The 72,089-nt window shown below is 37.7% G+C and overlaps 1 protein-coding gene across 4 annotated transcripts; it reads left to right on the plus strand.

Moving 5' to 3' along the window:
• The first annotated feature begins 2,342 nt into the window (after nt 1-2,342).
• Nucleotides 2,343-58,988, plus strand: Mps1 (dual specificity protein kinase monopolar spindle 1). 4 transcript variants are annotated; one of them, XM_083144580.1, is made up of 8 exons: nt 2,343-2,510; nt 5,132-5,229; nt 13,791-14,868; nt 16,656-16,804; nt 32,932-33,098; nt 38,203-38,417; nt 40,059-40,468; nt 57,990-58,988. In XM_083144580.1, the coding sequence occupies exons 2-8, from the start codon at nt 5,144-5,146 to the stop codon at nt 57,991-57,993; spliced, it is 2,109 nt and encodes a 702-aa protein (XP_083000706.1). In that variant the 5' UTR covers nt 2,343-2,510; nt 5,132-5,143; the 3' UTR covers nt 57,994-58,988. The 4 variants fall into 4 exon arrangements, with proteins under 4 accessions (XP_083000706.1, XP_083000705.1, XP_083000703.1 ...); XM_083144579.1 differs by having other exon boundaries at nt 2,344-2,603; XM_083144577.1 differs by having other exon boundaries at nt 2,345-2,603; nt 13,779-14,868.
• Nucleotides 58,989-72,089: the final 13,101 nt, after the last annotated feature.

Here is a 72,089-nt window from a genome sequence, read left to right on the forward strand (position 1 = left end):
TCTTCTCACATGCACTCAACCCTCCTGCTAATGACCTGCCCTGCAAAGGAGGAAAAGGCCACTTTCTGAAAATTCGGAGAAACATCGAAGCGATCGGTTCATCTGTTGATTTGGTGGACAATTGATATCTGTCAGATAGTCTGAAGTAGGGTTTGTGGTCTGATCGGTGGTTAACTTCTGTAAACGCGAGAAGATAGAATCACTAAGGGTTTGTGATCTCGTTTTCCTATATCGCGAGTGAAGTGTCGAATGATAAGCTGCTAGATTGTCTTCCTCTGGAAACAATGGATCAGGATCGACTGATTGACCAAATGTCCAACATATTGACGTTCTAAAAGAATCTGACTACCACACAAGATCCTGGGTTCGACTTCCAGGGTGGTTGATCTTATGTATAATGAAGAATAAACTACGTTTCAATTAAGGAAGAAAACTAGATATGTAGCAATTTTATTTACAGCCGTCTGCATGCTCTATATGTAATATGTTACAAAATTTGTATATCTTTCTGACTTTCTGTGATTTTTCTTCATTTAGCCTCCACCTGCAAATGCGGAAGCTGCTGCTGCTTAGGAGGCAAGGTTGATTAGACATACAAATATAATTAATCCCTAGTCATACAGCGAATAATAGTTATATAATATAATCATGAGTTATGGAGAAGCAAATTACTTATCAAGCATTTTCTGTTTCTATTTGTTGTACTGTGGTTAACAATGTGCACTACGATGCCAGGGGGTCCTGGGTTCGAATCCCGGACTGGGCATGTGTGTTCTTTATGATGGTCCTCTCATCAATTTCATATCACTCATTTTCATCTTCATGTTCACGATTAGCCAATAAGTGTCAGAAAATCGAAGTAAAATAAACCAAATCAATCATTTATATATTTCTATATTACGCCGCTTTTCTACCTCTTGGGTTAAATGCGACGATGAGGATGAATGATGAGCCGAAGGAATGGCGATGGGACAGACATGATACTACCACACCTGTCCAATGTCCGAACCTTGGACCTCTGGTTTCGTAGCGTGTTATACTCAGTGGAATTCTTAGGAATGAAAACTGTAAAAGTAGGGTGAAAAGAAGCATAGTTGTACGATGCATAAAAAGCCATGTTTAGTTCTTCTAAAAGTCTTTCCAATTATCGAGTTCGTGTTTTAAGTCCACTGTATGCACAGTAAGGCTAATCGGGGATCCAAACCACTATGTGCCTCCACCGGGTATCGAACCTGGCACCCCTTGATTACAAGGCTGCGACGATACCACTGCGTCATCGAGGAGGCCGAGAAAAACTTACAATTAGTCAATAAAATTAATATTGAGGGACAAGGCCTGCGAAGAGTTGTTTCATTCGTTTGCGCATGATCATCACATCCAGTCCCATAGTTTCGGGAGCAGAATTTGAGTCCATTTCGCTTTCAAGTATTTCCCAAATTGTCCTCACGATGTTGGAACAGCACATAAATTTTGGAACTAATACAAGCAGGCACGTACCCAGGGAAGGGGGCTCGGGAGCTGGGGCCCCTCCCGTAATCATACAAATATCTAATTTTAATAATGTGTAGTAGTAATTAAATTTACTTCATTAACAGGATTAAACATCTTGTATATGGTTAATTGCAATATACCAAGAAATTCATCTTCAGCGCATTTACCCCTCCCCCCAACCTTTTCGCCTTTAGATGGTGGCTGCCGATAAGGGATAAGCCCCTACCGAAATCAAATTCTGGCTACCAGCCTGACCACCAGGGATCGAACCTTGAACCTTTCATTTTATTGATTAATTGAGTTGGTATTTTAAGTCCACTTTATACACAGTAAGGCTAATCCGGACTGGTTCTACAGTATAAAGTGGGATCCGAACCACTATGAGCATTCACCGGGTATCGAACCCGGAACCCCTTGCTTACAAGGCGATGATGCTACCATGCGCCACCGAGGAGGCCCTTGCTCCTTTCCTTTCCAAGACTATGATATATATAATGTATGTATGCAGTATAGGCCTATATGGTGTATAAATAGTTTGTTAATTTATAATAATTTGATAGAAAATATCTTACGTTTGCCCCCCCCCCCCCCCTCCAAACTGATCAACCTAGCTACGTCCCTGAGAACCGACTAAACCTCCCTGCCACAGTTTCGGGAGGAGATGTAAAACTGACATAGGGCAAAAAAGCCCTGACAACGAAAAAAAAAAAAAGAAAGATGTTTCTTGGTGGTAGTATTCCACACACGAGGCTTGAAATGTGTGTTATTCACATTCACACTGTCGTGGAACATTTTCCGCCCGAGCAAACACTTTTCTCTCACTTTGGGGTATGGTGTATAACACCAGCCGCCACAATATCGGCATTCTCTGGCAATAGTGGTTGCGTCCCGATTCCTCCGTGTTTGAAACAGAAAAACGAAGCATCCTGAATTTAGGTTGAATTCGTCGTTCTTCTTATTATTAATATATGTTTTTATACAGTTTACCTTATGATACAATCGCTTAAGGACGATTGTCCGTAAGTTCTTTATGCATTTCTTGCAACCAGAGCTTGAACTTTTTTTTTATCGAAGTTGATGTGAAAACTGTCATCTTTTGTTATGGTTATGACGTGAGTTTTTTGTATACATATGTCTTGTTTATTTGTAAGAGCAGAAATATTTATTCTATATAAATGTTTATCAATATCCAATGTATAATGATCCCAAGTTATTACAAGGCATTCCTATTGTAAGCATTTGTGCATGAAGCCGATTACTGCGAGCCTCAGTAGAACGCACGTTTCGCCCGAGTGTAAGACTCAAGTTGTCTTTCCAATGTGTACATATGTTTTGAATTTTTTAATAAGATATTTAAGATGCTATATTGTTAAAGAAAACCAAAAATAGTAGGGCTGTTAAAATTAATATTTCCGAGCCGACAGCCAATAACTTATATAAGACACAAAGAACATGCAATGGAAGCTTATCTGTATGTATACCATTTTTTTATTGTTGCATAATAGCATATGCATCGGATCAGATCATCATAAACTTTGTGAGCAGGTGAGGTATTATTCATTTGCTCATCGTGATTCTTGTTTGTATGTTTTTAAGTCCACATAAATATTACATGGAAAGTGTTGAAGCAAGCCAATCAAAGGGATTTTAGTATACCTGAATGTTTTTTAAGAATTTTTTTTGTGAAAACAATATACATAAGTCGATGACTTCACAGAAATGAGAAAGAGAGAACTTTTAAATTACAGAATGCAATAACAAATTTTTAATCAATTCCTGATTTTCATTCAGCTTTTATTTGGACGATATTTTACATTTTTTTCCACCATGAAGCAGGGTAGTTGCATACACCCATTTTCTTCTGAAAAAAGCTTCTGTCTAATTACGAACAACAAATTGTGAATATCTGATAGGCCTAATGTGAAGCCATGATCATGATGATAGCATTAAAAAGATATTTTGAAAGGAAAAATTATTATATTAGTTATATCAAAGCATAACTTCACTGCACAAATAAGCATAAAGAATTGCTGTTTCATTAGAAACGTAATTATAAAATCCAATTTGGCCTGTCTGCCTTCTTGAAGGTTTCATGTGGATAATTTTGGTTTCAGTATTAAGCTGTGATATGAAATATGCAAGGTTTGTAGGTGAATGAGAGAAACATTGAGTGTGGATGAAATGTTCAAAGTCTATAGACTGTGTATTCATAGGCTTGAATTCGCAAGAAGCTGTAATTGTATATGAAAAAGCAGATTGGCCAAGTCATCATTCTGGTAAATTTTCACTTGGAATTATTTTCAAGTTAAAATTGTTAGATGTATTTGTGAATAAGAATTAAGTGGATAATTAGAGAATCAAAGGTAACACTTTCGTATAGCGGAAACAGGTTTCTTGCTTTTTACATAAGAAAGTACTTACACAAATCATTTTCTTTAGCATTGTTGAAATTCGGGAATGTAATTTGGATCCATTTTAATGTGAAATCATGTGTTTATCTGTGAAAATATCTCTCCAACACGTTATTGCTGCTGCTGCCATTTGCTTTCTGCACGTGAGCACATTGTTCCGTGTGTTACATAATGTAACCCCCAGTAAGTTTTTCAAACTTCGCCGTGTTTTCACTATGACATGACATGTCGAGTATTTTTAATTTTTTAAAGTTTTTTTTAAACTATGCTTGCCTAACCTAACCTTACGGGAAATGGTTTGTGGAGCTAACATTAATGGTTTGCGAGGTATTAGCATAATTTCAAATCCGGGTACGAAAGTAGGTATTTTTCGGTGAACAAGGTTGCAACACTGAATGCACACTCAAAATCGACAAAACACTGGCAGAACATGCAATGAACCAGTACGCTATCGCCATATTGTGTGTTACAGAATCGAAATAACGAAGAACAGTAAGTACTCGGAAATGTAAGAAATAGACATTATTTTCGTTAGAAATTCATTATTACACCTAAAGAAATGTTCCGCAATGCAGAATAGTACGTTAGCAATGTATAAAAGTGTGAAATATATGATTTCTAGGTGTTTCACCTATACGGAAGTAGTACCGAATCAAACTCAACCTGCCTAACCTACTAATGTAATGTCTTTGGATTAAGGAGAGAAATGACAGAATATGTAAAGTAAATTGATTTTAATTGTAGATACCTGCGAACAAAAAAATTATTTTTCCTCAGAATTGCACTCAATGATAAATGTTTAAAAATATGTCAGCACTAGTTCTGTCAATAGGCAATATGTCTACGTAGAATGAAGATGGTATTGGCATCTGGTAATCAAGAGTGCAATGTATTACTTTGTCTCCCAAAACACATTATTTCCCATCTGCATCCCTTACAGAGCGACCACAAGGAAAATAACGTTCAGCGAAATGTCTCCGCGCAACTTCCCTTTCTTCCGTTCAACTTGGGCCATAAGTAAGCATGCTCCACTCTGCCCCTCCCTTCATGTGGGAGTGTGGTGCACAGGGGTCGTGGGTCTGTGCAGGGTTTTTTGCTTGTGGTTCCACTATAGTTCAATAATTGCATGTTTCTGTACTCCAGAAATATTCAGATAATGACAGATAAATATATATTTTTAAAAAATATTGAAATCCAAAAATCATTTAATCCGATTGATTCTTTTCCAGGAATCTTAAATAATGTTTGGCCCATATTTCACTCATAGTGACCAGGGAGAAGATTCAAGCATTTCAGGAAGCATTTCATCAGCATCTCGGCCAGGAAGGTAAAATTTTTTTGTTCATATTTATTCTTACCAAGTCTGAAATGATCACACATTTGTGTGTAAGAGGCTTAAACATAATGTTCACCAACACAATTAATTGGATTCCATAACTCGTACTGAATTCTTTACTCCAGGCATGTCAAACTTGAGAGTTCTGATTCATCTTAATTTTTTCAGATTGTAGTATTTGATTCAGAGTAAGAGATTTTGCTACACATTCTTGTATTGAAAATTATTAGTATTTATAAGAAGCAAAAAATGTTTCAGTGTGTGCCATAGAGAGTTATTCGGTAACGGTTCTGATTGTTTTATGATTTCTCCTAGCGCAAAGACTAATTATCGTAGAATTTTGGAAATCATTGTCACACGAAATTTGAACCTTCCTTAAAGTAATGAGCACTGTTTGGACTCGAAAAAAGGTATTTATGTTGAAAAAAAAAAATCGAAAATTTCCTTACGCAAGCAGGTGCACTTCTCATGGATAAATGATTCTCCGTCGACAAGCGATAGTAAATATCGTAGAAGCATGGGAATGAATGTAGAAGTAAATCGGAACCCTAGTAGAATGCATTTAGGGACTTTATTTTAATGCTAAGGGTACCAAACCTAACCTGCCTAACCTAACCATGAAAGCATATATTGAACAAAATCTTAAGTAATCGCTAAAACTCCGCAGTATGTGTCAACAGACGTACTTGTAAATCGAACCATGTAAAAATTGCATTCGTAGCATGATGAAATCACAATAAAACAAAAGGAACTTGGGCCAGTTATTCTGCCTCCAAAACAAAGTTTGTATACTCCAGTAACTTTTGCATCAGTGCATGTGCAATCTGTTGTCTGCATTAAGAGTTACATAAGTTACATCAACGCAAGGAACACTTTCCCTTGCTGCTTGAAAAATAATGCAGTATGTTGTATTCGTGTCACAACGTTCACTGTGTAGATTATCATAGGTAATCATTACATTCGAGATGGCATGCCATTTTTTTTCTGAAGCATGTTGTCTGACCCATCGTCATTGTGTTATTAACATGATGAGCCGACTACTTCAGTTGCCGCATTTTTAACGTGTGCTCATGGTCTAATTCTCCAGAAATAAGAAGAGAAAAAGTAATGCATGTTCAGCACAAAGATGAATATTTCTGAGCCAATATCACTTTAAATTGAGCAGCTTGAGAGTAAAACTTGATAACCCACACTCCATTCAAAATTGACATAACGTTGGGTCCAGTGGTTACGCAGTCTCCTGTTGCTTACACATAGAGGAAAGTGCATTCAGTGGCTGGTAATTATAGGAGCATCTTGGTAATACATGAGCCACAATGAAATTGGCATACTTTCACTTGTTTTTTTTCTTCTCCCGTTCCATACTTTTGTACATTAACAAATTTTACTCCCGAACTGCTCAAATGATACTGATAGATGATAACCACTTCTGCCAATACTAGAATGTTGTAGGAATTCCAAGTTAGTGATGTGATGGAGCAGAAAATTTACTGGTGTTGATGTCAATATTTATCTGAATCTGATTTATATACATTCATGTTGATGCAGGTGCGACTTACTCACATAGTATAAATTATCAGTACAATATAAAAAGATTTTATAAAATACTTAAAAGTACTTACGTTGGTGAGTATGTGATTTACGTGAAACTACATTTTGGGATATAACTAATCCCTTCATCAGGAAGACAATCTTTGCCAATTTAATTATGGCATTGGCTGCGTCAGACAAGGCGTGGATCATGAGGTATGGTAAAAAGGCTAAAAAATGACTTAAGGCTGCTGAACGCGTAATAGTGCCTTATTCCTACCATTATGTTAAAATCCTGATGGGTGTATCCATGAAAACACTAAAACAATTATACTCTGATATAAGCTGCCTCGTATACATTTCTACTTAATGGTTTATGATCAACCCTCCTAATTTCCCGCTTCTGAATTTCATGCTCTTCAATTATGTGTTCTGAAAGTCCGGTTCTTGGTGTTCCTTCTTTTATATCTTTGTCATGTTCCCCCCATCTAATTTTCATGCTCCAGCCAGTTTGACCTATATATTCTTTATTACAGTAACATGTAATACTGTAAACCCCTTTTCACCTTCAGTTTTGTTTTCCATGCTTTTTATATTGTGTGAAATATTTCTCAACGGTTCGTGGTGCCCTCATCCTGCATTTTACGCCGTATTCTTTGGCTACTCTTTCTATCTTTCCTGGAATTCCTTTAAAATACGGAATACCGATGTATTTGTGTTTCTTATTCTCCGAGTTGGTTTCGTTGGTTTGTTATCATTCATTCTTTCCCCATCTTTTTAGCATATTTTATATGCTTTCCTACGTATCTTATTCAAGTTTTCCTCTTTATATCCATTCTTTTTATCTATTCTATAGATCCATTCTTCTTCTTTTTCTCTCCTTCTTTTGACTGCATAGTCGTATTCTCCCCGATGAAAAAGTTAAGGATAACGTTATGTTTTGTTCTTTTGGCGTGTTCTGGTTTGCTATGCATGCATAGATCTCCGGCGAGGGTTTTATGAAAACCCCCGGTTCTAATTTTTGTTCCGGTTTTGATGATTTTTAGATCTAAAAAGCTCATTTCATCCTTTACCATTTCTTCCTTTGTGAATTTAATTCGGGCATCTTGTTTCCCCAGTTCGTCAATTAGTTTCAGAAGATCAGCCTTTCCCCCTATTACTAAAACATCATTGACGTATCTCCCGAAATATTTAATACTTCCTACAATTTGATCTAGGACAGTTTTTTCTATGAAGTGCATGAATACCCCGATGCGATCCCCGAAATAGGGTTGCCCATGGCTAATCCCTCTTTTTGAATGTATACTTCTTCGTTGAAACTGAAATAATTAATTCTTGTACTTAAGTCAAACCACCGTACATATTCCCAGGCTACAACTAAATCCACTCCTTTTTCTCTAAGCCATCTGTATAAACAGTCTGCCGCTTTGTGTCTAGGGACGCTGGGATAGAGATTTACCACGTCAAAACTCATAGTTTGATCGTTTTTGTCTAACTATTTTTTCAATCTTCTCCTTTACTTCCCTTGAGTTATTAATGCTGAATTCTGTGTTATTTCCTACTTCTTTAATTTTAGTTACAAGAGCTTTCGCTAAGTTATATCCGGGGTGGGAATACATAGTGATGATCGGTCTTAATGGTACCCCCTCTTTATGGGTTTTTGGAATTCCAAAAGCAACCGGGATTTCTCCCTTTTTACAACATTCAATTAGTTTCGTTTTCTCCGTTCTTGCAAGCGTTATACTAGTTTCAATTCCTTTTTTAATTTCCCTCCTAATTTTGTTGATGGGGTTGCCTCTTACAGTTTCAAAATCGCTGCTACGGAAACATTCTTTCATTTTCGATCTGTATTCGTCCCAATTAATGACTACCATTTTATTTTCTTTGTCTGATCTTATCAGGAAGACATTATTGTCTGACATTACTTAGTTTCTTTTTTTAATTCTTTTCGGGTGTCTTTCCTAATTCTATCTGTTCTTTCTCGTCCCCTTATCTCATTCTGTTCGTTTCTGATTTGATTTTCAATAAGATCGTGGATCTTCTTTATTGTCAATCATCATCCCTATTCCTTCTGCTGCTACTATAAAATCTTCCTTTGAAATTTTTTGTTGCCCCCATTGCAAATTTCTGCTCTTTTCCCATTATTTCATAAAGGTCTTTTGATAGAACTAAATTGGTTAAATTTAACACGTTACTCTCTGGGTCCCCATGTTGTTCCCTATTCCTATTACATTTGTTTTTTTGCTCCCTCGTTCTTCCCTAGCTTATTCAACTTATTCTGTATAATGACTCTGTGTTTGTTCTTTGCTGCTTCTACATGCTTGTTGTGTCTTTCCTCTACCCTCCACCAGGTCACGTCGTCCAAAGTGGCTCAGAGTTCTAAATATAACTTTAGACATTCTTTATTTAATCGATCTACATTAGCATATGCCTCTCTTTAACATTTTGACATCATCACCATTTGGACGTTCTTTTTCTGCTCAACCCCTTTTTCACTTAATGGACCGTATCCCCATTTCAAAAAACTCTGAATCACCCCCAACCTCCTACATTCCTTGAGAAACCATATCCTGTTAATTGTCAGATTTAACCTAATCCTTGCCTTCTGATAATTGCGCACTTTTTTCCCTGTATTGGTATATACATTCATGTTGATGCAGGTGTGACTTACTCATGTAGTATAAATTATCAGTACAATATAAAAAGATTTTATAACCAGCCGGAGCATGAAAATTAGATGGGGGGAACATGAGAAAGATATAAAAGAAGGAACACCAAGAACCGGACTTTCAGAACACATAATTGAAGAAGAGCATAAAATTCAGAAGTGGGAAATTACGAGGGTTGATCAAATAAAGTGAACACGTTTTTAAGTGTGTAGCTTCATTGTGGTTAACGCACTTGTAGAAAATTGAAAAATATGTACATAAGTTGACATATTGTTATTTCTATATTCACATGAAAGCAGCAAAAAAATAGTTAAAATGAAGACCTGACCCTCAATGCTTGAAAAATCAAAACAAGCAAATATTGTTGACTATGTTGATCAAATAATGGCCCCTTCCTGCAATTGCATTACACAGATATAATAATAACCAGGGAAATTCCATGCTGAAAAAAAAATCAACTGATATGATCATGTATTCAAACTGCTAGCTGCTTTAAGGTTGAGTTATTTGTTAAGAAAGAATTATAGTAACTTATTTATTAAGATATATCTGACTTCAGTAGTATTCATTAGAAACACAGTAGAATTTCAGTTCATGTACTGTTTTTTCATTTCATTTCACAATCACTGAAAATATAGTGTCAAGAATGAATTTGTTTATTCTTGGAGTCAATAAATGATTTTATAATATATGGTAGCAAGTATTATGCATTATTATTTACATTGTTTTTTCAGTACAGTAGTCCTACTGTAGAGTGCAGTAGCTGCACAGTGGATCTACAATAGGATTTCAATACATTTCACATTACACGGTACAAGACATTTGAAAACAATAGAATTTGTCTACTGAAAAGAGTAGAAATTTCCAGCAGGGATGCTCCTAAGTCATTGGTGGAATTTCTGGGACATCCTGATCATCGCCTGTTTTTGACTGATCCTGTCTTCTGCAAGATTTTCAGTAATTGTGCAACTGTCACATGCGACACTGCATCTCGTTGGAGGCGTTGTTGATTAAAATCATTTGCAATGGCATGTGAACTTCTCTCCACAGACAGCAGTATGCTTTCGATGCGCTCCTCATGCATTCTGGCACTGTTTTCTTACACTAATAAAATGAGACATTTCGTACAATCATGCAGTTACTTGTTAAATATACATCCAAAAACCTTCACCATTGCATTTCTCTTGAAATCCTAGCCTGATCACATCCCCCTTCCCATTTAAAAATTTTGAGTTGAATTCAATATGGCAGATGTCCACTTGGAACACACCTTATATGGTTTCCTCTAGGCCTAACCTGTTTCTATCATGACTAGACCTCGGATTTTAGGTTTTAAACCTATTTTTTTTCCTTTACAGGTATGTATGAAGTAATAAGTTATCAGTGTTTCGTTAAAAAACGCAACAACTGATGGAAGTTTTATAGTGCCTAAAAGAACCTATTTTGCTTGTTAGAACCTATTTTAGGTTTATGCGCCTAAATCAAGCCTTTTTTAGGTTTTTATATATTTTTAAAGGTTTTACAGGATTTTATGTCACACACGCATTTACTTTGGTCACGAAAACATTCATGACGAATGTGTTTGAAACATACACTCTGTCAATTTTTCTTCCACCAAGTCCATGGTGATTTTTCATAGCTCTTAACAAAGCAAAATATCTGGTGCCACAGTTACCTGTACAATCCAAAGTGGTCTGATCTGTGTGGTCTTGCTCACTTTCACGTCATTTCTGTGCTTTGTGGCATTCACGCCTTGCAAACTGAAGTTTGCACCACTGACTATGTTTTTGTTGAAAGATTATTTTCAGCATATAAGATGATCCTCAAGGACAAAATTGCGGAGTTTGACTGTGGATAACATGAAAAAAGATTTTTGCCTAACTATATGGCGAAGGGTGGATTTTAATAGCAAATTTCCAATGGTAAGTTCTGCCATCACTGTAGCATTAGGCAACACACATACATTATGCAATATAGTGCATATTTCAGGACATAGGTGTTTCATTTTCATTGCCGGTGACTATACCTAATCAGCATTTTTCAGGAATTTTGAACAATTTTAAGTTTTTTTGAACCTACTTCAGGATTTTTTTAGCCTAACTTAAGATTTGTAGGACCTATTTTATGAACCTCTAGCACACTTTTTAGAACCTAAAAATCCAAGGTCTAATCATGACCAATTGTACCCAACCTAACTCCTTTACATTTTTTAGAGCATGTTAATGGACTTTTGAATCACCGTGTAGAAAACATTCAGGGTGGGAAGAGTAAACCTGGAGCCCTCTACTTTGCAGGGAGACAGCTGCTATGCCACTGGCCTCAAGCAATTTCCAGTTTCCATAGTGGCATTGTTTGAGTATATTTTGCCTGAAGAAATGATAGCATGCATTCAGGCTTAGATTTTTATCTATGTAAACTTAGGACTATCAATATCATAAGCCCGTATGTACAATTTTGGTTGTGACTATTATGGCAAGTTATGTCACATAGATATTCATATATGGCATGTTTCCTAAGTCGAATTTTTCCATATAAAGTGACACTATCTTTTGAATATCTGGGATTATTCAAAATTTCAAGAGCACATAGAGAGCGTTGCACGGGATGCCACTACACCATTGAGAAGATGTTTTAATAGAAATTGGGGTTGGACTACCATCATAAAATTGCCTGTACTGATATTGAATATTCTATCAATCAGATAAATTGGTTTGGGTTCAAATCTCAGTCTGTGCCTGAGTGTTCTTGGTGAGTGTCCCTTCATCAATTTCATCATATCATCACTCGTTCTCATCATAATAATAATCTTAAGTGGCTAGAAGAGAGGCCAGGTAAAACTCGTTTGTCAAGATTTGTCCTTTTCAAATGTTTGTTCACCCTTCCTTGAGACAGATTGGGATTCCATGTAGATTTCCGAAAATGCTGCTCCCTCCTGGGAAGCAGATGACAAGATCAAAGGCAGGACCAAAGTGAAACTGCTTCACCCAAACATGACATGGAAAGCTTGCTGCCTGGTGGTCAATGCTATGCAGAAATAAAAGAAACCATTTCTTGCCAATTCTTTCTCGCAAACTCTTGGGGTAAGAACGTGGATATTTTCAAAGCCCAGCAGTTCTTTGGAAAGGAATTAATGTCACTGTGGGGAGGAAGGGTTGTGGATTACTGTGCAGTGGTGAAGCACTGCTTCAGAATGCAATTCGAATTTTGCATAATTCCCAGGATAGACTCCACGAAAGTGTCGAGAGGCATTTTTGCTGAGCCCGTGAAAGACTAAAATGCCGCAAAGCAGTGGCGTGCAGTGTTTTTATCAAGGCAAGCCTGCCCCTTAATATACTATTGTTATTTAAAAATTATATATTCAGTGCTTCGGCTATCTAAATGGTCACTGCACATTACTGCTTCTGTGTAAGTCTTTTGTGTGATTGCTGGCCAATACCAATACTGCCGTGACTGTTTATATTGCAAATGACAGAGAATAATGGATAGCAGGGCATAAACAGCCAAATGAGCATTATTATACAGTATGTCTGATTTGCATATACTTTTACGTCATTTTCCTCCCCTCTCCAGGTTAACCCAATAGACAAGCATGTTTTTTACATGAAATTGAATCAGGGACACTTATAATAATCCACCAATTTTTCAGTGTAACTGTAACATTTCAGGTACTTCTTTTTTTTCGCATCCTCTGCATCTAGAAAGAAGTTCACATAAAATGCCACAAGCCATCTTAAAGTGCTGTAAAGCTACATGAGAATAATTTAGCAGTTATTTAATGTTATTAATAGAATGTGATGTGATGAGTTGTTATGACTCGGTAACTACCCTTTGTTATTTTAAACTGGAATTATACAAGTATCGGTTGGAATCGGTCAGGGCATCAGTATCGGTATCGACAAATAATGGTATCGCCTCAGCCCTACTTAATACAAAAATTCTTTTTCAAAGGCAAAGTCCATTGCAATTAGTGTTGGGCAATATATCGTTCAGACTAAATATTGCGATATTGAAAAAATATCATCCAGGCAATATCAACTAGACAATACATCATCACGATATTTTTGCAATATATATCGTCACAATATTTTGGAGATACATATTGCGGAGACAATATATCGCCGATATCACAATATGGAGAAAATATCATATTGTATCGTCTGTGACAATATTTTCTTGATAGCGATATCAAATTTCCAATATTGTCCATCCCTAATTGCAATTACCTAGTTACATACATTAATTAAGAAGAACCATTTGTGTTCTTCAAGAAACATTCGTCATTTTATGTTGAATCGGTAGTTATTGGTTATTGATACACACATGTATTTGACTTTTTTTTAGCTCTCTTTCCAGAACTCGCCGACTAGGGCTGTCTAAAAGACCTGAACCCATTAGATATGGTGCACTCTCCAGATCTCAAGAAGAAAATGACTCAAGCGATGCTGAAGCAAATGAGGATAGCATACCGGTTTCCAGGAACAATTTATCGGCAGCAAATTCCTCAGGAAAAATCAGTTCATCAGACAATTCATGGCTTACCGAATCAGTCGAGTATTCCACCGAAATGTCAGCTTCGTCATGTAAAGATGGAACATCCGTAGAGAGAATGTCCACAAGGAGCGAGTTGAGTACATTCCAATGCAAGAATGACGGTGGCAGCATCGGGAAACCAGGAAAATACCCATACTACTTAACTCCAAGCAACGATCGTCATGGAATCATTGCGGGAAATTCAACACAGAAGCGAAACGCACAAAATCTTTTAACTTCAGCCCCTCGAGGAAACTCTACTGCAAGAAGCACAAATAACTTGATCACCACCTCAGCATCAAAACATCATGGCATAGTCACATGTAAACAAGAGACACCAAACACTTTTCAAGGAAAACAAAATACTGAAACAAACCCTGTCGATTCGAGGCATGAAATATATAAATTGCTGGATGCGGAAATTGTAATGGCAAGGAATATAAAAACACCTGCTTTGAAACATGATACTCCAAGATGCAATTTCCACAGTCATGATACACCAAGGAACAATAATCTTGCAGAAAAGAAGAATTCAGAACAAGATAAGGAGAATGTTCTTTGCGATGATGTCAATGTTCACAAGAACGGAGAGAAGAAGCCTGTGCAACCGGGAGTGAAGAATGAGGACTTTGTCGAACCAAGGCAACCTCTGTCTACCTTAAACCCTGTAAATAAACTCAACGCTTGGACTCCAAATAAAATTGCATTACAAACTACTCCAAGGCAGATAGAACCCCTTTCTGCAAAGAAAACTGTGTCGCATATTTCATTGCCGATTACCAACAATACATATACACCGCTAGTCGCTCAAATAGAAGCCAACCAGAGTCTAATAATTAATAACAAGCAGTATCTTGTGCTGAGTACGCTTGGTAGAGGAGGATCAAGTGTAGTATACCAGGTAGGTTGTTTGAATAACTTTATTAAGTTTGTTATGATCTTTTACAACAGGGTGTCTACCGGTCAAGAAATTTACAGGAAGGTCAAGAATTTTTGCTATTTTTACAGTATAGTGAATTTACATTGTACATCTGTGCTGGGATTTGATAAATTAGATATATTTGGAAATCTAAAATTGTATTGAGTTGTGGTTAAGATTTGTCCTTTTTTTCTTAAGAATTACGTTCTTTTTTGGTGTGAAATTTTGAAAAAATATAAATAAAATAATGTGGTTGTTCACAGGATGAAGTCTGAGGCATATTTAAAGCAAGTATAAATCTCTTCTTGAAGTACAGCTTCAGTTTTCATCTTAACCAGCCTTGCGATAGGGATTTTTCACTGAATAAAAATATCTATTTTCTTAATTTCCAACTATACCTAAGTAGGGGGTGATTATATTTGTTAAGAAAAAGTCATCAAAAAGTCAAGAAGTTTGGATTTGTTATTTCGACAGACACCCTGTACAATATTTCCGGAAATAAAGTATACTGAAATGTAGAACATGTAATGTTTTATTTAATTTTGTAAGTATAATGAAAAAAGTTGCCTGTATCATCAGCAACTGGTACTGTACACACAGCATTTGAACATAAAAGAGAGTGGTCAACATACATGTTCCAAGTGTCGTCTGTCCAACACCAAAGATTTTTCATAGCAACATTGTAGTTTTGCGAACATTACCACAATTTTATTAATGCATTTGCAGGTGTAAAGATCTTTAAAAACACATTCCAGAAATCTCCTCGGTACTTTCAACGATGTACAGTGTTGCCAACTTTCAGTATACTTTATTCCCAGACATGCTGTGTAGATGTAACCAAAACTACTAAATGGGAATGAGTAAATCCATGCCTACAATATACATGGCAAGTTGCACAGGTGTGAATGCAACTTATATAAAAGGGGGTCCTATCAGTTGTAGTCATCATGTCATCTTCACAATGTCCCAAGTTCGAGAATGTGTGGGGTTCTTCTACCTCAGCCTTTTTATACCACATATGCTTCCATAGCATGCTCTTTTTCATGTGTAAGAAGTGCAATTCAATTACAATTTTGTCAAAGGATATTATTAGTAACCAAAAAATAGAAAATGCACATTGAAAATTAGGCTGTAATTAGGAAGCATATTTAACTAAATAATTCATAAATTAATAAAAATCTGGACTCTATTTAGTATTGTAGAGGTGGAAAACGGCCAGTAAAGGTCGGCTTTCCATTGTAGTCCCTACTGTGTCAGTGGGGGGGGGGGGGGATGTTCAGTGAATTTAGTCTCGTAACTGCATTTTTTCCCTTTGTTATTACATTTTGGAGGGCTTCCCAGAGAGTGACAGATATTTTCTGTTCAATTAGGCATTGTTTTTATAATTTTTCGCAACCTAGTAATGACTTCTATTGAACTAAGTAGCCAAGAGTTTTTTTTTAAAAAAAAGTGTTATGTGAAGGTCGACTTTTTGTAATTCCAGAAAAATAATTAACATTTGTGGGTAATGCTCACCAAGTTATGTTACCATGCCACCTTGATTTGCACTGCATTAATGAAAATTTATTTTTTGTCATAAATATATTTGTTTTGTGTTTATTAAGATATTGAATAACAGGTAACATATTTTTAAAAATGAAATCTCAAGGCTCACTTTTATAAAGACAATTTATCAATAGGTTATAATTCAATTGGTTTGTAGTCAGTATTGGTCAGTTAAGTCAGTAAGTTTCCACCCCCTGGTATCACTTCTACTTTCTTTGTTGCAGGGCCTTGATCAATCTAACCATAAGCTTCTAGCTATTAAATGCGTTGATCTCAAATCAGTGGAAGAATCAATTGCAGAAGGATATATGAATGAGATTCAACTCCTGTCTCAACTTCAGTTTAGTAGGAGTATTATTAAATTGTTCGACTAGTAAGTAGTTATTGTTCCTTAATAGAAAAAAGAAATATCTTAGTGTGTTAGCAAGGTAAAAATAATGTAGATGTATTTCTAAAATTTTAGTAAAAATATTGTAGATGTGTTTCTAAAGTTTTAGTAAAAATAATGTAGATGTATTTCTAAAATTTTAGTAAAAATAATGTATATGTATTTCTCAAATTTTAGTAAAAATAATGTAGATGTATTTCTAAAATTTTAGTGGGAGTATTGGTTATTTGGCCTGAAAGAAAAATGTTTACATTTTCATCATAAGCCAATGTAACTAGGAAGATATAATTTTTGAGAAGGGTCCCGCAGATGGGTGGACAAAATTATCCAGGGTACAAACATAGTTAAAATGCAGATAACATAATACTTTCTCCGATTAATACATAATTATTACTATTTTATACAAGGAATTCTAAGTTGACCTGGTTTCATCTACCTTTCACATTCAAATCTGGTCACCTAGTTGGTACAGCATAAAACAATTCCAATTGTGGCAAGACATCATGACAAAGATCAAGTTCAAATATAATGTCTATATGTTTTAATTTTTTGTATTTATCGTAACTAGAAGTTGTTCAAAATGGATTTGTAGATTTATGTTGTTTCAGTAATATAATTTGAAACAAGGCTTTCATATTTTAGATACTGCTTAATGCTTAACACAGGGTTCCCACACACCTGGAAAACCTGGAAATCTCAGGGAATTTGAAAAAAATACAAATCTCAGGGAAAATCTTGTAATTGATTAATGGTTCCCAATGAAGCAAAACTAAGGGATTATAATATGCTCCTGTCTGTGGATAATCCAAGCTGTTGTAACATTTCTCTTTCAGCAGGGAACTCAGATCTATTTGTTTGTCTGTTTCTTGTTTTTAAATGTGATTCCAGGGCTAGTGACCGACCAATATACCCTCATAAATTTTGCACTTTTTAAAATTTAATTAACCGATTTCGATCTTTTACATGACGTAAAATATATATATCAAGATGTGGAAAACGCATAATAAAGATAACCTGATGTCTAAAGTTAACCAGCGTTCATCTGATTTCCCAGCACACCAAAGAAATACTGAAACTCAGTTACATCGTGAAAAATTATTTCCTACCATGCACAAAGTTTGATGGCCAAAATAAACCTAGTGCTGCAGTAAAAAGTGAGTTAGAAGAGTCAATACTTTCAGTTCCTTCACCAAGTGAATCAAAATCTACTTTGGAAAATTTTCTTGTGAATGAAGATGTAAGAGAAGCAGAAATTATGTGAACTCTAAAAATGGTCATGGGCCATTGTTCCTTTAATTTTCAAGCAGGCTTAGGAGACATTTTCAAGAAGATGTTTAAAAATAGCAAGATTGCTCAACAGTTTACACTTGGTCGTACGAAAGTGTCATATTTAATTTTCTATGGATTAGCACCATATTTTACAAATTCTCTTTAAGACGATATTTTGTTGAGTTCCTCCTTTGTTGAGTGCTTTGATGCATCTATGAATAAGATTGTTCAGCGTGAACAGATGGACATTGTTTTGAGGTACTGGAATATAGTTGATAATAAAGTGTCCACCCAGTACCTCACCTCAGTATTTTTGGATAATGCAACAGCCAAAGATCTTCTCGGGAAGTTTCTAGAAGCTTTGCAGTCTCTGCCTGTTCAAAAAATTGTTCAAGTGTCATTGGATGGACCAAATGTAAATTGGGCTTTTCTCCATGAATTGTCTAAACATTTGGTTTCAGATGAACAAGATCCAGAGTTCTACTATCAGTTGGTAGCTGTGGTCTTCATGTAATACATGGTGACTTTCAGCATGGTCACAAGAAATCTGGGTGGAGTGTCCATGAATTTCTTAGATGCATCTATTATTTCTTTCAAGATTCTCCAGCTCAGCGTGCAGATTACACAAAAAATACTGGCAAGACTGATCTGCCTCGGTAATGCTGTGCTTCTCGGTGGGTTGAAAATGTAGCTGTTGCTGAAAGAGCTATAGCCATTTTCTCTGACTTGAAAAAGTATTTTCACCAGAGTAAACGTTTCAAGGGATCATACTGTTTGTCAAGAATTATGGCAGAGCTTAATGATCATTGCAAGGCTCAATTTCTTCATGACTCTAGCTAGCTCATTTGAGTCTTTTTTTGACAATATTCCAAACCCCCAAATCTATGTTCCCATTTCTTCATGACTTTCTAGAAAGTGTTGTTAGAGATGTAATGGGGAGATTCATAAAAAGTGACACCTTGGACAATGCAAAAAATAGTTTTAAATTAATGCAAATTGATGTCAGAAATTCTGACAACTTGATTCCTTTGACAAAGATTGATATTGGAATTGGTGCCAAAGCTGCTTTGGAAGCTAAGGAGGAGAATGAAAAGGAGAAGTTTATGTTTTTTACTAGCTGCAGATTTTTTTTGCAACTAACAACAGAGAAGATTGTGGAACGTAGTCCCCTTAAGTTCAGGTTGGTGAGATCCGCTAGTTGTTTAGTTACGAAGCAAATGACTCAGTTTCCAAAGCGATGTGCTCAGCGCATGGAAGACCTGATACAGGAACTTCTCAGGAGAAAGAGAATGAAGGCTGTAACTGGTGATAAAGTAATTTGCCAGTTTAAGACATTGTTGCACAATGTCAGTAGTGAAAAGGAATTGAAAGAGAAGTTTTGTAACTTTTCAATCAAAACTGATGCACTAGATTCTTTTTTACAGGTGTCATGAAGGGCAAGGATGACTTCTCTGAGTTATGGAGCACTGTTAAGTTGGTTTTGATTTTATCACATGACACTGCATATGTCGAAAGTGGGTTTTCTGTAAATAAGCAGATTTTAATAGAAAACTTAAAAGAAGAGTGTGTTGTGGCTATTCGGCAACTTTATGATGCAGTGAAAGTGATAGGAGGAGTGTCAACGATATGATCCAGAGTGTTAAAGGTGCACGTATTAGATACGAAGAAGCATTGCAGAAGATGAGAAAGAAATGTGAACACAGAAGACAAAAAGAAAGAAATGAAACGTAAAGCAAGTGAGATCCGTGCTTTACAAGCCAAACAACAAAATATGCAAGAAGAAGCAAAGGCTATTGCAGAACAATTAAAGAAACTTGAAGCTTCTGAGAAGTAAAGTTTCTTAATTTGCTGTATCAGACATTAAGTACATTTCTTGTTTTATATTTCAGTCTCAGTAACTTATTATTCCTTTTTACATCGGTACTAATAATTGTCACTTCATTTTTATATAATTTAAAAATTCCAATAATTTGTTTGTCTTAACTATTATTGTACGCATTACAGATTAATTGATATTGTATCCATTTATAAACATCTATGAAAAGTGTGAAAATATTTCAATGTTCTATATCAGATATGTTAGAAATTGTTGTAGAGTTGTTTAAAGTTCTACAAAACTGGTCATCTTTGTTCTTAATTACATGCAAAGAAGTGTAATTTTATTTTATTATTGAACTAGTTTTGTTATTTGCATCAGAAAACAACAGTAATAAAGAAGGTGAGGATGGTATGGCTATGAGGGGAAATGGAGGAGGCCATTGTAAAATTATAGTAGTCTTTTACTGTGCATTCAATACTCTGGAAAAAATATGAGGATTCTGGAAAACTCATGGAAATCTCAGGCAAAATTGATTTGGAGTTTGCGTGGGAACCCTGTTAACATTAAGGTGAGGAGTTAGTTACGCACCTGTGTGTATTCATTTCAATATCGTCGGAATGGGCACTGCTACTAAACAAAACCCTGGGTGTATGCAAGAGTATGAATTTCTCCCCATGTTGCAAGTGGAAGCATTTTCTTATGTCTATTATTAAGCTATACACTATACTTGAAAAATATGATGAGCGAGTATTTTCAGAATCCCATGTATTTCTTATGGAGAAATAAACTCAACAACTTCAAGTTACAGCTAATCAATCTGTCGTGTTCCCATTGATACCTTTTTCTATGCCATCGGAAGTTTGATATTCACAAGAGAACAAATCAAATAATACTTCCATAAGCACAATGTATTTCTTCCTGCCTCCTATGGCTATCCTGGCAGTGATGCCAAATCTAATGTGCATAAAATAGCTAAATTTCAGCTTAAATGGAGTTCAAACCGACTTTTAAGGAGCTAAATTTATGAAGGCTGTATAAAGTGCCTCGGGTAATTTTAAATGTGAAAGGGGTGGGGGCACTGCTATTACCGTTAACTTTAAATGTAATGACAATGTATTCTTAGTTTTCCAGCATCATCACCCATCTCAATAATCCACTGATGGTCTTATGAAATCGAAAATAAAGGATTCCCAGATAACAATATTATGTCTGATTAGTTTGTTGTTTTAAGTCCACTTTATGCACAGTAAGCCTAATCTGGATTCGACCTACAGTTTGAAGTGAGATCCGAACCACTATGTACCTGCACCAGGTATCGAACCCGGGACCTGTTTATTACAAGGCGACGACACTACCACTGTGCAGTCTGGAACAATATTATGTCATCTCCACAGTGCTATAAAAAAGTATCTGGGAGAGGTAAGAGGGGGTGGGGCGATGCAAACAATATCACGTCATGTGGAAAATTTCATATACTCATGGCAAAAGTTGGTCTATGTGAGCCGGAGTCAGTGATGGCACCATATTGGGGGATGGGGGCAGGTGCCTCAGTTCACAGCCAAACAAGTGCACGAAAGCCAGATCTAGCTTCAAAAGAGGTAAGTTCGCAACACTGAATTGGATGGAAGAACGTGTCAGAGTCAGGTGTCAAAAGTTTTTTGTTTTTTAAAAGTTCAACATAAACAATAATAATAATCAAATGTGAATTTATTAAAAATATTCCTGTATTTAGTGTTTCTGAAAGGTGAAAATTTTTGGTCAGCATGTCACTTCAGAAATCTTTCGATCAACACACTTCAATGTTAGTCATTGTAAATAACACTACTTGCATGGTGCTATGAATCCATGGGTTCTGGCTTCAAATCCAGGAAATAGGATCCTTTGTGGTCATACAACAGGGGTAGCCTAAATAATTCATTGGGTTGCAAAGCACTGTGTATTTACAAGTATACGACGTACAAAGACAGATGATACATGAAAAGATAGATACACTCACCAAGTTTCTGGTACATTCTACAAATGTTCAATGTGTGTGCCCTGGGTCACCCAGCACACATCCAAACGGTAATCCAGTTACCTCCATACGTTCACTAGCATGTTTTCGTCAATGTCCGTCACAGCAGAAGTGATGCGTTCCTGCAGTTCTTGCAGTGTTGTTGGCATTGGGGGTACATAAACTTTGTCCTTAACATAACCCGACAGGAAGAAATCACATGGCGTGAGATCTGGCGACCTGGGGGGGCCATGGCAACAGAGGAACATCACCCAAACCAGCGCACCCTATCCAGCGATGTGGCAATTCTCTGTTGAGAAAGGGGGTGTAAGGGGTGACCTTCCACGTAGTACACCCAAATGTAAACCTCACTTCCACATTAGTACACCCTGGACTGAAGACTAACGAGGCTCTGGCGACTGGCCCCATGGCCAGTATAATTTTGTTTGTGTTGTCCTGTGTTTTGTCCTTATTTGTGCCGAGTGTTCTTTGCAGCCTCGGCTTTTAACGAGTCAGAACATTTTAATATTTTACGATTTTAATTAAGCAACGTTAGAGTTGTTATGTGAAACGGTAAGGGGCTGGACCCCGTATAGTGTGACGGGTGCAAAATAGCCTTAGTGCTGACGCACCCAAAATTTTAAAATCAAAATCAAATCAAATCAAAATCTGTTGAGAAAGGCACAGAAAATTGTGCTCCAGTGAGGGGGAGCCCCATCCTGTTGAAAGATGAAAGTCGAGGAGTCAGCAGTCAGTTGTGTGCAACAACCACACCTGCAACATATCCAGGTACACGGAACCTGTCACCGTCTGCTCGATGAAGAAAAAGGGGCCATACACCTTTGTCGTGGATATGGCACAGGAGACATTCACTTTTGGCGAATTCCTTTCCAACTCCACACAGACATGCGGCAATTCAGTACCCCACGCTCTCACATTGTGACGATTCACCTGTCCCGACAGATGGAAAGTTGCCTCGTCGCTTAATATCAATGTTCCCGCAAAGTCATCATCATCTTCCATAGCTTCCTACATTCGGGTACAAAACTCCAATCAACGGGCATAATCATCTGGAGTCAGTTGTTGTAACAGTTGCACATGGTAGGGTTTGAAATGCAAATGCCGCCGCAAAACATTCCACACTGTTTTCTGCAGAATGCCCAGTTCACGGCTTGCACGAACGGTTGATCAGGAAACTGGCGAAACCAACGCAAAATGCTCTGGTGACCAGGTACAGCTTTTCCGTATTTGCATACGAATGCATGCTGAACAAAGTCCAAAGTTCAGACACAACACTTATATATTAATATATCATAGAGTGGCCTGGAACTTAACATGGAAAATTTGAAAATGTCATTGAATTTGGTTTTGCAAAATGAATGGGAATCCTATATAATGATCGGAGTTTCATGATTGCGTCTCATACCCTTAGGTATGTGGGATCTTTTGGGAATGTAGCTCACTAATCATCATTCATTCTTGATGGTAAAGCACTCTCTGCTCGTGGTGAGCTTGATGGTAAGGCGCTAGAGGTACTAAATTTACACACTTGAATGACAACACATGACACTTGAGTTTCACACCCCTAAAGATTGGATCAGCATGGGTAATGTAAGGATATACCTGTCTCTGTACTGCAACTGAAGATCTGCTGGGAGAGGTTATGCCTGTGACTGTACGTAGAGTCTGACTTGCGACTAGCGTTAACACGCTCTCCCTAGAACCTCCTCCTCTATCTCTATTCAATCGTAAACTTGCTCCTCAATAACTGAATTAGAACTGACCCCGAACTCTCTGCCCCCCAGACATTTATTGCAATTCAATTTAATAAACAAATGCACAGTCAGGCCTGTAGCCTCTTCCTGGATTTCGTCTGTTTACAGCTGATGACCAGGAAGAGCTTCAGTGCTGTCTGACACTGCATTCCTGTGATGTTTCTGAATATTTCCTGATTGGAAAACGATGGTTGAATGACTGGAAGTTGGAGTTCGTTCTCCATAATAATTAAAAGATACTACGGATCGTTACGATGTCCCTCTCCGGAAAAGAATTCCCTTTTGAATTCGTCTTTATGTCTGATCCAATCTTATAGGGATACCATTTATTATAAAAATAAGAAACGAAAACAAAAATAAAATGCCGAAAACAAGAAAATAATAAAGTAAAAACCATGAACCTATCCAAAGTGAATATCCTATAAACCCACTGACCCTCAAAAACATATAACACAATGCATTATTTCTGCTGAATAAGTGAGTGGATCAGCGTAAAATAACATAACGCATGCATTTGTTGATGTAGAGACCTGACGTCACATGGCGTCGGCCGTCAAAGCACACTCATTCACGTCAGAGCGTGACCAGCCTCTTGCGACACAAGACGTATTTGTCTACACGAGACAGTCATTGCACCGTTTGAAGTTAAGAGACTCGAAATTACATAATAAATTTGCGTTAACATTAAATTATAGATACTAATAGCCTTCCTTCACCGTAAATAATGTGGAGCACTGAATAAGAAATAAATCGAAGCACTTGTATAAATACATAATTCGTTGCACCTGTGTTGCTAGTAATTTTTGGTTACTAGGGTCAACACGTATGCCGAATATTGCGAACTGAGTTTATCGCACATAAATATAATCGTAGCACGTATCACTATAGTTTTCCTGTATTATTATTATCGATGGATCACCGTCTTTATTTTTATATTAACAATATATACTTACTTATTTATCTCCGTCCTCTACTATGAAATATGTACACACTCATATATAACACATGAATTAATAATTCAAGTAGAAATAATATTTAAGCATCGCAATTGTTACACCTTTTGTCCATGCATATCAATGTTGTATTTATTCTTCTATTAAAATTGTTCGTTGATAATTCCATAAACATGCATTGAACACACGCTGAGAGTGAAAAGTCCAACATCTTTGACCTCGATGTCGTTCACCTAAGGTACGATGAACAAATGAATCTTAACATTGTCCATTTAGGATAATCATCCTTTATTCCAGACACGATGTTCAGCTCAGATTGACTATACTTCGTGGAATTTTACTGTACCTGAGAGTACAGTACCACTACGTTCTGCCACACTGTACTTGTGTGGAATGTACTGATGAAAGTCGGACAACCCAGATTGTACATTTCCTTCTGTCTGTCACTGAATGAACATCTTCCCTGTAGAGTTCTGCTGTCTGCGTTTCTCGTACTTGCACTTTGGGAAGGGATAATTTGGGGAAGTTCAAACTTAAGGGTAGAAAAGTGATTTCTTCTGGCAATGAGAATTGTTCTGCACTGGAATATTGATGAATACATTTTTGCTGCTGAGTGTATCATGTAACGACCAATGGAATGTGTGGTCGTATGTGTCCTCGGACTGGGAGAACTATGTTCCTGGAGGAATAATCACTATGTGTACTGCTTGTTTTTGAGACGAACTTCGTGGGGTGGACCAATGATTTTACCCCTTTGATGAAAAACTGGAACATTTGGTGTGAAAACTTCTTGTACTGCTAACACTTCGTTGGGCGATTCTTCTTTTGAGGCTTTGTGAAGAAGAATAGACGTAAGTTCGTAGAGTTGTACATGACATGGAAGTGTGTCAAGTAATATGTATATTAGGAGTGTAGCATGACACTTTAATGGAGGAATCATGTAGTTTACCCTCTGGAACATGTTGTTGTTTGTAAATATTTTTACTGCTGGACTTGTAGATTCTATTGAAGATTTTGTTCGAGACGTAGCACGACAATTTTGAGAAGCTGTGTAGATTCTCTGGAACGTGGCACGACGTGGTGTACTTTACGAATTGCCTTAACAAGGTGGGGGGGGGGGGGAGTTTCTTGATCCCTTGTAGAGTAAAGCTGGAACATGTTTCAGCAGTCTGGCTCCCAAGCTGGCGAATGCTGTCAGGATGCTGGACGTGCTGCTAGTGGTTCCCGGTTCGACATTTTCCTTTCGGGTTTGGGAATGCCGAATTGTTTCCCTTGCGGCTGACACTGGCTGTTCTCTGGCCGACAGCTGATAAATTTCGAATTTGAGACAGGTTTAAGGTAAAGGTAATGTTAGCGTAGATTTAAGATAGGGTAATTTTTCCGGGAAAGGATTATTTTGATCCAATCTTTTTGGTACAACACTCAAGAATAATATTTTGCCACTCATGATTTAAAAATGCCATTATCAATTGAAATATACCGGGTTTTCGTAAATGATTGTCGGGGTTTCCTCATTGTTGTAATCGATCTGGGTGAATGACACGGTGAACACAAATGCACCATATTGTTGAGAAACTCAACAAGTTTTGTTCCTTATTTGTTTCATAGACCTCTGTTTCCCGATTCTGCCGCCAGGCGGCAGTTTTCTAAAATGGCGGATATTACTAGTGAGAAGGCGTTCTGTGTCCTTGAATATCACGCAACGAGGTCTGTTACAGTTGTGAAACGACATTTTTGTGCGCGATGTCGGAAAGATGCACCGTCAGACAATTCGATTAGAAGGTGGCATGCACAGTTCAAAGAAAAAGGTTGCATTTGCAAAGGCAAAAGCAGTGGTCGACCGTCAGTGTCGGAACATGATGTGGAGCGAGTTCGTGAAACCTATCTACGGCGCCCGTAGAAATCGATTCCTGCTGGATCCAAGGAACTCAACATTCCGAAGACAACATTATGGAGTGTTCTACGAAAACGGCTAAACATGAAACCATACCGCCTAAGTCTGCATCAAAAGCCAACACGTAACGACAGTCGTGTACGGGAAACTTTCGTCAGCGATATGCAAAATCTCATGGCTGACGATGACAATTTCATCGGGAATTTTGTTTCCACTGACGAGGCGACATTCCACCTAAGTGGAAAAGTAAACACACACAATGTGCGCATATGGGGAACGGAAAATCGGCATCAGTTTGTTGAGTTGGTTCGGGACTCGCCTAAAGTGAATGTTTTTTGTGCTGTGTCACGAGAAAGGTGCACGGCCCATTCTTCTTCATGGAGAAAACGGTTACGGGATTGACATTACTGGATATGTGGAATGAGTGGTTATCTTCAAGTGGAAGAAGATTGTAACACCTTCATCATGCAATTGGATGGAGCCTCACTTCACTTCCACTGTGAAGTGCGATCATTGCTCAACAGAACATTACCACAACGTTGGATTGGGCACGGGAGTGATGAGGATGAATACCTTTCATCATGGCCGCCTCGTTCCCCTGACCTTTCTCCTTGCGATTTTTTTCTCTGGGGATATGTAAAAGATACAGTTTCCCATTACCCACTACCATTGAGGAACTGAAAACACGCATAACGAATTCCATCAACAGTGTTACACGTGATATGCTATCCCGAGTGTGGCAGGAAATGGACTATCGCTTAGAGATCTGCAGGATATCACGAGGCGAGCACATGGAACATTTGTGACTTTGTCATAAAAACTTGGTGAGTTTTCTAACATTTTGCAAAAAATTGCATGTATCTATCTTTATTATGTAAAATACAGTGCTTGTTTGTAACCCCGACAATCATTTACGAAAACCCTGTACTTAAACTAGTAATAAACTCTTATATTATACCCATTAAAATAAATATGACAAACGCTAATTCATAGTGGAAAAATATAAAAAGAAATATGATGAGAATAGCTTCGTGAAAGCTACCACGGTTATTCCAGAATCTAAAAAGAAAATAGGATAGTGACTATAAAGCAATCGGAATTTTAATTTATTTTTGTCCCCGTAAAGTACCAATGATATATGTCGTGATTCGATTAATTGAGTTTAATTTATTATTGCTTGTTATGAGTTACTATTTGAGGTGTGAGTTACTATTCGTTCTAACAATCTGGCAAACTGCTACAGTCTAAAGAATTTAGCCGTCATCATTTCTGCTTATGATAATTTTTCTGCTTCAAGTCTACTTGTCTCCCGCGACCGGGGTTTTGCTGGCTGGCTACCTGATCCCCATAACGGGAGAGGTTCGGAGGGGAAATTCTTACGTTAGCAAAATTCTTCGTCCGGTCGTAGATTCGAACGCGCAAGATATGTAATGCCGTGTAACTGAACTCTGGCTGCTGCTGTGTTTCTCGGATGCCGTTGAAATATACCTTTTGCGTCAATAATGTATTGCATGCATCTACATCAATGCCTATGACCTTAACATGCTTCTGCGTTTAACTGTACAATGACAATGAGGAAATAGATTCGTTTGCATATGCACGCCCAGTTTGTTTATCGATTACTTCTAAAATACATGACGATTTGCTGTGAAATATTGGTCGCTAGTAACTTTGCTTGAATGTATTGCTTCTTCTACTTTACTTTTGATGAGAAAACCCATCTTGTGCATTTAAAATGAAAATACCATATTACTATAAGGACATATGAAAACGTATTTAAAGCTAAACGAGTAATATTGTTATTTTTCGCCTTGCGCTTATTTTCCCCACTGGTTACATTTACTTGTAAAAGCCTGTTTAAACTTTGCTGTGTAAAAAATTCTCATTTTTGTCTCTTATGTTACTCATAGTGTGCAAGTGGTCGTTGAAAATGTACTTAAATACAAAATTACACGGGAAACGATGCTTATTTAAAGTCGACCATCCCAAAAATAAAATAATTAATCTATAAATATGCGATAATTGCCTTATATTATGCTGACATCACTAAAAATGAAGAATCTATCATTCTCTCTATCCATTCTAACATATGCTTAGCATATTATTGTAGCAAAGCTTAAAACTAAAACCGTTGTGGTTTAACCAAAATCATTCTGCGATGGCAGAATGGATTTCCAGGATTTTGGTCTAGATGCAATATCCGAAGGAAAATACTTGTTATTGGGGCGCAAAAAATATCTTGACGTCGACGTCTACATATTTCATATAAAATAAATATTCTCAATAATTTGCGCTTAATACAAAACTTTGCTAATATAAATGTTTACCTTCTTCTGAAGTATAACTAAAATGTTAGTGATGTAACTACTAAGCTAGTATAAATTATACCGCTTAAACAAAATATTATCGCATATTAAGAAATTTGAATAAATTAATAGAGACTAATGCCTTAAAAAAACTTACTTTGTGCACACTTGAGTCGTGTAGGACTTATTTAACATTAATAAATGCTGTAACTTGGAGCAAAAATTGCAATATTTATATTTTAAGATTTAAAACAATCTACATTTTAAAGTTTTTAACGTTCGAAACTACAACGTGCTAAGGATAAATATTCAACTGTCAAACAAAACATTGTTTCGGACAGAGAAAAAAATATATATAAATATATACTAACAAAAAAAAATCTCGTTAATATGTGAGAATTCGTCCACGCCGTGTAATGCTCTCATAATTATCTTCTAGTTATTCAAAATAAGTTGGCTGTGCCTAACTTTGCTTAAACATATAAGTATATGTATATATGTGTACGGATTCATTCTCGTCACAACTGCTTACCTGTGTACGGACATCTCACGTCACTGCAGCCTATTTATACATCTATTACTTCTCAACTAGAACTTTTAATTAATCGGGCAGTTTATACCCTAAATCACGGTACGCCACTCTAACTATATACGCTTGGCGTAATAGCGGACATAATTGTACAGTGTGTCGAGGAATATAATTAGCGTTTTGTTTCTTTACATATTAACATGAATTGAAAATTTTTAGGCAATGTATTCGTAAGTTAAGGTAACATAAGGCAAGTGATTATCTCGTATAAACTTGACTATCTCCTTAATCTAAGCTCCCTTCATGAGGTGCTAGGAGACTTCAGTCATTAAGAATATAAATGAGTGATCCTTGGGGCCTTATACGTTCCCAAAACTATATATATATATAAAATGTAATATCCTCGTTGCAATAATCTTAGCAGTTATAGTTCAAGCATTCTAAATCATTTACAAGTTACGGTCAGTTTTGTACAAAATTTAAATTAAACTTTTAAGGAATTTCAATTAATAATAATAACAAAAACAAAATATTGACTCAAACAAGCATACTCTCTGCCATGACTCGTTAAACTGCACCATAGTGCCACTGAGTCAGAGTCAACATACTTTAATTTATTTTCCTCGTTCATAATATAACTTCAATATTCACTTTTAATCCACGTTTTTAATTAATTAATATGTTAAGGGTAAGCCTAATCACAATCTGAGCAAAATGCACAGGAACGTTAGATATATTAAAAAAAAATGTTTAAAATTACTGTAGCTTACTGCATTATTTTAACCCTCATAAACAACGCTGTGATAATTTTCGTATCCAAGATCATGATTAAAAAAAAATCCTACCTTTTACGTTCTAAAATCACTGTAAATGCAAAAAACCATCGAATCTAAATGCCTTTTCTTCTAAAAATTCTGGGAATGGTAAAATTTTTCCCAGGGTGGGAATTCTGTCGTGCCCAGAGTACAGGATTCGCGAACGAACCACAGCGCTACCAGGAGCGGATTGATAGGGAAACGTCCAAGGACGTCTCTGGGCCGACCGCATTTTTGGCAAAATGTGGCTGCCTAAAACCCGACATCGAACCTTCCGCCACGCGGAATGCCGGATGCTCCTGATACCAAATCGCCAGCCCGACGTGGGTAACCGCGCCGGAGCTAGGGCGCAGGTTCCTCCGCATTTTTACATTTTGCTGATGACCGACGCTGACTTGAGGTCGATAAGTTTCATCTGATTCATCCTCGAGTTAGAACTCGACATCTATCATTGTTTACTGCAGTAGGTTTCCCCGCTGGTACTTAATAAATCCGCGCGCAACTTTCCAGATTCCGTGTTTCGAAATGCATACTTTTGATGGTAAAAGAAAACTGATAAAACCTTGATTCTGATAATTCTTAGGTGTGGTTTCACTTTTCATGCCCTAAAATTGAAATTTTCATAAGTGAAATCCTGCGTCTATCACCACGTAATCACCAATTTTCATCTCATTTCCGCAAAAATGGATGAAAGCCCTAAGCACCTCCATCCACGTCTCATACCCTTAGGTATGTGGGATCTTTTGGGAATGTAGCTCACTAATCATCATTCATTCTTGATGGTAAAGCACTCTCTGCTCGTGGTGAGCTTGATGGTAAGGTGCTAGAGGTACTAAATTTACACACTTGAATGGCAACACATGACACTTGAGTTTCACACCCCTAAAGATTGGATCAGCATGGGTAATGTAAGGATATACCTGTCTCTGTACTGCAACTGAAGATCTGCTGGGAGAGGTTATGCCTGTGACTGTACGTAGAGTCTGACTTGCGACTAGCGTTAACACGCTCTCCCTAGAACCTCCTCCTCTATCTCTATTCAATCGTAAACTTGCTCCTCAATAACTGAATTAGAACTGACCCCGAACTCTCTGCCCCCCAGACATTTATTGCAATTCAATTTAATAAACAAATGCACAGTCAGGCCTGTAGCCTCTTCCTGGATTTCGTCTGTTTACAGCTGATGACCAGGAAGAGCTTCAGTGCTGTCTGACACTGCATTCCTGTGATGTTTCTGAATATTTCCTGATTGGAAAACGATGGTTGAATGACTGGAAGTTGGAGTTCGTTCTCCATAATAATTAAAAGATACTACGGATCGTTACGATTGCCAAAGATGTGAACCTGGTACATTCAGTTAGGCATCTGTTACTGCTCTGCCACTATTTGGCCCATCAAGTGAGTGCTTCCACCCACTAAGATGAGAGCTGGATACAGCACATGTTTTGTTCTCTGTCAATTAGACCTTGCCATTTCCTTTGGAGTGGTTATTTAATTCCCACGTTCACAGCAGAGGGGAGGTGAAGGCTACAGACATGCAGGGACCAGGTATTTCAGATGGAGGAGGAAAAAGAATTTGGCCTGTAAGGGCTGGAATATAAATAAACCGTGCCGCAACAGCCCTTTGAGGGCCAGGCCCTACGTACCGACTGCGGACCTCACTCCCACATGCCTCAGCAGAGGTGGTGGGTGATCATGATCATGGGGTGATGTGCGGTCAACACAACGAACCTCCAGTCTTTGTTGTAGGTTTCCATGACTAGCTTACTCTACTCGTTTGCAGCTCCCCAATTTCCTCACGATGGTTGTTGGCCACCAGTCCCATACACAGGCCGAAATCTCAGGAGGAAAGTTGTGTCACTTGCCCTAGAAGACTCGAACCTGCACATGTCCTGTATCTGGAGCCCAAAGCATGAAGGGGCTTGAAAGCTCATTGATATTATTTCCTTTCCTCTTCGAAGGAGGGGTGCAACAGCATGGTCAACCACCATGTTTGGATCAACCAAGCGTTTGGTAACCACAGCCTGCAGGTGATGCAGATGGCCTATGCAAATTACATTTGCCTTGCAACTGCTAGTATTGAAAACAAATGTGCTGTGAATGAAAGATCAAGATTTCAGTACAGAAACTTGGCATATTTAAGGATCAAAAGTGGTAAGTGTTAGTGGTGAATAGAATCCCAAATTCAATTTGAAAACTATAATTATTACACAAAACAAACATTTCCTTTCTATTTTTACCTCTCAAATTTTTACAGCAGAATTAATCAATTTTCAATGATTTTGCTTAACTTGCAGGATAATACAGACTTCAGAAAGTGTCATGTCAGTAAGTAAACTCTAAATTTCTTGAGTTTATATTGCATGTTCATTTCACATCATTTCGTGAAAAAACATATTAGAAAAATGCACCTCACACCTTTCAAATAACATGAAAATTGAACATGTTATTTGATATTTCATGTTGCAGTGAACGTCAAAATATATCTCTCCTTCCCGATGGCCCAGTGATCACCTTGTAACCAAGGGGTCCTGGGTTTGATACCCAGTGGAGGCACACACTGGTTCGAATCCCACTGTAAACTGTAGGTCCAGTCCTGATTAACCTTACTGTGCGAAAAGTGGACTTAAAACACCAAATAAATAAAAAAAATAATCAAAATATGTCTATTCCTATAATTATTTTTTTACCATCAAGGGCAATTCTTTACTATTGATAACATGTTACAAATTATATTAATTATATGTTATTTATTTTAGTGAGTACCATGAGATTGAAAGGAAGTTGTACATGGTAATGGAGAAAGGAGACACAGATTTAGCAACTCTGTTGAAAGGGTTCTCCAAAACAGAGAGGCCTTCTAATCTTATGATTGCTTATTATTGGTCAGAAATGCTAAAAGCTGTGAAGGTCATACATGATCAAGGTGAGTTCCAATTTTCAAAATTACGCAAAAACTAAGATTTTTTTTAGTTGCATTTTTAGTTCGTTTTCATTATTTTTTCCAATAAGACCCTCGAAAAGTGGTATTTTGTCTTGCTTCCTTGCAAATTTTGTTTGTCCAGCATCTATAGGTTCAATGCCAGAAGTGAGTTTTGTTGATATCTTAGATGAAAATGGTAGTTTTTCTATAATTGTTAATAATTTTGTTTTATTTGCTGTGTATGTTTTATTATTCACGCGTTCCTCGCAAAATTTTACTCGATTGCATACTTGTTTCTTCAGTGTCTGGCTTACGTTACTCACCGTAGCTTCCCAATTTCCTCACAATGGTGGGTGGCCACCGGTCCCATACACAGGCCGAAATATCAGGGGAAGAGGAGTTGTTACGCTTCCCCCAGGAGACTTGAACCAGCATGTGTTCTGTAGCCTCAGCCCAAAGCCTGACACTGACAGCTTAGACCGCATGCCCACAGTGAGAGACAAACTTTCGTTATTGTGTGGTAAAATGTATAAATTTCACCTCTCCTAAGAGTCTTGTCAGTCCATGCAAAATAAATTAATCTCTATAACAATTAGTTTTCTTGCTCTGAGAGACCCCCATCATGAAAATGCCTCTCAGAAATAATTTAATGTACAGTTTATTTACATTCTTCTCCCCTGCTCCAGGGGTGTAAGGGGAGCTCCTTCCACGTAGTGCACCCAATAGTCAACCTCACTTCCACATAGTACACCCTGGACTGCAGACTAGCAAGACTCTGGCGACTGACCCCATGGCCAGTATAATTTTGTTTGTGTTGTCCTGTGTTTTGTCCTTATTTGTGCTGAGTGCTCCTTTACAGCCTCAGCTTTTAACGAAAGTCAGAAGATTTTAATATTTTATGATTTTAGTTATGCAACGTTAGAGTTGTTATGTGTAGCAATAAGGGGCTTGACCCCATATAATGTGACGGGTGCAAAATAGCCTTAGCGCTGACGCACCCAAAATTTTAAATTCAAATTCAATTCTCCCCTGCTCCTTACATACAAGGTTCCAGTACAGATTTAGTACATAGCCAGGCTTGCTACGCATCTGGAAAAAAGGAAAACGTCAGGGAATTTTGAAGATCGTCTGGAATTTACCTGCATATTGGAGTCTGCAAGAGAAAAAGTTACAAAATGAATAAGCAGTTCACTTTCACTTCTGGATTTGGTTCTTGTGATCCCACTCCAAAAAAAATGTTCAGTTCAGAAACTTGTTTGTTTCATTCTTATGATTCTCAGTCTTGTGCAAAATGATGGTTCCTTCGAATTTCTGTAATAAAATTTCACTTTTATAATACTAGATATTAGAAAAATATCAAAGTAAAACTTCCAGTCCAGATATCTGATTGATAGGGAGACAAATTTATGGTAAATAAAAACTGAGGAGAGCGGTAAATAAAATGTTAGATCAGCATACCAGCGGTGGAAAAAAAGTTGGCACAAACTTATTCGTCATGAGAGGAAACAACATACAAAAGAGCTCTAAATTAATAAACTACTTCATTTGAATATACTGTACACATACACTAGTACTTAGCTGTCCAACCAAAAAGAAAACATCAACACAAAATCACTTCATTTCTAAATTGAATATTCGGAGGAAGAAAGGAATGCAGCTTGACAGAGAGCGAAGTTTTCGAACTCAGATTATGTGCATGGGAAATCCCAATTTGAAGCATCTTCCTGATGTGATCGAAGATAAAACGTTCTTCAGCTGCAAGTATTAGGAAACTTTAGGCAAACATTTCGTTACAAATCGACAGTTTGCGCGCACAACCTCGATTGCCAGTTTTTGCATGTTTTCTACTTAATTTGATGATATTTCACAGTTATTTCACGTGGAAAAGCACACATTTCGCATTACTTAGCGAATAAAACTCATGCATATTTCATCATTGGGTGTGTAGTTACGTGCAGAATGTTCAAAATTGCATCTTTTTTTCGCATTTCGCGCATCGCGAAAATTCAATGTCCCTACTGATTGATAACTAAAGTACATTGACAATATGACCATAATTATCAGAAAGGTTCATGAAGTTGAGGTTATTGTCTATTATTTTATAGATCTTAGTCTTGTTGGCATTTCCTATAGAATTCCTAGGTGGAACAAAAGTTTTTCCAGATCCTGTGTACTATAAATGTAAGCCAAAAAACAGTATTTTCTACGACATTATAAGTCCGCAAGGAAATAAAATGTATATGGTTTATGAACTTTTTCTGTTGTTTTTATATTATAGAGATCTGTTATGGTGAAATACTGTACCTCTGTTACCTTAGCCTGAAGGCTAGATGCACGTGATTGTAGCACCCAATACATTTGATGTCAATTGTAATTTTACTCTTAGAGTTTTCACGTGTTCTTGTGTGTGTAGAATGAAATTTGCTAAAAGAAAAGTTGTGAGAGTGAATACTAATTGGAAACCACAAGGTTCAAAAGCAAAAATCATGATGATAAGCAGTTTATCATGCCAGAGTCCCTGCACAGTCCTCTCCTTCATTAGGTGCAGTAATTTTAATTCGAGCTGCGAGTGCACTATTCATCACAGTATGTTTAGCATGCAGCAGTCCCTAAACAAGGTGTTCATGAGCAAAACTAGAGACAGCCGTCTCCAACTGTAGGCTGCACTCACCTCAAGCTCATCCACAAAAATCCTCTGTCTCAAGTGAGTCGGAATCTGGTATTTAACAGTTGGGCTGAAAAGTTCGTAGGCTGACTCATAGATGGCGTTACTAGAATTAAATCCATGTGATTTTTACTTAGTACTAACCTTCAAAAGATACGTGTATAAATTTCACAGCTGCCGGGATAATTAGTTCGTGAGATATAGCATTGTGAGTGAAGCAGCTTTTGTTATTGTGAAAAAATGGAGAAAAAAGAATTTCGTGTGTTAATAAAGCATTGCTTTTTGGCGAAAAAAAATACTGTTGAAGCCAAGGCTTGACTTGATAAACATTATTCGGACTCTGCACCAGGAAAATCAACCGTTGAGAAGTGGTTTGCTAAATTTAAACGAGGCGAAATGAGCATCGAAGACGATGCACGCAGTGGACGCCCCAAAGAGTCTGTTACCGACGAAAACATCAAAAAAGTCCACAAAATAATTTTAAATGATCGTAAAGTGAAGTTGATCGAGATAGCTGAGACTTTAAAAATATCAAAGGAACGTGTTGGACATATTGTGCATGAATATTTGAACATGCGAAAGCTGTGTGCAAAATGGGTGCCGCGCGTGCTCACAATCGATCAAAAGCAACAACGTTTTGATGATTCGGAGCAATGTTTAGCAATATTCAACCGTAATAAACACGAATTTTTCCGTCGATATATTACAATGGATGAAACATGGCTCCATAACTACACTCCAGAGTCCAATCGACAGTCAGCCGAGTGGACTGCACGTGATGAACCGAATCCAAAGCGTGGAAAGATGCAACAGTTGGCTGGCAAGGTTATGGCATCAGTATTCTGGGATGCGCATGGTATTATATTCATCGTTTACCTCAAAAAGGGCCAGACCATCAACAGCGATTATTACATAGCGTTGTTGGAGCGTTTAATGGATGAAATCACGAAAAAATGGCCCCATTTGAAGAAGAAAAAAGTGCTGTTTCATCAAGACAATGCACCGTGTCACAAATCAATGAAAACGATGGCAAAATTATATGAATTAGACTACGAATTGCTTCCCCATCCACCATATTCTCCATATCTGGCCCCCAGTGACTTTTTCCTGTTTGCAGACCTTAAAAGAATGCTCGCTGGAAAGAAATTTAGCACTGATGAAGAGGTAATCGCCGAAACTGAGGCCTATTTTGAGGCTAAAGAGAAATCGTACTATAAAAATGGCATCGAAAAATTGTATGACTGCTATAATCATTGTATCGCCCTCGAAGGCAACTATATTGAATAATAAAATCGAATTTTGTCAAAAAAATCTTTTTTACTATGTTAGCCTACGAACTTTTCAGCCCAACTGTTATACCTCAAAGAAAACTGGCCCACCCCCACAACTGGGGCAAAGGCTTTTTTGTTAGTTTTACACCCAAAAAGCCATTGGGAGAAAACAACCATTGAATTCCCTGGCTACGGAGCAAGAAGCAACCTTTACATGCATTTGAATTTTAAACATGGATTTTTCCATTTCACAGCTGTGTGTGTTAAACACACCACAGCAAGGTTAATTAATGTAAATAATAGGTTACTAGAATGGATTTTGCTTTCATTAAAGTTTTTAAAGAAAATGACAAACTAACAATGAAAGAATTTGACCATAAATGCAAGTGACGTTAGTAAACCAGCCTGAAATAAGGAGTCACAACTTTGGTGGCAAAATTGCTCATATTCATTGTTATTCTTAATACAATCAATCATCAACTCTGTGAATGGTAGCAGTGTGTCACCAAAATTGACAGGCATATAAATTATGATTTTTTGTGAGTACACAAAATTATTATGTATTCATATAAGAAGTGTTGATATGTGGTATCTGGAAGCTCTAGAAAAATATCAGCTGATATCAGTATTGGCTCAGTTCTATTAAAAATGTTCTCTACAGTGCATACACCAAATAAAATATGTACATGAGGAACAATCGAAAAATTTTGGGATTCTGCTCATAGTTCCTTACTGTGATAACTTCAAAACACTGATGTACAACCACCTTCAAAGTCATTTCCTTGGGTCATGATACACTTTTTCCACTGCTGGTAAAGGTGTTGGAAGCAGTGCTCCTGTTATGCCTCCACAATGCTGTTTTCACTGTAGTTTCTGATGTGAAATGATGCCCCTTTGATTTCTGTTCATGTGGGGAAAAAAGGTAGAAGCCAGGGGAGCTAAGTCCAACGAATAGGCAGGATGTTCCAGTGCAGAAGATGGCCATAAACTCAGCAAAGAGTATGGACTGATGGGCAGGTGCATTATCATGGAGAATGTCCACAATGCATGCATATTATTTAGATTATGATGTTGAGTTCAGTAGAATCCGTTATACACATTTGTACATCTGTACAGTCTTTGAATATTAGCAATATTCCCTTAATTCTAATTACTTTGTGTTCATTTCTAGGAATCATTCATTCAGACCTGAAACCTGCCAATTTTCTTCTAGTATCTGGATGTTTGAAACTCATAGATTTTGGCATTGCAAGTTCTATCCAAACAGATATGACAAGTGTGGTGAAGGATTCTCAGCTTGGAACGTACAATTACATGAGCCCTGAGGCTATCCAAGACACGCAGACAAATATGAACCATCCTGGGAGATATAAACCAATAATCAAGGTAAGATTAAAAGGTTGGCAATAAAATAGGAATTTTATCTTCCAAGATGGCAAAGGTTTCTTAAGCCGACTTTAGACTGAAGAATTTCCTTTAACATTTTTACTAGCTATGTAAATGCTTCCAAAAAACTTATAGAAGATAGTAGTTTACATGGAAACATTTAATGTAACGTTTCGGTTAGCTTTTGTGATTACAATGTATATCTCACCTTATCACCATTCATCCTCATATTTGCAATTAGCCAAAAGTCGCAGAAAAGCAAATAAACTAAATCAATCAATGGAATTTTGAAATCTGGGCCTCCCCGATCGTAGCATCGTTGCCTTGTATTCAAGGGGTCCTGGGTTCAATACCCAGTGTAGGCACATAGTGGTTCAGATCCCATTTTATACTGTAGGTCCAGTCCCGATTAGCCTAGCTGTGCATAAAGTGGACTTGAAACTCAAAATCATTCATTTTGCAAAATTTCCAGGTTATCGGAGACATGTTAAAGTGCTGCATGGCATTTTTTTTTTTCTGGAGACTGCAATCACTGGAAAAGTATCAGTGATTCACACACCTCAGGTTTCAGCTGATTGTGGTACACTAGCATCATGTCCAAGAGAATCAGGTAACAAAAAGTTGCAGCACACCTGTAATGGACAGTCTCACTTGCGGAAATTCTGGACACCCAAAAGGTTGGCTTACACAGAATGCCAAAGACCCAGGTGTGATTCCCAGTTGAACCACAATTTTAACACAACTTTTGCATAAATTATAATTAAAGGAGTTTCCACATAGATGAATGGTTAGCGTTCTTGTCTTTGATGGAGTGGTTCCTGGTTCATTACCCAGTAGGAGCATAAAAATTCCACAGTTAATCCAGTACTGCTAGGACATTTGGGGAGCTGCTTGATAGTAAGAAGTAGCAGGCTCCGAGTTTGAAAGTCTGGCTTTCTGAAACACACTCCAATACTGATAACCTCAGCATTTTCTCAACATTGCATATTGTACAGTTTGGGCGACAGGAAATAGTACAAAAGAGAAACACTATGACTATATTATATGCATAAAATGGCTATACTTTGAAGATATCAAACAAATGACTACCATCGGCATACATATAGCTTTGCTAACATTCCTAGAAGCTTCTCGTACCTTTCTGAATCATTACCTGAATGACCTCAATTTCTTTATCGATTCCTGTTTTTAATTGCCCAATATTGTACAGTCTGTGGGCAAAAACTGTATTTCATATATGCCCTGAAAATAATTTTCGGCTGTCAAAGTCTGCCAACCTAGCCGACCATGGGATATCTCAATATCGGGAGATAAATCGATGTGGAAAGAACTGCCGTAGAATAGCCGCGCTGGTACGGGTTGTAGCCTCATCTTGCTGGAACCATGTGCTAGCACATGTCATTTTTTCCATCTGGGGTGAAAATTTTCTCAAGAATGTTCTTGTACCTCTCAGCATTCAAAGCCACCGACCAACAATCCATGTCAAACTAAATGGCAGACCCTTGTGTTCCACTTGAGCGCAACAAGTGGCATCACTGTACTTTTATTTCTGCAGAGTTGCCACTTAATTGTATTATTTCCCATGCTCTACCTTGTATATACTGTACACACTTTTGACAACTTTCTTTTTTCAATTTGCAGATCAATTGCAAGTCAGATGTATGGTCGTTAGGCTGTATCCTGTATAACCTTGTGTACGGCAGAACTCCATTCCAACATATAGCCAATGTATGGGCAAAATTACAAGCTATAGTAAATCCAGAATACGAGATAGAATTTCCCGAATATGAAGATCCTTCCCTCGTCGATGCCGTGAAGAAGTGTCTCATCAGGAACCCAAAGGAACGGCCTAGCGTGCAAGAGCTCCTGCTTCACCCATCGGTAACAAGAAACAGAGAAACTTCAAGCCACGTGGCATCACCAGAAGATGAACTCGATAGAATCAAGGATAAATTAAGTCAGATTCAACAAACAGTCAAAGAAGAGGAACTTGATAGAATGAAGGACAAATTAAGTCAGATATATAGAATAGCCAAAGAGCTATGTCATTTGTAAGTGTTTATTTTAAATTTTTTCCATACTTAATGAAAGTGAATGTATTTTTATACCAAAAAGAGTTGGACAGGTTCCTTGCCCCTTTCCATGTTCTTAATAACAGTAACAAATCTAAATAGGCAAATATAAAAAAGCCAACAAGTGACATGAACTTCTATTATGAACAGGGCCCGGGACTTTGTCTTATAAAAGTGTAAAATATGTATGTAAATATGTCAGAAAAAATTAAAAATATGTCTTAAAAATTGAAAAATATGTCTTAAAAATGAAGAAAAAAACCCCAGTGAATCCCAAACATATGCAAAGCAGAACTTCCATTTTTTTCATTTACAATTCAATTCTGGGTTTTCCACGCAATATCAACAAAGTTCAGATGATGTATTAAATGAAATTAGAATCTCTTTTCATGTAGAATGCGCAGAGAAACATTGGTAAAATCGTGGTGCTTGTTGCGCAATTATCCTCAGTTGCATCTACTATTCTGCCACATTTTACCTATTTGTTGGAAGTGTAATTTTCGAATTTATATACAAGAAAAGGCAGAGTTTTCAGGAAAAAAATACTCTATTCAATCTACATACAAAAGCTTTGTTAAAACATGCCTCACACAGAGGAAATATTTTAAAAAATTATCATAGACAGGCATATAAACGAAGAAAGTTCACCTTTACAGGAGGCATCGTTCTGATACTATTGCGCCTCTCAATCGACCACTGATTCGAGATTGCCTCGTCAAACGATATTCACTTGGCATGAAAGAGAAGCCACTGCATTAAGCAACACTCGTTCGAAGCATTGTTCTTACTTCTTATCGACAAACGCAAACGTCCAGGGTCTTTTCTTGACATCGGCCTCTTTTTCACATTATTGGTAAAAACAAAGTCTGCCGACTTGAGTGCGTAACTGTCAGTTTTTTTAATTGTTGTTTGGTTTGGTTTGAGTTGGTGTTTTAAGTCCACTTTATGCACAGTAAGGCTAATCGGGACTGGACCTACAGTTTAAAGTGGGATCCGAACCACTTGTGCCTCCACCAGGTATCGAACCCGGGACCCCTTGATTACAAGGCAATGACGCTACCACTGCGCCATGGAGGAGGCCCATTTTTAATTGTTGTAAAAGGAAAAAAGAAGTTCATACAACAGTTCAAATTCGTTTCGTTTCTTGCTGGCGATTCTCTTGAATGCGTACAACAATGAAGGGCAAAGTTCGTTCACATCATGCAAGCTCAGACAATAACACAGATGCGTGGACGCCCGGAGGGGGGCAAGGGTTCACTTTCCTTCCTACAGGAAAAAATTCTGCGGGCGTGCCTGCACAAAGGTGTCATGGATGTTTTCAGTTTCGAGTCTCAAAATAAAGATCCGGATACATGTTAAATAATTATTTGTATGTAGGAAAATTAGGAAATTATAGATAGCTAAATATGTCATCTTGACTGAAAAGGAAATAAATATGTTGTAAAAACAAAAAAAAATTGTAAAATATGTCAAATTAGGTCCTATCAAATTTGCTAATTTCAGTTTATTATCACCAGATACATCGAGATCTCACTCCGGAATTCGATCCCATTATATATAAAAAATATGTTATAACATAAAGTCCCGAGCCCTAATTATGAACAATAAAGTCGAAAATCCAAATGTATAATGGTAATTTAGTACTTTTTTAACTTTAATTGTATATGCAGAAGTTTGAATAATTCTTGCATTGTCACAACAGTATCATATATTTAAAGTTTATTATTTGTTTCCAAAAAAGAAAAATCTTTAAAATTCTCAAACCGTTGATTTTTTGCCTCTTTGCCTTGGCTGTGGAGCACGTTAAGAGCTGGACTCATAATCTTGCCCAAACAGTCCCAGGTTCGAGTTCTGATTTAAGCACGGGTGTTTTTTTGTGCCTGTATCACATTCACCTGATCCTCATCTAACATTTTTTATTTGTTATTTAACATCAATTTTCTGCCTCTTTTGGCTAAATGTGACGATGAGAATGAGTGGTGGTATGATGGAAGTGACACAAGCCCAAAGAACACCCATCCTCACGCTGGTATTTGAACCCTCAGCTGGTGGCATTGTAGCATGCTGTGCTAACCACCCCCATCATGAAGGTTGACTCTCAAACTGTTCTTTTCTTCGAAAGAACCATGGTACATGACAGGGGTGCCCATCCTCCCAAGGCCTATGATGCACTCCCCCCCAAAAGGTAGAACATTTGCCCCCCCCCTTATGCCAAATTATGTACTCAAATTATTTTGGTCAGAAAAAATTGGCGGATGCAGAACAATATAATACAGACATATTTAAGCACTATATGTGTACTTTAGGCTCACTTTCATGTTTGCTAACATAAAATGTACAAAACTGCTCAGGCTTACTGTCATTGCTGGTGTCCTGAACCTTGTTCTTCACAGTTTGTTTGTTCGACTAACCTTGTATTAATGCGAAGAGCATGTCCCCCCCTCCCATTTCCAAACTGATTCTAAATGCATAAGAGCAGTAGCGTAACTAACACGCTCTGTAACACCCCCCCCCCCACACACACACACAACTTTCAGTTGTGCGCCCCTAATCGTTTGTTTTTTGTTTTTTTAAAAAAAGCTATCTTTCTAAAATATCAATTCACGCCTACATTTATACTAGGTATAAACAAATATGACAATCGGTACATATTAATTTGAATCAATGTAAAAACTGGTACAGAAGGTTAAGTCAACAGAGAAACTAAAGAAATGTATATATTATAATTCCATATGAACATACACTGTTAGTACAAAAATTATGATATTGTTAAGTGCCCATTACCAGTCCTCTTGTGTTTTTTGATAGAAGCAAATTCTTGTGCTAGATTGTTAAGTCCAGTTTTCGAGCCCGATTTGCTTTCGATGCTTACCTACGGCAGTCCACTCAATCTCACTCATTGTGCTTCTCAAGTAATTTTTGATCAATTTTAGCTTGGAAAACGACCTCTGACGTGATGAAGATGTCACATGTAGTGTCAAATGCAGCATATAAACAGTACATACGTCAGCAATGTTACTAGCAGAATTTTGTTTTCTATCAAGAAGAAATCTGCAACTGATGTTCGACATGTTTATTCTTGTGATTTTAGTTGGCATTACATTCCGAAAACAAACATTTCTGTAGCTGTAGTGCAAGGGACAGCTTTTTTGCGAAGAGCTGGTGTCTTCCACTGTCTAGCTGGTGTCTTCCACTGTCTGTGAGGAAGCTTTTAGTTTTATTTGACATTTTCATGTGTTGTGTTTGTCTTGTACAGGTCCCTGTACAGCCTTGCACTTTTAATTTTTCCAAGGGGCTTTTTACACTTTTACTTCATTCATTCATATTTCTCTCTTAGGGCCTCCCCGATGGCGCAGTGGTTGCGTCATCACCTTGTAATCAAGGGGTCCCAGGCTCGATACCCGGTGGAGGCATATAATGGTTCGGATTCCACTTTAAACTGTCGGTCCAGTCCCGATTAGCCTTACTGTGCACAAAGTGGACTTAAAACATCAACTCCAACCAATTCATATTTCTCTCAGAAATTAGTAGCAGATTTCACAAACTGTCTGTCGGTGTGTTTCGTTAGGTCTAAAAATAGTTAAGCTTTCTTTGATTTCTTTCAAACTCTGATCAATTCTTTACTTGATTTACTACCCGGTGTGCCGGTTAATAATTCTTAATTTTGTCGCTGGATGGTGCTGGAAGCAAGGGTTGGTGCACAGTCTCAACTGTTACGTCAGTGTGTTGCCAGGACAGTACCTGTCAAAATGCCGTGGATGTGCAACCAAGTGCGAGTGATCGTGATATTGGGTTTGTGTGGGAAACATGTTGACCTTCAAACCAAATAAAGAGCATGTGCAGCACGTCCTGCTTTTCTTGTTCAATCAAAAGAAAAACGTGAGTGAAAGCCATCGTATCCTTGTGGAAACATACGGTGACAATGTCCTAACGCAAGACGTGTGTGTGCGTTGGTTTCGACGATTCAAAAGTGGTGATTTCGCCCGAGCCATCCAAAAAAATTCCAAGACGCCGAATTGCAAGCATTGTTGGACAAAGATGATACGAAAATGCAACAACAACTGGCAGAGAAGTTAAATGTCGGTCGCCAAACCATATCTGATCGTCTTCATGCCATGGGAAACATCCAGAAGGCAGGAAAATAGGTCCCACATCATCTAAACGACAGACAAATGTAAAAGCAAAAAACCGTGTGTGAAGTGTTGCTTTCTCGACATGAAAGAAAGTCTTTCTTGCATCGGATAGTGACTGGGGACGAAAAATGGATCTACTTCGAGAACCCAAAATGCAAAAACTCATGGGTTGACCCAGGACAACCTTCAACATCGACTGCAAAACCGAATCACTTCGGAAGGAAGACAATGCTGTGCATTTGGTGGGATCAGAAGGGTGTGGTGTACCATGAGCTTCTGAAACCAGGTGAAACAGTGAATGCCGTTCGCTACCGTCAACAACTCATCAATTTGAACCATGCATCGATCGAAAACTGCCCAGATTGGGCAACAAGACACGGAAAAGTGATTTTGAAGCATGACAATGCCTCATCACACACAGTGAAAGGCATCAGAGACACCATATCTGCACTTGGCTGGGAATTCTTGCCCCACCCTCCATACTCACCCTTCGGACTACCACTTGTTTTCATCGATGTCTCACTCACCTTCGCAGCAACACTTCAACAATTACGAAGATGTCGAACAATGGCTTGCTGACTGTATCACCTCAAAATGTGAATGATTTTTCTGAAAGGGCATCCACAATTTGATGGACAGATGGGCACAATGTATAGCTAGCGATGGCGCATACTTTGAATAAAGCATTTGTTACCTTTCTCCCCAGATCAACTAAGAATTATTAACCGGCACACCTGGTAGAATATACAAAGCACGGTAGAAAAGCTCATTTTCTTGACTGTCGTCTACCCTTCGGCGACGTAATCAATGACTTGAACTATTCAGCTAATGAAGGTTTTCTTCTAATCTGGTAATTCACTTTCTACTTTTCTAGTGATTAACATTTTTTGTTTGCAGTGGTAGAGGCATAAAAGTATAATACGTTTGGTTAAAAATATATTTTAACCCCGAAAGGAAAACTTTTGTGAACTATCGGTCTTTCTTAATTTATCATTCTTACTGTGCAACCCTCCCAACCCTGCACCATGGGGGTTGCAGAGGTGTTATTTACGCCTCTCCAAAAGAGCTAGTGTTTCATTTCAACTCTATCGCCGCGATCACCCACAGGTAGGTAGAAAAACTGTACACAAGAACAAATACTAAAAATCAATAACAAGTCAATCAAACGAAACGATTCCCCCCCCCCATATTTGTGTGAAGATATAAGAATTGGTATATAGTTTTGTCCCCCCCCCCCAAAGATTCCCATGATGCAGGTGCATTATGAAACCCCCATGGGCACCCCTGATCAGGGAGTCGTAACGTAACGAAATGGAACGGTATTTTCAATTACGGTTTCCGTTACGTTACAACCAGAAACAGAATAACTTTTTTCGTGAACAGAAACGTTACCTCAGGTATATGAACATTACGTTACAGGTGTGCATAACGGTACCGAACCATAACTGATCTCTAAAGGAGTAGGTCTTCACGTGACACTTTAACGTTACATCCATTGCCGGCAACCAGTAACGTTACAGGGTAAGAAAGAGGTTCGTCACGTATTGACTAGTAACTTTAGTGTGTGTGGAAAGTGATAGTAACGTTACAATTAACCAGTAACTTAATTGAGGTCACTACTGAAAAAAACGTTACACTCCTTTTTTCAAAGCAACAACGTTATTTATAGCTGGTATCATACAGACGTTCCGATGTGCAATACCGTGTCCGATGCCGTGTTCCGGAGAGAATAACATAGGTCTCTCGTATAATTGTGCTCGTTACTTTTGTAACGTTACAGTTCTTTTCCTCCACAAAAGTCTGTTTCGAAAAAGTGATACACATATCCGTTACGAATAGCAAATACCGTTATCGAAGGCGTTTTCGAAGAAGTCTCATAATTGTTTGATTTTGATTTGCTGTATTTGACTTCGCTTTTTTTTTGCCACTTTTGGCTAATTCTCGAAGATGGTGATTGGTGATAACAATATGAAATTGATGAATGCACACTCACAAACATCCACGCCCAGGCCGGGATTCGGACCCGGGACCCGTAGCGTTCTCATAATTGTGATCGGCAGCATAGTAACATTACAATATTTTGACACCTTGAAAGTCATTAAGTTATAATACGTATTTTCGTTTTGGATGTCAGTGAAAACATTAAATTGTAAAACAAAACGTTTCATTCGGCGTGACAGAATTCTGGTTATCGGAATTTACTGACTAACTATGTATTTATCACAAATATATTTCTTTTCTGCATACTTAATCACTTTACGTGAATTTGTTCTAATTTGAATATCTATGCAAGATGAATTTTAACATGTGCGTTCACTTTATACAATAGGAAAACAAACGTTTGTTGAAGGAAAACGTTTCTATCTATCTATCTATCTATCTCTCGCTCTCGGTTTACATGTGTTACATCAATTAAAAAAAAATACATTATGTTTTTCGATGAGAATGATTCGTTCTTAGATTAAAATGCTGAAGGACGAAACATAAAGGACCAACCATGGTCGAGCCAAAAAGTCATCCGTGCCACGCGTTCGTCCACATAAGCGAGAGGCAAGCTTTTTCCTATCGGAAGACGAAAAATAATTGCTTGCTGCGCGACCTTGAGAAGGCGAACCGAACTGATAGCAGCAGCACCACGCAAATCGGAAAATCTGAAACTTTGTACACGTGACCTTCGATCACGAAGCATCCGAGTAGACAACGCCCTGAGGCGATATGAAAGGCACTTTTAGCCAGTGGCGGCCGGCGGGTACTGTCAACGTGATCAAGAAATCGAAGAAAAAAAACCTCCGCAATGCCTTGGCCCCCCTCCTTGAGGTTGCCCCACTGGCCAAGATGTATATCCTTGTTTGGTAACGTGGAAAACAGTGTGTTTAAGTAATAACACACTAATACGATTCATCTTCACTCACTAACCTATCTTTAAACACTACAGGACACTTCACTAAAAACACAATTACAAGAGGAAGGGAAAGCAAATCTTCTCACCTTCTCCTCCCCCATGCACACGTATTCCAACTGGACGTTGAAAATATTCTACATTTGATGTAAAAAGAAATTGTCGAAATGCCAAAGGAATTTTTACTTTTATATTTTTAAAAAGTCTGGATGGCCCTCTAGGCGCATCTATCTATTATCAAAATGTTCATTTAACTTCGGAAAAATACTAGGTTCGTTTCTCCAAATGTTGGCAGAAAAGTAGATAGTACCTTTTTCACGAATTACTTCCCCAACGGGTCGTACAAATCCGTCGTATTTAGCGACTTATCTCTGAAGATGGCAACGGTGTCAACACTGAGAAAGTTCCCTCGCTGTGCTAAACGGGCACGGCTGGTGTCTTATGGGCTAACCCCATTGGCTAACACCACCCCCTGCCACCTTCTTCCCGGCTTATGGTGCAAAGGTTACTCGCTGAGACTTCACCAACCCTCTGCACGCGTTTCAACTTGGTTAGGCCAGCTCTTGGGTGGCGCCGACCGCTGCCTCGCCGAGGATACGAAACAGCTGGCGATGCAGTGAGGAGGTTGGGGCGGTTCATATCTAGTCTGTGGTTGGGGCGGTCGTCACGTCAGCTTGACCGATTGAAAGATTCGAATCTCATTGTCTGTAAACTATCAATGTATTAATTTAACAATACTTGGGCTAGGGGCTAGGTATGCATTTCTTCTGAGGGTAGTGCCATGGCACGGCGGCTCTCCCCCTTGAGCCGCCGCTGCTTTTAGCAAGTAGAAAATACGTATAAAGGATGGAATTTGTGTACGAAACAAATGAAACCGCGTTTGCGCAACTGGTCTGTAGCTAGACAGGGCCTTTGGACTCTGAAGTAGGCAACAATTGTATGGAGAGTGATTCTCAAAACTAAGCGAATAAAAGGACAGTACACGTATTTTACAAGGGCCCTCATCTGCTTACAATTTTGAAAATTACTTTCAGTAATTCGTGCCTTTTTGGACAGGAGATGAATTAAACTTTGTGGTGTAGAAACAGACAGAGCGCCTACCACGTTTGAAAGAAGAGCATAGGCAGACATTAAAGTAATTTTCAAGAATGTAAGAACGACAGTCGACATGGACATTGAGCAACGTGTGACTGAGAAATACAATCGGAACAAAGGACAAGATTCTTCAAGAAACAGTAATTTTATAAAACTTCCTATCATTAACTAAGTTCATCCTTTTATCCTCTTTTGTTTCTTCTACTTTTGTATTGTTCTTGTATCGCTTTTCTGCCACTTGTAGATAATCGCGACTATGAACATTAATGATGATCATATTAAATCTATGAAGGGATGGTTACCAAAGAAAACGCTCATGCCCAGGTGTCTACTCGAACTTGAAATGTTTGGTAGAGAGTTTATGAGTGGATCACTCAACGACTTCGGCTTCGAGGATACTGTTTCAGTTGCAACATGCAGTATAATTACGTTTCTACTACTCTCAATTGACCCAAGCATGTGGTATGTGTCCTTCATTTTACTTAAAAAGCCCCCTTGATACATGAGATACTGCAAATAATTTCAGGCATGCCGTCGAATTCACATTGCCTGGCACTTTTTTTAAACTAAGTAATGAAGTGACGTGTATATTCATATTACGACTAGCTCGAACTAAAAACTCTTGTGGAATACTGTGTATATGTTATCCTTGTTGAAGTGAGGAACTTCATATTTTGCTAAGAAAATATGTATGAAAAAATATGTTTGTAGCTACTAGAAGAATTCAAATTATTATGATGGAATTTCAACTTGCGTATACTCTTCATATAACGTGGTATATAGTTATCGCAGACGAGGTCTTGTTTCGCAGTCAATTTATTTTTAGTTGAGGAACTCGAGAGTAAGTTGCAAATATTTAATGACCCACGTTGTGGTGTGCTGTTCGATTAAGCAGAATTGGAGTGAGAGAAATCATTCAACACGTCAATTTGTAACTGTGAATGCAAGTTTTCTTTGATTTAGCGGGAAATCAGTCTGCTATTGTTGTAAGTAATAAATGGAAACATATACATTTTCTGCTCGAGTAGGAATCCACAGGCGTTATCCAATCAATCAGTTTCTGTGTTTGAAACTTCTGTCTAGGAGAGCTACATAAAATTTGCTTTTAATAACAGCAGCTTCAAAATAACCTATCCATTCTTGTCATGCCAAGTAATGTTTGATTTTGATTTGTTATATTTAACTTTGGTTTTCTGCCACTTTTGGCTAATCGCGAAGACGAGGATGGGTGATGAAATTACAAAATTGACGAAAGGACATCACAAAGAAAAATGAAAATGATGCATAGGCTGGGATACGAACTCGGGACCTGTGGCGTCGTATTGCGATGTGCTAACCGCTCCGCCACGGAGGTCTGCAAAGTTGTATTTGACCATTGTACATTGTTAATGAAATAAAAACATTACATATACAGTGGCTCACATTAGTAACCGAAACGTAGCATTTTGTTTCATTTCTTCACAATATTTCACAATTAACAACATGTACATAAATATAATCCATTGTGAAATATTTATACGCATTTATTAAAGCTATATTCCCTGTTACGTTTTTCTTTTTTTGTTTAATTTTGGGTGTTTCAGCACTTAGGCTATTTTGCACCCGCCACGTTATACTGGGTCCAGCCCCTTACCACAACAAATAACATAACTGTAAGGTCGCATAACTGAAATATGAAAATATTCTGACTTAGGTTAAAAGCTGAGGCTGTAAAGGGGCACTCAGCACACATGACAAAAAGCAGGAGAACATACAGAATTATACTGGCCAGTCGCCAGAGACTTGTTAGTCAGCAAAAGGCAGCCCAGGGTGTACTACGTGGAACTGATTTTGACGATTGGGTGTATGTACTGCGTGGAAGGTCACCCCTTACACCCCTGTTACGTTTTCAAATCTGAAATTAGTTATTTATATTTGGGTGTGAAAAAAAAGATCACTTTAATATTCAGACAAATCTTGAAAGCCTTCTGTTACTGTTACATAGTTTTTTACCGGTCAACTACAATGCGGGGAAAGAACAATTCATGCTACTTCCTGACTACATCTGTTATGAGTAACTGCATTGATCCCTGACTGAAGTACGAGAAAAATGGGTAACAAAACAAAAAAACAACATTTGACGAACGACAGCTATTTATATTTGCCGTATCTAACCAAAGGGTGTCGGTACGTGCAAGGAAATTGAAAATGTTAAGTACATGTAAGCGTACCGTGGGTAACGCAATAAAACGTAATGAAAAGCAAAATGAGGTAAATTCCGTATCTCAGAAAATTCAACCAAGATAAATGGGAGAAAGAAATGAAGGAGCTTCGGTATGAAAAATCAAGACCCTTTCCTCACCCCCACCCCCTTCTCAAACCAAGGGCTCTGAAAGCAGCTGTGCAACTTGGAGCAGACATTGGGACTGCTTTACAGACGGGATAAAATGAAATGTACTTCCGTTTTCCTACCAACTCAGAAGCGAGTTGGGAACTCTTCATTGCTCCTGTATAGATAAGAAAGTGGGGGAGGGCAGTAGCAGACAAGGCCACCACGGAAACTTGTTTCCAGCAAGCTTTATGTTGGAGTCTTGGCAGTTTGTGGAAGGATTTTGTGTTCTGCCTTCCCCCCCTCCTCTCTCTCTTTGGATTGAAAAACAGGGTGCGACGATTATGCGATGAAATACGGTAATATATAACGATAAAGCTTTATTTGATTGAAGATGATTATAATAATAATAATAATAATAATAATAACCCGTGACGCAACGGTCCGTGAGGGCCACGTCCTACCTACCGACTGCCGGCTTCACTTCCACCTGCCGAGGTTGGAATTATGGGGTGACGCGTGGTTAACAAGACAAGTCTTCAGCTAATCTGTGGTCTTCAGTCTTTGCAGGTTTCCATGGCCGCGTCACGCTACTAATTTGTAGCTCCTCAATTTCCTCACGACGGTGGATGGCCACCAACCCCATACACAGGCCGAAATCTCAGAACCAGGGGTTCCGGGTTCGAATCCTGGCCTGGCCATGAATGTTTGATCTTTGCAAATTAGCCAAAAGTGGCACAAAAAGCGAAGTATAATAAAAGAAAATCAATCAATAAATTGTTTATTGTTGGTTGACGTGAATTGTTAATATGCCTAAACTATTAAAATACTCTAATAGCAGGTTTTCTGTTGCAAATTATTATTTGAATTTTGAGGGCATCCATGACGAAGTGCTTTGCATACTGCTCTATGAAACCGGAGACCCTATGATCGATTGATTGATTGATTTGCTTTATTTTAATTCGCTTCTTGTGCCACTTTTGGCTAAACGCGACGATGAGGATGGTCGATGAAATGATGAAATTAATGAAGGGACACTCACAATGAACACCGAATGAACACAATGCCAAAGCCGGTGTTTAAGCAAGCTGTGCTAACCACTCTACCACGGAGGCCGGAATCCTTCTTAATGTATAGGAGAAATCGTTCTTTGACATCGAACTAAGAACAGTTAATATGCGTCACCTCGGAGTTATTATATTTTAAATTTCGAACAATCAATTGAGATTTATTCTTCACCATTATTTTGTCCACATCAAAACTTCCACACAATAAGATCAATTACACTAAGGACAACAGCATTAGAGTCTATGCTTTAAGGAATGATTAAGCACACAACGATGACGGAAAATAATTCACATGATTAAAGTGATGCATTACATCAGTGAAACATAAATTTTCGGTCATGAAGAAAGATTGAAAAACGCAGGGACACAATAATCGATGTGTTTATTTATTTTATTTCGCTTTTCTTCCACTTTTGGGTAATCACAAAGATAAGTATGAAAGGTGTGTTAAGATGAAATTTGTGAAAGGACAACTACAAACGTAAATGGATAGGACACAGTCCAAACCCCACAGACCATTATACTGACCTTATGTCATGACGCCAGATCCTCGTTAGTGTGCAAAATGCACTCCATGGTCACAATGACGTAAGCATTCGTAGAATTGATTTGTATATCATTCTTTCTTTTTTTCAGAAAAACGCGAGCTAAACTATTGCGCGTTCTGTGATATGTTCATTACTTCTCAGGAACACTCGCGGCCTTCAACCAGTTTTATCCTTAAACAAAATTGCGGGTTAGGATGTTAACAGATACTTCAAAGACAATATCCAAAAAATTACTTGTCACATACGCAGAATGTAAAACATTTTTATTTTCTCGTTTCTTCTACATCCTTGGGGAGTAAAGACGGCTGGAGCGTGGTGCTGGTCATATGACCTCCAAAATGTCCGAACTCGAGAATATGCGACACCCTACTGCCACAAACCCTTAAATGTGCCTTCATGGCACGGTTCTATACGCACGACGAACTTTACCTTACCTTTACTACTACTAAGTACTCATGCCCGGAATTTTTGTATTTTTGATCCCTCATTATGTCTCCATTGCTAACCTGTTTCATTTCCAGTCATGACAGCAATTAGTCGATGCAATAAAAATACGTCAAACTTAAAATGAAACAGGTGTCGGCGCGCGCACACACACACACACACACACACAAACACAAACTCAAGGAGAGAGAGAAAGGCGGGGTTGGGGTGGGGGAGGAACACAAAATCCTTCCACAAACTGCCAAGACTCCAACAAGACGCTTTGCCGGAAACAAGTTTGCGTGCTGGCCTTGTCTGCTATTGCCCTCCCCCACTTTCTTATCTATACAGGAGCAATGAAGAGTTTCCAACTCGCTTCTGAGTTGGTAGGAAAACGGAAGTACATTTCATTTTATCCCGTCTGTACATCCGAAATGGTAATCTGGCGGTTAAGAAAGCAACGATGAGTATGAGCGACGAAATGGTGAAACTGATGAAGGGACAATCACAAAGAACACTCCTGCACAGGTCGGGATTCGAAACCGGAACCCCTGGCGTCGTAGCGTGCTGTGCCACTCTACCACGTAATATTTTTTATGTACTCATTTTTAGCTACTTCCTTTGTTCCTTATTTTATTAAGTGTATCCGAATATTAATGTTGCTGCTATGTAAAGTCCAACGTTCATAATTTAATATCTGACTAAATTGTATTTTTTCAAAATTGTTCCACTTTGTATCACACATCTACGATACCGAAGATATTTTTTTAAAAAAAATTGAGCTTCGATGTTGTAGGGAGTTGAATATATGGCAAATATTGTTATTCCTTGGTTGGTGAACAAATCCTAATTTTTTTTTATTGTATTAATTCCCATGATATCTGTTTCTTTGTGAGAGATTAGTGTAAATTTTTAGATTTTTTATGATAAATTTGACAGCCATTTTAGAATGTACCTCAAAATGTAACATTTAGAGCACATTACTCAGGAACACCACTCAATAACAGACGTTACTGTTAGCCTCCTAATATGTAACCTAAAATCAATTCTTGTTTTTCAAACACGCTACTTCCTAAGGTTAAGTTTAGTTCTCTTGTTATAAAATTCTCTTAATAAAATATCAAAAAATGGCAACATCATTGTCATTATCTTGTCTAAGTAATTATTGCATGGCATCTGATAAATTATCAAAAGACGCACGCAAATGCAAATTAATGTACATTAATTACCTTGATGGACGCACGTGTCTGCCTGTGTGTGTATCCAAATCAGCATGTTACTTTCTAATGTTCTGGACAATGAGTTTTTGAAGAATGGAAACCGAATAGTCAATCACTCTACTACCAAATCATCCCGTGTAACAGCATGGAATGTAAATGGAGATGACAAATAGCATCCACATATCTTTTGAACTTGACTCATTTTGTTAGAATCAGTCGTTCCACATGTCTTATCGATACCTCAAAAATACTGAACCCACAATTGTAATATTAAAATGGGCTCCAATAACTATCAAAGTTTAATTTTTGCATGGCTGAGTTGGGGTCATGTAAATTCTTGTCCTCGCTAAAGTACAGTATGCGTACGTTGCACAAGACTATATAAAAACAAAGTAAATTTGTTACACACACATAAGTGCGCGCCCGCAATTGCATAGCTGAAAGTCTACTGAACACACACACACATCAACTTTCGAGCACTAACGATGACCATTGCCATAAGCACAATCTCTGGCGTGTGTCCAAACATGCACTTCTATGTTCACTATCTAGTAGTAGCAATTTATGGTAGAAATCAATGGTCACTAAAAGTGCATGTTACAACGTCTGCCCACACCTGGGAGTTAGGAATGGAAGACATCGCCATTATGTTATTAAGTGTCCTGTTCAAAATGTCCTTACTTTTATTTTTAAGAAATTTGCCAGAGAACGAAGCGCGATAGTTTTCAATTACATAGAAAATGATGCACCCCCTCAGAGGAGTAACCACAAATTCTTGTCTGCGGGGGGAGTACTTGGATAAACTATTAATAATAGTAGTAATAATGGCACTATTATTATACGTACACAATTTATATAGCCTATATTAATACATTACATAATGAATTCATTCGCCCCACAACAAACAACAAAAAATATGCCTCTGAAATGTGTGCGCTTCTTCTCCCCCAAACAATTGTTCATACATTTAAGACTCAACTGTTTGTAATAGTCTGACGTACTTACTTCTTGTTACTTCTCCCTCTGGTAATTTACAATGCATTACAGAAAATAAATTGCTAGCGAAGCGATCAAGAAAACTTTTAGATCCAAATTTTTGCAAACTGAAAACAATATTGATTTAATATGGCGCAAAAAAATCATGGAGGCCCATGACATTCTCTTTTACATTTTTTTTTCTATTTACATCGTTCGGCGTCCAGGGCTGACTGCTGCCGTCCCCTATACATCGACCACAAGGAAAAAAACCTTGGGACGAAAAGTCCCCGCGCAGCTTTCCCTTCTTCCCTCCACCTCGGGCCATAAGGAAGCATGGTCCACTCTCCCCCTCCCCTACAAGCGGGAGTATGGTGTACAGGAGTCGTGGGTCTGCGCAGGTTGTTTTGCTCATGGTTCCACTATAGCTAAGGGTTTCAAATTGACAAGACTGTAAGAAAAGCAGATATTGCGAGCGAAACGAGCTAGACAATTTTATATAACTTTATTTACATTTGTATAAAGATATAAATCGAAAGGGGGCAATTGCCCTTCTGTGCCTCCTTGCAGATGCTCTTGACCGTCTGGAAGAAATAATGCACGAAAGACGTGAAAACTAAATCCGTCTTTAGTATCGTTTTGTCCTGCAACTCTTAGATTCTGCAACCTTTCTTTCCATAGTTCAATGTTTGCAACCTTACCCCTTAGAATTGATTTCCGTCCAAGGTTGAGGCCCAATCTCCCCCCCCCCCCCTGTGGTTGCGCCACTGCACCTTCTTTAGCCGTAGTTGTTTTGTGAACTTTCATTGGCTTAAAAATACTTCATTTTCTTCAAGAGCATAATATAGTTTAATAACCGGCGATAAAATTCCTCTCCCCTAACTTTCTGGATTAAAGTATAATAATATAGGGGCATGGAAATCTGAAAGGGGGGTGCGGATGGCCACCTCTCTCCTTTAGAAAACGAATGTCAGCTAAAAGTATATATTTCACACGTATAATTTGATTCCAGTCATAGTAATTTACATTAATTATTATAATGGGTATGCAGGAATGCGATAATTTCGAATTCAAGTGGTGTTTCTTGAGGGGGCAACACTATTATCGGGGTAATATGCCCCATGGAAAAATACCTCGCTTCTCCCTCCGTCGAAAATATCTGCAGACGTCCATGATTAGGGCGGGGCATTAACCCCCCCTTTGGACTTCGTGCGCACGCCTATGGCTACTCATTTCTACACTACATGGAAGGTTTATTCAATTTCGAGCCAAAAGTGTAATTTTCAAATCAGGGTTTTTAAACGTCCACGAACCCATCAACTAATGGGTTCTATTGGGTTCCGCAACAATACCGGAACCTGTTCTATCACAGTGTAAATTCGGTCCAAGTTGCGTATTGTTTCATTTCAAATATGGAACTTAGACCGTCTTTAAATTGATCCGGAACGAAGGACCCTGTGCCGTATTTCAATTGATCCAGAAAAAAGGTTCCTGGAACTTATTTAAATACCTTAAACATAAAAAGGCTCTTTACGGTCCAGATCCATTTATGCTTGCTAATATTCCCTGCTGAACCTGAATTGAATTGATTTAAAATTCCTGATCCTTTAACAACCCTGGTGGAAATTCATTAATTTACAAACAACCATATTTTTAACGAAACATTAATCCCACACAATATACTGAGTTATTTTTCGCAATGTTCCAATGAATGGCAAGAGATTTGGGCTATTCCTTTTTCTTCCTTGATGTTTAATAGATTATATTTGTCACGCACCTATAACGTTACTAGCAAACATTTGTGAATTGTTCTTTCCTTGTAACGTTAACATCTACCATACTGAATTTATTTACGTTCCTTATGCAGATGGTATGTACCCAACTGCATTTTGTTCCGTTCCGCTACAGTGGTTTACATTTTGTTACATTCCTATGTAACGTTAATTAACCATATTGCCTTTCACTTCGTTCCGTTACGGAGGATTGCATTCATTACGTTCCTATGTACCGTTATTTACTACCATGTTGCATTTCGTTACGTTTTTTTGTAACGCTAGTATATACCACAATGCATTTCGTTACTACGTTCCTTGTATCCTTGTAACGGTAGTATATACCATATTGCATATTACGTTATGTTCCAATGTGCTCATTTCGTTCCGTTCCTTTATAACGTTAATATCTACCATAATACATTTTGTTACGTTCTCTGTAACGTCAGTCTGTAACATATTGCATTTCGTTACGTTACATGGGTACCAGCAGCTGAACCATACTCTTCCTCCTACAAAATGGAACGTAACGTGTAACGCAAATTGGGTACGTTACGACTCCCTGCCCCTGATCCATGAAGGCAGAGGTGTCCCCAAAATTAACGGAGTAATAATGGAATTAACCAGTGGCGTATTCTGAAAATTTGACCTTGTTTATCACAACAATTCTTATTTTTTGTATATTTATTATATATTAATTAGAAATAGAACAACATTGTGCATATTCATGCAAGTCCTCTTTTCTATGTAAGATGTGATGACTTTCATTCACCATTAACATTTAGTGGATGGTAATCTCTCATGACAGGAAGTTTTCAATGTAAAAAAAAAAACTATTATAAGAGAGTTGGGGTTGATTTTTTCTCAAAGAATTGCGCTCTTCAAGATGGAATTTGGTACAATCTTCCAGATCCCAATAAAGCAAAATGCTATGAAATTCTAGCATTCCCTTTTTATTAACAGTGGTCCACCACAAGCTTTATACACCTACTTCATTGCTTCATTAGACAATGTGTGTTTTTTTTTACATGTCTTTATTATTATTATTTTTTTTTTGCAGATGATGAAGCAATTCAGTGTCTAAAAAACTGACAGCTTTTGAGGGAAAACAACTGTAAGTTAATTGCATTTGTACCTTTGGATGCAATTTTTCTTTTCTATATACACAATTCCATAAAATTTTCTTCGCCTTACTCATAATGTGCACAGGTTTTGTAAATTTTTGCAATAAAATATAACTTCTTTTTGTAAAATGTGTATTTAATCATGGTAGGATAACTGTAAATTTGTTTTTGGAAATTGACACCATTATGCTATTGGTATTTTTTTTTTCATAATAATGGACAGCACGCGTGTGGTTTTCTAAACCTTGAAATAGAAAATTGTGCATTATTTTGTATAATATATAAATAAGATTAACAAATAATTATAGTGTTATTATATTACAAACTGCGGTGACTATTATATGTAATGCTGTCATCGTGTAACGTTAAAATGTATATAAAGTTATAAGTGTGATTGGTTGCATGTTCTTTCAGCCACCTGGTCAAAAGTGATGTGCAATAGAATAGGAAGGAGCCTTTGCATGCATACGTTGCTACAGACATTTACTTTTCATAGATAATGTACAGTGAAAAAAGAAAGTAATTCCATCCCAGATCACTTGGTCGACAACCTGACATAATTAGACAATGAAATTAGGAACACTCGTAGACCTTGCAAAGGTAAATATTCCCACTGTTGTGATTTTGATGTTTTAATTGTAATGTCGAGCACTACAAATAACAAAATATTTTGTACAGAATAGCTGCTTCTATCTTAACATCCGAGCAACCACTGCTCTTTTCTTGCACTTGTTTGACCGACACAATGTTCTTGCTGGCATGCAAGTGAAAACAAATGCTTGTTTCTGTGCACACAAAGTGCCGTGTTTTCATTGACGTTCACGGTAAAGATAATGATTATCATACACCCACTAATTTATGGGTCCCTGAGGGAGCTTTCAGACCAAAGCAAGCTACATTTGATAAGCAACATGGGTCCCCTCAGTCGGCAAGCATTAACAACACCAAGAGACCAAAACAAGAAAATGCAGTATTGATTTGGTTCGAAAGGTTCCATTCATTTCTGAAGGTTGGTTTTCAAGAGACACGTGTCTTGTATTGCTTGTTGTTTTTGAAAGCTCACCAAATGTTATACTTTAAGGAATACAAGAATTTAAAAAAAATTAAAAATGAAGAATTTGTTTTCTTTAAGGTTTGCATAACCACTTTTTAGATGTAAAATAATCTAACACAGTTATTATTATTATTTCATTTTAACTGCGACATGTCGTTCTGGTTTCCCAGAACTTTTTCAAGCTACACCAAGATATGCATACAATAACACAACCTTACATGGCTAGTCACTGAACATTCCACTAAAAATAACTGTTAGATTATTTTGCATGAAGAATTTGTACATGAAAACCTTCCTGTTTGAGTGTCTGACTCAATCATTAACCTTTAGCAGATGGAGCCTTGTGCACCCGGAAAGCCTCGGCAGTCAGGTCCTTTTCGTACATGATGCGAAGTATCAAAAAAATGTAGCTCAAGAACTAGTTGTTGTATAAAGGTGAAATTGGTTTTGTTTTCTTAAAAACCGGGCTTTTAGCAGAGATAAAATTTATACATTGTGTCTCGTAATAATTAGAGTGAAGGGAAGAACCAGGATAAGAAAATTGAATTTTAAAAAAAATGGAATACACACAAATAGTGAATTATAAAAATGTAGTATAGCAGTTGTTCATTCCTACAACCATGCAGTGTTTCATTGAAAACAGAGGGATACTTCTTGCTAGAAAAATAACAATGTAAGAGGGGCAGTGTTGCCAGCTTACAGAGCAATATCTGGAATTTCGCTTGTAGAGTTGGCCCTGAAAATGCTCGATGGACCAAATTTGAAGAGAAGCACAAAAAGAGACTACTCTTTGAGGGTATGTGATACTCGTTCCACAATTTTGCATAATTTCCGAAAATTTCAAACTCTGGGCATTTGCCCCTGCGTCCCACCTGGATCCATGTTATATGAGTTATAGTCCTTTATCTTCAGTTTAGCATATAGTAAAAAAAGGGAAACAGGATTTTTTCAAATGGAGCTTCTTAATAATAGTAACAATTAACATATTGTTTTGTTATTCAAATATGTAATAGCCGGACCCTGTGGCCGAGTGGTTAGCACATCGCACTGCGACGCCAAGGGTCCCGGGTTCGAATCCCGCTCGGGTTTGGTTGTTTGTGAATGTCCATTCATCAATTTCATCATTTCATCACTCATCCCCATCTTCGCAAATTAACCAAGAGGCACAAAACGCGAAGTAAAATAAACTAAATCAATCAATCAAATATGTAATACCTTTAGGGGTATACTAATAGACAAAAAGACAAAAATGAAAAATTGTGAATAGTTTCTATGAATTAGCGTGTTGATTTTGCCACATGGTACAGGCAAATTTAGAAAATCAGGCCTTTGCTCCCACTGGATCCGGATCCTTAATTGTTTAACATTGTTTAAAGTGTTGCTTTTTATTTATTTTTCTCAAAGGAAGTCAATGGTTATAAATGTATCCCATAATACAGGGTTTCCGGCTCAGACCTTTAACATTACAAAACAGTATAACTTTAGTTACATTCAATTTTTAAAAAAATATATTGTTTGTATGGGACTGGCAACTGTGGCCATTTGCGAGAATCACCAGTACTTCGAGTTGACGTGATGCGCATGCACGTGTAACGCATAAATTCCAAGATGGCGGAGTGAACAGTTCAGCAGAAAGTGTTCTGCGTTTTTTCACTGGCAGAAAACAAATCTGTGAAGCTTGTTCAACGTGCTTTTTGGCGCGAATTCAATCTTCAACGTCACGACAATGTTCCTTTCTATTTGAGTATTGCTAAGTGAGATAAACAACTAAGAGAAATTGGAAGTGTTGTGTCAGTGCGCGGGAAGTACGTGAAGCGGAAGGTATCAGAGGAAAACATTGAAGTGATTTGCACTGTATTCACAAGAAGTCCAAGAAAATCAATAAGACGTGCAAGTTTAGAGCTCAACATTCCTGAGTCTACTATCCATGATGTTGTGCACAAAAGGTTACGTCTACGGGCATACAAGATCCAGTTAGATCAACGAATTTATCCTGATGATGCACCTTAGACAGATGTTTTCAGGCAAAATGTTAACCAAAATTGACAACAACAATGCTTTTCTGGACAAGGTGTGCTTTTCTGATGAAGCTGCATTCCACATGTGTGGCAAAATTAACAAGCAAAATTGCCATATTTCAAGAAGTGACAATCCTCATGAGTTTCGTGAAATTATGAGAGACTTGCCAAGAGTTAATGTGTGGTGTGGGTTAATGGAAGAGAAGATAATAGGCCCATTCTTTTTGCTGAAGAAACAGTGAGACATGCTTCAGCATTACGCTGTGCCTCGAATGCCTCCAGAAACCATTTTCCAACAAGATGGAGCCCCGGCACATTTTGCTATCATTGTACGAGAATTTCTCGATGAGCATTTTTCCAGAAAATGGATAGGAAGAGGATCTAAACCACTTGCTTGGCCTCCGCACTCGCTGGATCTTTCCCCCTATATTTTTATTGGGGGGGGGGGGGGGTCATCTAGGACCAAGTCTACAGTATGCCGGTCGAGAACTTGGAAGATCTGCGTAACAGAATTTGTCAGGCGATTAACAATGTGACTGACCCCTCAAATGTTAGTGAATACCTGGACGGAATTGGAATATCGGTTTGACATCTGCCGTGCCACAGGGGGGGACTCGTATCGAGGTTGTGTGAAGTGCTGGGACAAAAATGCATGAGTTTTTCTACCAAAATGTAAATTCAATTAATTGCTGCCTCCCAGTGCTGGTCTGTACAAGATACTTACCTGATGAGGGGGTGTCTGAGGTCCACCTTTTTTCTATCACTAAAATTGAAGAATCCATTTTGTATTGAATAACCATTTCCTTTATTATTTTTATGGGTGCAGTTATATAATAATTATAATTTCAAAAATTATAATTAATAAAAAATAAATAATTATTGCAAAAGTGTCACATGCATATTTTATCATTCACTGAACTTTCATTATCACAATTCTGTATTTAATAACTATAAATGCTTTTTTTTGTTTACATATGTGCAGTTACATAGAATTTTTAATACTTACAAAAAATACCATAATTACAGAAACATTGGGAATAATATAATTGATTTTCATTTTCTTATAAAAATATTAACAGTTGAACAATAAAAGAAAGAAAGAGAGGAGTCCCCCTCCCCTCTGGGTAAGCTGGGATTAACCTGCAGAGGTGAGTGACTGCAATTACAAACAAATGAATTTACATCCAACGGCAAAAGAAATAGCACAAAAATTGTCTAGCACCATTTTCATTCAGTCCATCTTCCACAATGTGATGATTATAAATTGAAATAAAATTATCAATGAGCAGAGGACATGGCTTTAAATGAACAGAATTCCATTCTTTGGAACAAAATATGTCAAGTGAAAAAATAATGAAAATATTGATGCGCAATATGCCTAATATTGGCTGTATGCTATGCAACTTCTTATTTATCCATCCCACAGAAATTCTAGTCTGGATTTTTAAATTTGGCATCATGGAACACTTTCAGTTCTGAACGTAAATCACTGCAATCAGTATGGCAACATTCGCCATGGCTCAATGTTATATCCAAATCCTTATAATGCTTGGTTAAATCTAGTCATACCCCATAGTCACGCACCTTTATGCATTGTAAGTGTAAAACAAAATCATCATCTTACAAGTATTTTTAATATTGTATTTGCCAATGAGGATTACTTGTATTTATTTTTATTCTGTATGAGAATGGCCTGGTGCAGGGCCTCAGGCAAGTACCCAAGTTACCACTCCCTAAGGCTGCTTCGTCAGTGGTACAATGCAAGTGATGACAAATAGGGTATATCCCACGTGTTTAAGGACAGAAAGGTCAGTTTGCATACAAGATACTCCACTGCAACAGCATCAGTACAAATGTTACTTCTTGTCAGTTTGTGGGACAGGCTCTTTTTGTGTAACTCTTCAATTGACATGGTATCATGATTGGAAAAGGGGGGGAGTGAAACTGGTCAGTCGACCACCCTAGATATTTGTATTATTAATTTCAAATTACGAAAAGCAACATGTACTTATTATGTCGCTACACAATAACAGAAATAAGGTTCAACTGATCAGCATTCTGGCACATTATCCGAAACACAAAAATGAAGCGTAATATGCAGGAACCAGGTCTGAACAAGTTTTCGTATTCTACCTCTTAATCCAAAGATTAAACGATTCCACAGGTTACAAAATTATAGGACTTACATTGTTATGGAATACATCGCAAAATGTAAATTAAAAATAGCTCAATAGATATTCACTAATCAACTGAAAACTTTATTACCTTCGTGCAAGAATGCTCAACATGTAGAATGTTTACATTTTTTTCTTAACAATTCATCCTGAATGCCAAACATGCATATCAAAATGTAGGATATGTCTAGGAAAAGTCAAGTAAAGTATGAACTTTGACTTCATTTTATTCACAACAGTATGACCATTGCCATATTATTTTGCCAGCCTACTTGCTCAGTTCTTGGATCCTAGAAATCTACTGGGTATAGCATAATCAGATTGGTGTGAAAATTCTCCATGGAGCGATCTGCACACATTTGATGTGTTGAACTTATCTGCAACATTTTTTTTAATTTTTTAATTATTTTTTTAAACTTTTGTGTATGACATGTCTTCGGGTTCTAAAAATGGTCCAGGTGGGTTTTTAGGAAAATTGGGAAATATCCTCTTTTGGGGGGTATAGACAAGATTCGTAACAAAATTTTGTTTGTATAATTGTTAATATTGTTTATGTTCAATTTCAAAGTAAGGAAACACAACACACACAGTTGCAAGTGCAAAGAGAATAAACTTTTCTTCCAACAAAGAAAAATTGTTGGACGTTCTAGTCTGTTGTCACTGCCACGCCACATTAGGTTTTGATTTGAAAGCATTTGCGACATCTACTGCAGCTTACGGTGAGACACAAGTTTCTAACAATAGGTAAGGACATGATGAAATACAACATATATAAATTTTAATCTCAAATGAAACACTGCGTTAATATTTTCATAATCAGTAATGTAAGAGTTTAGTTGTATAAATTATATTTTCTCATTATACTACTCTACAACTCTTAATGGCAAAACACTTCTGTAAAACATTTTGTGAAATCTAAAAACTGTCATCTGGTAACCCTACTTTTGAGTTAATGACAGTAATACATGTCATGGTATTAAACTACCATTGCTATTTTTTTATGTATATTCAAAGTAAAATACACATGTGAAATTCTTCTAGTTAAGAATTTTATTTGGGACTTCAGGAACAATTCATCATTTTGCACTTGTGGCTAAAGTTTGAGCTTGGTAGCTCAACAGCCCTTTGTGGGCCAACACCTGACAAGAAACTTTTGATTAAGGTTAGCACGTAAAAGAATTGATACTAGGGCTGAGCCGATACAGATACCGATGTATTGGTATCGGGAAGCATCGGCTGATATTTTTGCACTCATACCATTGTCCTTGAGTTGCTACAAGCATGGCCAAAAACAAAGTTTGTTCCTTTTCAAAGGTTAATTCACGTTTTCCAACTTACCTTTGGTTTTGGAAGGGAAAAAAATAGTTGTTAATTTGTAAAATGAACCTGTACTCAAGATTCCGTGAACAGCAAGTATGTGACACACTGAACCATACACAGATCAAACTCACTCTTAAAATGAAATTATCCCCATAGGAGTTCGCTGCTTCTGTTAATACTCTTCGAAGAATACAAAGCTTTGTTTGTACAGATGCAGTGTCGTTTAACATTAACCCCGATGACGTCCCAAAAGCCAAGAGGCACCTGTGGCTAATCCTTGCACTTTATTTGGTGTTTGTGGGCATCTCTCTTTTTTCGAGACCTCCCGCAGTCAAAAAGGTCATTGCCCATGAAAGTGGTTGTCCTGTCTCGGACATAGTACGTAGCATATTCTTGGAAATTCAAATACCTGGGCTAATCCCCCTTTTCATTTCCAACTTTAGACTTTTTTGTTTGTCCCAACCTGGATAACTGGGTTTCAGAAGGCACAGGGAACGTGACAGGGTAATATGTAATTTTCTTTGAACAACAGACGATGGCAGTTACTTTCTGGAAAGCGTAGTGATGGGTTTAGATTTCCTTCCACGCCAAGCGATAGAATTATGCCTTCATTTTTAAAATCATTTGCCGGAAGTATATATCAAAAGCAAAGTCACGTCAGAATATCACTGTACTGAAGTCAATCGCCAGATATAAAAGCAAGAGACTGGTAAGTTTTCATTCTCTCCCAAGGGTGGCGCCAGAAATTTTTGACCGGGTGGGCAGAAGCTCCTTATTGATAGATTAGGGTGGGCAGTATAAATGTAAGACCTTATATAGTATATATATGTATGTAAGACGTATGTATCCCCGTCTCTTACATTCCTGATTTTCCTCTTACTTCTTTTCCCTGTCTCTTTAATCTATTGTCTCATCTTGTTCCATTTCCTTTCTCTTTGTCTCTGATGGGCACAAATATTTCAAGGAAGTGTTGACCCATGCGCAGCCATACATTCTAATCACATTCTTTCATGCATGTTAACCTTTTGGAGGCCAAGGCCATTTCCACATGTAACCCCCTTAAGCCCGATCCGATATTGAGCAAAATGCAGTGTTTAAATTAAATGAGTGTAGATCAGAGGCTAATTGCCCTAGAGAGAGAGAGACGAGTGAATGCGGAATGAACCAGAGATTCAGACTATATAAAATTTATGCAAATTTGGCGTATATGTGGCAGGGGGAGGGGGAGAACACTGAAAATTCCAAAATTTCGTGAAAAAATGGGGATCCCCCCTTTTTATTTATTTCCCATGTAAATTATCGCTGACATGTAAGGAACACAAAAATTTTTGCATTATTATCGTATGACCAATGTAACGAGAGTTGTACCCCCAAAAGGAATGGTCAGCACGCCACCGATTCAAGCTTCAAAATGCAGCGGTACCTTGAAATGACTGTAGCTCACAGGCTAATTGCCCTAGAGATATGAATAATATACCGTTGCACGCAGAATGAAACACAGATTCAGACAATGTAAAATTTATGCACATTCGGCGTATATATGGAGGGGGAATCCCCCAAAAATCATTTTTTAAAAAAGTGCCCCCTCCCCCCAGAAAAAAGGACATGAAAAGGTCAACATGCACATAGAAATTATCGCTGGCATGTAAGAAACAGAAAAATATTCATATGACCAATGTAACACGAGTTGTACCCCTGAAACGAAAAGCCTGCGTGCCACTGTCTCAAGCTTCGGTTTTTAGCGAAATGCAGGGTTGGGAGCAGTCCTATCAGGAGGGGGAGGGGAACTGCTTTGTGACATATCAGAATCACATTCTGATGATATATCAGAGGGAATGTTAAGCTTTTCTTCATCCCAATCAGAGTCTGTATCCATATCCTCCAGTTCATCTCGGATTTCATCATAACTGAGAACACTCGGGGCAGCCATGATCGACTATAAGCCTTTTGGGGACACAGTAGGCACAGACGACACTATCACACTTCACACAAACGAAGCAAAGATGATGATAAAGTCTTGGGAAGAGTCACACTTCACTCAAAAAATCTTTGGCACTTGGGCACAAAATGAGTGTCACGTATGCACAATCTTCCAGGAGGAAAAGCTAAAACGGAGTGACAAAAGCGTGCCAATTCTTGCAGCTACTTCCAAATTCTATTTTTAGACAATGCAGGGTAACCTTTGTAGCCATTTGTGAAATGCTGTGCTCATGAACAACGGCTTTTCTTCAGCGTGACTCGAACTTACATTATTACGATGCAGGTTCAACAACCCCTCTTCCCCCTCCCCAACTCCCAACCCCCGCTTGCTCCTGCACGAAAAACATTCCTTTTGACCTCGGGTACCGATATTCAAACTTCCTTCCAATGCAGAGGGAAACACATTGCTCCAGAACAACAAAGCCGGCCTTCCTTTGTCGGCAAAATTTTTCCCTTGAAAAAAAGATGCAAAAAAGAAGTTGCCTTTTTCCTGCCATTTTCATGAAAAGAAAAAATTTGCAACAATCATTTCTGTTAAATACATGTGTTAACAACAATATGAAAAAAGAAAATCAAAATTCTAGCCAAAAATAGCAAAGTTATAACGTAAAAACTACGACCTTAACAGAGCGTCCCCGAGGGTTACATGAGAGCATCTCGATCGAGACGATCGGGCTCCTAAAGGTAAATACAGTGAAATAAATGTGAATTAGGTTTAAGCTTGTGTTGCAAATACAAGGCACATACTTGATTTTATGTATTTGGCGACAATGATAGAAAGTGCGATGGTAGACAATCGTGAGGTTTCTTCTAATTTAAATGCATGTTCCTGAGCATAGTATTTTCATCGTATGAGTTTTTGACTGAAAGTTTTCTTACTGCTTGGGGGTCACTCTTCTTAGCTTACAAGGTTTGTACAACTGAATGTTTGTAGTAGCGGCGATTGGGTGCCAACATTTGAGGGGTAAGGACAATATACTTTTTCTTGGTAGAAAAGGCTTAGCATAAAGAGGCCATAGTGCTGGGGCAAAAAGTGGCAGGGGGACTGCATGCCCCACTTCCCGGTCCTCCTACTCGCCGCCACTGAATACTTGGATTAAAATGAACATCTTATTAGGAATGATTTAAAACACACACTGAAAACAAATTCTTTGTTCATTGTCCATGAAGTATTCTTAGGCTAATGAAAGGCTATCTTGACAAAATATCACTCATAAGTAATAAACAAGTAATATTGAAAAATCTGTTCAGAATTGACGAGATTATTACCTACTGTAAGTTGCTATTTGTTTTCTGAACTGTCATGTTACTAATGCGGGAGAAGCAATACACGTATGGTTACATGAACATATTTTTTGAGGTAACAAAATTATTTAGGACACAAGGAATTTATTGAAGTTGATCACCGTGCCAGTAATAATTCATCTATTTTTCATAGATGACTTGGGTTGTATGGTGTGACCATTTCGAAAACATTAGAATGTCAACCTCTACCCTGTGCAGCATACCCTGGAAACTTTGTTCTTTCAGGGCAACGAATCCCTGGCACTTAGAACCACTGTCAAAATAATAATTCATGAGGGTTTGTATTTTGAGTGTCAGCATGTGTTTGTTTTTGCCCCTTCGTTACTTTCATCTAATCACCATTGAACCGTATCGTCATTATCAAAAAAATGACTAAATTAAACAAATCAACCACAACTTAGTCTTCCAAAAATGGAGTTTCATTAGTTCATAGCTCTTAGAAAGTTGAGGTAGTAGTTTCAATTGCACAGAGTTTCATTAGTGGATCAAGGCAGCTAATTCCGTGAACAATGACGTTGTTTTCCAAAAGTCTCAAATATTTGTCTCAGGTAATCACCCTCTTAAAATGGATGCATCTGTGGTGATAAAATGCAATGTTTGGTGAGAGTTCTTTCTGTATATTTTTCCCTAATGGCATAAAGTTGTCGCATTATAATGAAGAGGTCCTGTTTTTGACTCCCCCTTCCTCTGGTGGAAGCACAATGCACAAGTGTGCATTGTGCACACTGTAATGAAATAAAAAAAAAGGGACACTTCTGGAATTTCAATGCAGAGCTCATTAAAACTACATTATACTCTCTCGCATACTTAAACCCGAAGGTTTATGGCTGCAGCAACACAAGCATTCCATCTATCCCTATTCGGGGCAAGATCAATCCAATCTTTCTAATCTTTGCAGATTTATTTTAGGTCCATCTCAACATTATCCCTCCATCCTCGTCTTGGCCTTCCTACTGGTCTCTTACCATCAGGTTTCCCAACAGGAATCCTGTAAAATATTCTTTCCTCTGCCATTTGTGTCACATGGCCTTCCCATCTAAATATTTTTGATTAAATTATTCTAATAATAATAATTAAAAAGTCGAAATAATGTATTGTGTTGCCAGAGGAAGTAACGCTAAGATGATGTTTTTATTTGTTTATTTGGAGGCCCGGAGCTGCAGTCTTCAAGTTCAACATAAATTCTGATCTCATCTTGATCATACCCTGCATAATTTTGAGCCTCCTAAGCCTACTAGCTGCTTTTAATCATGAAAGTATTAATTTGATCACAGTTTTTGTTTCAATAGCTCTAGTAATTACTTTCTAATGACAAAATTGGCTTTTAATTGGTTGATATGTGAACATTTCTAGCATAGATAATATTCACAAGTAAAATATACCGTGCGTCCATTTCGATCTGCAGCCGAGAGATCGGGAGAAGCGTGGCGGGCGGCACTGACGGAGATGCCGACATTTGCAGCCTGAAATGTCCGCTTATTTTTATGGACATATGCAGACATTTATATAAATATTGCAAAACGAGCACTAACCTGTGTTATAAGAGTATGGTTTTAATTTTAGTAGCTTAGTGACTGTATGTGCCGATGATTTTGACATGCCCACCTCTTGTGAAACACGGCGTAGAGGTTTGTTTGGAGAACGTTCTAACGCTGCACCAATATCGAGTTTTGCTTCGGTTAGAATCCGTCGTTTTTGCTTAGGTGTTTTAAAATTTAACGATACAGTTTCTCGTAATTTAAGGACAAGATGTCTAACCGTATCTCTGTGTGGAGTTGAAACGCATGGGAATTTCTGTACAAATTACCTACACACGTCTCGACACGAGTTTGTTTTCACGTAGGTACGTGTCATACATAAAAAAAATCTTTGTTCTAACGTGAATCTTGCGGCTGGCATTCCAATCGTCTCACTGACACGTCACACAGACACACTACAATAACACAAACAAGTAACTGCAAGTAACCAAGAATAACACTCTTGCGCACAGTACGAAATTAACACGCTCTTGGTTTACATTGCTCGCCACTATATTTACAACTCTGTCTTCATCTAGTCGCGAAGGAACAAAAAACTCGAGCTCAGAGATTTCGGATTGCAAGGAAGCTCACGAACACTATTGACTTTTAACGGTTTCTTCTACAGCGTAATCTTGATACAGTGTTGCAAATTCAAAACCTCCAAACGATCCCCATCGGCACAAAACTCTTTCAAGGATATAAACTTAAGCAGGACGTTACTGGTCAAAACTATGATTAAAATGTTTTATTATCTGTGGCTCTTAACATCGTTTCTAAAGCGTATTTTTTTGTGTATATAAGAGCAGAACTTGGATGAATTACAGAAAAACTTTTGCGTGTTATAACACAGGTTAGTGATCGTTTTGCAATATTTATATAAATGTCTGCATGTGTCTATAAAAATAAGCGGGCATTACAGGCCGCAAATGTCTGAATCTCCGTCAGCGCCGCCCGCCACGCTTCTCCCGATCTCTCGGCTGCAGATCGAAATGAACACACGGTACATGTTATGAACACCAGAATGTACTTATTGAATTTGATTGGGTGGGCACAATGTTTGGGTGGGTGCTTGCCCACCCCTGTCCTCTCCCTACATTTTGTTTACTAATTTTTATTCTCTTTGATAAAGGACGAAAGAGAGACAAGATTAGGTTTACATTACAGCTTTACTGTTAGTTTTAGACACCTTGTCCGGGGCTGGTAAATCTCCAATTATTCTTGTATTCACGGATGATTTAATGTTAGTTTGGGAAGAGTGGTCCCTTAGTTTTAAAGAAGATTGAAGAGGCATGATCTCATTTTTCAACACTGTAGGAGAGGGGGACGACGATGACACAACTGCCTCGCTCTTAGCTTCACTTAATATTTTTCTAACATTTGAAACATCTGATTGATTGTCCCTTATCTAAAAAAAAAGACTGTAAAGTTGAGATGGATCATTGCAACAGCATCGTTTGGTTGGTTAATTTATTCATCGCCTCTCGTCGGAAATGCATATGTATAAAATGTAATAATTACACACACACTCATATATATGTGTGTGTGTGTGTGTAATTATTATTATTGCATCTGTATATATATTTAGTGCGTAAACTACTACTACTACTACTATTCGAGACCTGGCAACTCTGCCCGATCTTCTGGTTCAGTCTTTCTTCTTACATTGATAATGCAGTGATAGTCTGGGAAAATTTTCCACTGTCTGGCGAGGGTTTCCTTTCTCCTCCTTTGCTTTTTATTTAGCCCTTTTGGCCCTCCTTTCTTTTATTTATATATATATATATATATATATATATATATATATATATAGCCAGCCTTTGTTATTTAAAATTGAAATTATACAAGTATCGGTGGTATTGGCATCCGTAAGGGTATTGTTTCAAAGTGATATCGGCTCAGCCCTAATTGATACTTTTCTTTCACACCTACTGTGTGTGTTCCTCCTGTATTATTTTTATGAACATCCTGAAACATAGTGCAGGACTGGCACAAAAATTCAAAATAAACAAATGGAAGAGGGCAGTGTATGGTAGTGTGAAATACTGTACATGAACAATGCAAACGTGTTCATGGTCACGTAGCATATAGTGTGAAACTTTGAATTTCAATTTTTCTTGGGACAAAGCTTCAAAAACTTAAAATGCAGGAACATGTAAAATTGGGGAAAATTTTATAGCATTTGCCATGTTTGGACCATCATGTTGGAATGAGTAATGCAGGAAAATGTAAAATCGGGTTGTAATGTATGAGTGTTACAGTAACAAAATATACACACATATATTTGCCCCATGAACCATTCTTTATTGTGATTAGCCAAACTGGCACAGAAAACCAGAGTGAAATGTCAACTAAATCAATCAAAGCATTCTGCCTGGTGGCCACCACCCTCTGTGCGATAACCATACATCACACTGCCATCTAGTGACATGTCCATGTGCTACAGGTGCCACATTTATCTGGGACATACAATTATACAACCTCTGACAAAGTTCGGTGAATGATCCTGAATATCAAAAGTAGACAAATTCTTAATAAAACCTACCTTACTGTCCTTCAAAGTAGTCCCCATTCAGAATGGCTGTACATGTCCTGGAAAATTTTAGAAAGGTCTTCTTTCGGAATGGTGTTCAAGACCCTCGCGTCATGTCCCATTGGATGTCCGGAA

This window comes from Lepisma saccharinum, chromosome 23 (assembly GCF_977018435.1).
Source record: "Lepisma saccharinum chromosome 23, izLepSacc3.1, whole genome shotgun sequence".
Classification (NCBI taxonomy): Eukaryota; Metazoa; Arthropoda; class Insecta; order Zygentoma; family Lepismatidae; genus Lepisma; species Lepisma saccharinum.

What these genes read in the sequence shown, in the direction of transcription:
- Mps1 (XM_083144577.1), top strand. Translation starts at nt 5,144, where the DNA reads ATGTTTGGCCCATATTTCACTCATAGTGACCAGGGAGAAGATTCAAGC. An exon ending in GAAGGTCATACATGATCAAG is followed by an intron (nt 33,099 to 38,202) that starts GTGAGTTCCAAT and finishes GTTCATTTCTAG; the next exon opens with GAATCATTCATTCAGACCTG. An exon ending in GATATAAACCAATAATCAAG is followed by an intron (nt 38,418 to 40,058) that starts GTAAGATTAAAA and finishes TTCAATTTGCAG; the next exon opens with ATCAATTGCAAGTCAGATGT.